This window comes from Micromesistius poutassou (genome assembly GCF_964030765.1).
Source record: "Micromesistius poutassou genome assembly, chromosome: 17".
NCBI classification, from domain to species: domain Eukaryota; kingdom Metazoa; phylum Chordata; class Actinopteri; order Gadiformes; family Gadidae; genus Micromesistius; species Micromesistius poutassou.
Window position 1 is genome coordinate 5,027,776 of NC_140287.1, and position 72,089 is coordinate 5,099,864.

At 42.5% G+C, this 72,089-nt stretch overlaps 5 protein-coding genes across 5 annotated transcripts; 2 read left to right on the forward strand and 3 right to left on the reverse strand.

Annotated features, from left to right (window-relative positions):
- Positions 1-20,140: 20,140 nt before the first annotated feature.
- pcare1 (photoreceptor cilium actin regulator 1) lies at positions 20,141-23,443 on the reverse strand (the record flags this gene model as incomplete). The annotated part of the gene is made up of 1 exon (XM_084481687.1): positions 20,141-23,443. The coding sequence occupies one exon, from the start codon at positions 23,441-23,443 to the stop codon at positions 20,141-20,143; it is 3,303 nt and encodes a 1,100-aa protein (XP_084337813.1).
- Positions 23,444-25,265: 1,822 nt separating this feature from the next.
- Positions 25,266-28,970, reverse strand: olfcb1 (olfactory receptor C family, b1; the record flags this gene model as incomplete). The annotated part of the gene is made up of 6 exons (XM_084481946.1): positions 25,266-26,377; positions 26,462-26,579; positions 26,692-26,901; positions 27,010-27,864; positions 27,960-28,248; positions 28,774-28,970. The coding sequence occupies 6 exons, from the start codon at positions 28,968-28,970 to the stop codon at positions 25,266-25,268; spliced, it is 2,781 nt and encodes a 926-aa protein (XP_084338072.1).
- A 391-nt stretch (positions 28,971-29,361) lies between these two features.
- Positions 29,362-31,819, forward strand: spdya (speedy/RINGO cell cycle regulator family member A; the record flags this gene model as incomplete). Its single annotated transcript, XM_084481834.1, has 7 exons — positions 29,362-29,490; positions 29,902-30,223; positions 30,475-30,533; positions 30,633-30,718; positions 30,843-31,014; positions 31,185-31,551; positions 31,758-31,819. Exons 2-7 carry the CDS (start codon positions 29,971-29,973, stop codon positions 31,817-31,819), a joined length of 999 nt encoding a protein of 332 aa, XP_084337960.1. The 5' UTR covers positions 29,362-29,490; positions 29,902-29,970.
- A 1,448-nt stretch (positions 31,820-33,267) lies between these two features.
- trmt61b (tRNA methyltransferase 61B) lies at positions 33,268-36,773 on the reverse strand. Its single transcript, XM_084482000.1, has 7 exons — positions 35,778-36,773; positions 35,547-35,649; positions 34,964-35,157; positions 34,731-34,822; positions 34,200-34,393; positions 33,485-33,571; positions 33,268-33,359 (listed from the first exon to the last, which is right to left on the reverse strand). The coding sequence occupies exons 1-7, from the start codon at positions 36,585-36,587 to the stop codon at positions 33,325-33,327; spliced, it is 1,515 nt and encodes a 504-aa protein (XP_084338126.1). The 5' UTR covers positions 36,588-36,773; the 3' UTR covers positions 33,268-33,324.
- A 1,166-nt stretch (positions 36,774-37,939) lies between these two features.
- wdr43 (WD repeat domain 43) lies at positions 37,940-53,258 on the forward strand. The gene is made up of 18 exons (XM_084482053.1): positions 37,940-38,148; positions 38,931-39,065; positions 39,273-39,394; positions 40,731-40,851; positions 41,734-41,852; positions 42,369-42,471; positions 42,589-42,653; positions 42,743-42,902; positions 43,070-43,156; positions 44,292-44,417; positions 44,622-44,771; positions 44,906-44,992; positions 45,088-45,119; positions 45,264-45,327; positions 47,351-47,464; positions 48,043-48,109; positions 52,196-52,254; positions 52,348-53,258. Exons 1-18 carry the CDS (start codon positions 37,942-37,944, stop codon positions 52,486-52,488), a joined length of 1,959 nt encoding a protein of 652 aa, XP_084338179.1. The 5' UTR covers positions 37,940-37,941; the 3' UTR covers positions 52,489-53,258.
- Positions 53,259-72,089: the final 18,831 nt, after the last annotated feature.

The following is a 72,089-nucleotide window of genomic DNA, read 5'->3' on the forward strand; positions in this document are numbered from 1 at the left end:
GAACGAACGAATGAACTGATTCTAATGATTCAGTACACTGAACTGCTTTGCCCATCACTATCTCAGGTCATGCTTCAAACATTTCTGGTCGCACGGTGCAAGAAGACCCCCTTAAACGACGAGTCCTGTCTCACGCTCTGTCGGCTGCCTTGTTTAGATCTCACTTGGATGGAAACCTTGATCATTCCAATTGGCACTTTTATTGATGCGGCTGCGTTAGCCATAGACCCTCTTAGCGGCATGGCCCGAAAATCACTGCACACACAAGGTCCGTCCTGCAGCATGGCCATCCATCTCAACCCTAATAGATTGCGGGAGAAGGGCAAACAAGCCACTCCATTGTCCTGAACGGCCCCCGCCATCTCCCTGCGAGCTGCCGGTTCTCCTCCCTCAGACCCCTCTCCCGTCTCAGGGGGCTGGGGCAGCTGAAGCAGATCCATCGCGGCTACACCATGATGGCGTTTATATATATTATTATATAAAGGAGTTTATATAAAGAGCCCCGTTCAGAAATCTGGGCATGCACATCATTCTGCGTCGTTGTGGTGTAATGTCCCCATTTTAGAAGCCTTGAAATATCTCTGTCAAACTTTTCATCGTTAGACGAGGGCTTCTTGTTTGCCAAGAGCAGCAGCAGTTTGTTAATGTCCTGGTGCTAAAGCTACATATGACTGCATTGCTAGTTTATCAATTCCATTTGAGTAAAACCAATAAAAACACAGATTGGTCTACTTGATTATAATTGAATTGCCACATTTACTCCAAACTCAATAAATACAATTGGTCACAATTGTACTCATACAAAGGAGGCTAAAATAAATATAAAATGAGACTAACAATGAAAAATAATATAAAATAATATAACAAAAGTCCAAATAAAAGTCTACTTTCACAGTAAAAAGTAAATGACTAAATCAAACTCATATAGGTAATGTAAAGAAGAGTATAAACTTTAAAGCAACAGACCCCATATTATGAATGCCTTCACTTTTCACCACACTAGGAATCCAAGTCACCAAGCTAAGAGGACCTCTATTTAACTTTTTGCCTGGAAAATTACTAGCTACACTGCTGCCTCCAACGGTTATGTGTTTTTTTGTAGCCTGGCAAACTCAGAAGTGTCTGTCATTCCCAATAGGGAACTCTAAGGATGTATACTTGCCAAAAACTCTAGTAAACTAGAAACAGCGACTGACAGCAATACCTCTGAACACGCTCCTACCACCAACCCACTAACCACCCACTAAACGTCTGCACTAATGTTGACTCCAGCTTTTATGTCTGCCAAATTCTTAACTCTGTTTCAGACTAATTCCCAGAACCTGTCTCAGCCTACCAGCTGTTCATCACACCCAACTATTTTCATTTGTTTTATCGTCTCTGCAACAACACACTCCTTTTTCTATAAGTCGAACAAATATGGTTTATTCAGCCCTATATACAGTTAGTGTTCTCAACAGACAGCCCTAATTGGTTAAATACATGCCCTTTAAGAAGCACATAAAGAAATATCACATAAAGTGTCCTGCAGTGCAGCGTTCCCGGATGGCACGGCAGGAATGGCTCTGGAGTGGGCAACAAAAATGGGCCGTGAAAAATAGAAAGAGTAACCGATAGAAAATCAGTATGAACAGAAAAAAACGAGTAAAACAATAGAGAAGTGCAGAAAGAGTCCCTCAAGGTCAGTGTATATAGCTAGCGGCATACTTTCACATTCCCCTTTAGGTCTGTTTTCCTTGACTTTACTGAGATTATTTGTACTTATATATGTCGCCTAGGGCAGCAAATACTTTGTTGGCAAGAGGAGAATTTCAAGGAAAAACAATTATTCAGAAGAATGTGGTGGGGCATGCTCTTCCACGACCCAGGTCATCGAGTCGGCCTCCTCTCTTTTTGAGCACAGGCCCAGATCTTCTCGGTTTTCCAAAGAGCTCAGCTTGATCTGCTAACAATGGCTGGCACGTCAGGCGACTCTGGGACTTCAGAGACTCCAGAGTGGTAAAATTTCCTCTTCTGCTCTTCGCCGGGGGACATGGTGTTTTTTTGTTCCATCAGAAGATTCCACCACAGCCCGCCCCTCCGCCATGTGAGATCCCTGTCCTTCCTCCTTGTTAACGCGGTCAGCAGCATCTACCACAGGAGGCTCTTGTGTGATCAATCTCTCTTTTGAGTTGAATCATCCCTGAGACCAGCACCGCGCCACAGATGTGGAAAAAAACACATGACTCCTGCTGATTCCTTTCATTCTGTCCATGGTACAGACATCTCTTGAAGAACCATTCCATGTAGCTTGTGTGCCTCCGCCTTTCTTACGCTGAATATCTTTTATCACATTGGTATTTTATGCACCGGCTAGATGGTGAATCTGGAAGAGCCCTTGATGCATATTGTTTTCCTAAATAACACTCTGAACCTGGGTGGCACAGCTTTTGTTTCCACAAAAGGCTGTGAAACAAATTAAGTAATTGCTCTGTAGTCCCTTTGACTTCAATGACACATTAAAGTGGCTGTAGGTATGATTCGAGAGTTGTAAAAACAGCAGAAGAGTAGAATTTTGAATGAAACAACCAAAAAAGGTCTCCACCCTCTCTAATCACTCCCTCCCTCTTTGTTTCTGCCATTTGGAAGTGTTGCATTTCACCCACCAGTGATGAAGCATATATATATTTTTAGATATATTTATTACACGGCTCTTCTTAATGCTGTGGAATGCTCCGTTCACTTGAATGGGCCTTCCTGACTTCCGGTGGTGAATTATTTTTCAATAATGATATATAACGTTGCTAAACATATAATGACCGCTGTCAAGGAAAGTGGAGTGATTCACGTCTCACTCAGCAAGTAGTCCAGTAACTTATCAACCCCAGCGTACTCGGTTGCTAAGCGACGTCAACGTCTTTGGCGGACTATTTCTCTGCTGAACAACACTACGAATGCTGGTAACAGATAAATTGTAAAAAGACACACCGTGTGAAGTTATTCTTTCGTTTTGGCAAGTAGCCGTGTAATAAGCGGGATAATGTATAGAACACCAGTCATTATCGAAAATAAGCCCCTTCAGAGCGAAGCAAGACACATCCGCTTTGCGTCGGGGTCCGGTTCGCCCTGTTGGGGCTTATTTTACCGATAATGACCGGCGTTCTATACATTATGCCTTACATAATTACTGGATCAAATATTTAATGGATGTCCCTATATGCCATATGCATTCTCTCAACCTTTTGCACGTCAAGCCAATAATTATGTTATAGATTACATACCGCCAGTCTGTGCACTTGTTATTAATCTAAAAGCCTGCAGTAGAAGCATGAAGCGAGAACAGAGGAACAGAACACAACGGGCTATGTGTACTAACAGCGAGCACCTTTTCTTTCCTCTGCGCTACCTGGAAATAGAACGATGACGATTATACAGCGCACGTTAGCATATTTCCAAAGGCTCCCCCCGCTGTTAAGCTAAGCAACTGAACACCCTTCCACAGGAGGCGACGCCGTGTCTCCAGAGCTGTGACTTCCTCATGAGGCTGTGAGTTACCGCTGAAGGAATGGCAGGGAGGGGAGCGGTGTGAAGGCATGGCTCCACACTAGGGTCATTTGGATGCGTAGTAGGCCACACATTTAGATCATGTGCCTAATAAGATGTGGGCTGCCCAAATCCAGGCGGCAATTAAAGTCAGATATGACTTTGAGTCTGGGGCTGAGGTGTAATTGCACCCGGCAGGAGAGCCGGGAGAGCAACGAGGGAGTCATCCTCTCTGTAGACCCCCCACCCACACACCCAGACACAAGGATCTAACACACACGCTCCCACGCAGACCATATGGGTGCACACACACACACACACACATACATCTCACACACAGGCACCGCCACACAAATGCAAGCACACATCCACAAACACACACACCCAGACTAACAGAAAAACAGACACACACACACACACACACACACACACACACACACACAGGCACCACCACACAAATGCACACACACATCCACAAACACACGCACCCAGATACACACACACACACACACACACACACAAAACAAAACTTTGACCTTGTTGGATGCACTTTCAAGTGAGACAAACAACGTTTCAACACTCAACACTCAACACAATATATAGTTAAAGAGAGAGAGTGCGAGTACAGAGTAAAGGGAGTGGAAGAAGCCTAAGTAACGCCACAGCTGAAGCTGCTCTAGATATGCACGCTTTATTCCTTTCACGTAAGGCAGTCAACGCCTGAGAACAAGAGAAAATATTTACAGTGGATTTTAAGTGGAGCTAGAGGGGAGGAACACCAAAGGCTGCTCCGGGTGATGTATACCAGTTTTGTCCGGCCATCGATACCGGTTTTGTGATTTATTGTATTTTAGGAACTCAGGAAAGCAGTTCTGACGCCTCTCAAAATCAATGCTCTTTTGTCCTTTTTCCTCCTCATTTGGTGTGTTTCTGTGTGCCTCTTGAAGGGCTGGGGAGGAGCAGCCACAACATGCTCCAAGAATAACAATCCGCTCCCTTATTGTAAAGTCGCTTTAGACAAAAGTGTTGCATGCTTCAAAACACACGTAGACAAATATGTATTTGAGGACAGAAAATACTTTATTGATGCTTCTACTATAATCATTAAGAAACACATGTTGACATCAGAACACAAACCGACATCCAATGGCGAAATGGTTAACAATGTATACACGTGAAAGGCCGTACTTTCTCAAGTTTATTTGCTATAGGTGAGGTTAAAGGCTGTCGTCTGTATGGCGTTCATTTTAGCAGCGCTAATGGCCATGAGGACAACATCACAGCACTGGTGGTTCGGTTGTCTTTGGTTATGACTGACGCTATCGCAACTACAGTAGGAGATCATCCTTACTGTAGGACGGACAGAGGCCAAACGGAAAAAAACAGGCAGACGCGGACTGATATACTCAAGATAGCCGGATAGATGTATGGATAGACGGATATATACAGATATATATATAGAGAGATAGATACTTGGATGGATAGATATAAACTCTAGAATAGATGGATGGACAGATAGATGATAAATTGACAGACAGATGTATAGATAGATAGATATGGCCCTTCTCCACTGACAGTACCAGCTCAACTCGCCTTGACTTGGCCCGCCTTTTCATGTGTTTCGATCACCAAAATGAGGTACCTGGTACCTGGTACTTTTTTAGTCTCACCTCCGTCGAGGTTCCAAGAGAGCTGATCTGATACTTTTGTGTGACATAAACAGGCTGCTGGCCACTGATTGGCAGAGTGACGCCACTGGACGAATAATGATGACCGAGCCTAACACCCGACATCTTTCAATACTAGCATCAGCGTTCAGTCAACAATAGTGATTGATTATTGAACATGGCAGGATCAGCGCGCAAGAACACGCCGTGGGCCGTGACAGAGGTGGAGACACTCCTGTGTGTAGCCCTGTCTATTTATGTGTCGCGTGGATAACGTAACTGCAGTTTCACGCATGCGTACTATGACGACCCGTCCACTTTGAAGAGGTACTTTATTCTAGATGGAAACACGACGTGCCTGGAACCAAACCAAGCCGTGCCATGGTAAGTCGTGGCGAGTTGAGCTGGTACTGTCTTTGGAAAAGAGGCATTAGATAGATAGATAGATAGATAGATACTCTAGCTAGCTGGATAGATATAAACTTGAATAGTTGGATACTCTATATACAGATATATGGATAGATATAGTATATATATATACGGATGGATGGATGGATGGATGGATGGATGGATGGATGGATGGATGGATGGATGGATGGATGGATGGATGGATGGATGGATGGATGGATGGATGGATGGATGGATGGATGGATGGATGGATGGATGGATGGATGGATGGATGGATGGATGGATGGATGGATGGATGGATGGATGGATGGATGGATGGATGGATGGATGGATGGATGGATGGATAGATAGATAGATAGATAGATAGATAGATAGATAGATATAAACTCTGGAATAGTATTCAGGATTTATATACAGATTGATGGATAGACAGACAGGGGAGCAGTCGGTAGTCTGGCATATTAAAACAATCAAAATAACTTGTAAATGGTTTGTGACAGACTCAATGTGGAGATGGACGGCTCAGTGCTGAGAAGCATAACCGAGTTTGCGCAGAGAGAAAGATTGAGCAAAGGCCCCTCCCCACGCTGTGCTGTCAGCCCCTTCATCTTCCGCTATAGGATTGTGAAGGTTATGATTGTTATGTTCCCCATTGTGAGACCCAGGCTTCTGCGCCGGTCTCCGGGAAGATTCTCCAGGTGCTTCTGCGTGTGATGATGTGAGCGGAGCAGAGACAATCCCAGGTCTGCAGTCAAGACGCAACAAGGAAAGACCAAGAAGAATGAGGAGATAACAAACACTATAGCAGAATACTTTTCTCTTTCTTTATTTTTTAATTTACCTCTTGGTTTTTAGTTGGGTTTAATCAAGGACGTTTTCATTTTGTTTACCACTAAATGCGAACCTGTGATTCAAATCGAGAAATATTTATTTGTGATTGTGTGATGTGAAGCCATGGTACTTCAAGAGTATCATTTATATTGTGATTGCTTCGATGTCTAACTGCATTAGGAAACTAAATGTGGGAATGGTGCCCAGCTGTCCCAGCTGGTGCCTATGGGTCCTGGATTGGATCTGTCAATGTCAATGTCCTAGCATCAGGGCAGGGTTGTGGGGTATTGTTTTTTATACAGCTGCCATCTTTTACCATCTCACCACTTTTGGCGGTGAGACGTATCAGCTGTAAGTCAGAAAATAGATTGAGAAAAAAAATCCATCTTATCGTGTCGGAAGTGGTTACAGAAATGGATGGATTGGATTGGTTGAGCTAGCCCGAATTCATGTCTCCTAACATATGACTATATATATATATATATATATATATATATATATATATATATATATATAGAGAGAGAGAGAGAGAGAGAGAGAGAGAGAGAGAGAGAGAGAGAGAGAGAGAGAGAGAGAGAGAGAGAGAGAGAGAGAGAGGTCATTGAGAATCAAGGAAAAACTGGTCATTTCATGAAGGAAAAACTGAAGAGATTGCAGACTCAAGGTGGTTCAACATGGCTATGTTACACAGTGTTATCAATACCTAGAGAGTGTTTTTTAAGCTCTCCACCTCCAAAAAAAAAGCAAAGCGTGACTGAATATGCTTTAAAACCCCAACCCCCAAAAATGGGTCCATTTTATATTCACAAATGTTGCTCTACACCTTTTGAGGACATTGCTTTCTAGATAACGCCTGTTTTTCATGGTTTTAATTATTTCAATATTTGAAAGAAAAACATTTGCAGCAAAGGAAACTTTAGAAAGTTGAACTCCAATCTTCAGTACACAGTTTACATGTACAGTATATAATACATGTCTTACATTCAGGTCTGTTCTGTAGGCTTATCCTTTTCAGTTTATAGTCATACACAATCTCACCAAAAGCTCCTGTCATACCTCGCACAGCACAGACTTCATTACAGCCATTTGGTCCCATTCATTTTAAGCGTTGTCGTTTGCCCTTCAACTCAACACATTTATAATCCACGCAGAAAAAAACAAAGTAGTAAGAAGCTCTGTAAAAAAACAACCAAAACACAGTCCTATATTCTGCTGGGTATGAAGGTGACTACAGATGGGTTGCTATAGTGTTTTTTTCACAGAGCACATTTGACTTCATGCTCAAAGTCAAACAGAGTTTCAAACACTTGATTCATGTATTCGGCAATCTAGAGCCTTTGGGAGGTCTTTAGTGTCTGTCTTTTAGATTTCAAAGATCTGTATCCGCCAGCCTGGCGCTGGTCTATTCAAACCACTTTCATATGATCCTTGTGTTTAGCCATAGAGTGGCCTCCACTGTACTCTGTCCCCTCTGGAGAATAGTCAAAAGTGAAAGTGAACTTGGTTTTAAATGAAGTCAAACGTGACTACTCCAAGCATGTGCATAAGAAACGAGCACGCAGGAAGACACTTTCAGCAGAAAAATAAATAAATAATAGATACGATATGATTGGATATATATACTGTTTATATACAGTATATATCTCCAAAATACTATCGACATACTGACATTTTCACATAAATGACACACACACACCAGCTTTAAGCTAATATATTTATTTCTGAAGTAGCCTTTTAAGGCCACTTCAAGCCAAAACTGAAAATACCTTTATTAACTCAACTATTATTACTACAATATTTGTATTGAGAGTTAAGTAGATTTATATACTTATATATACACATTCTGTGCTTTTATGACTCTATTGTGCTCCGCCTCACAGAGCTAAAGCACAATGCTAGACACAGAGAAAGAGTGCTGTTTTGCAGCAATATTTTCGAAACCACAATCATGGAAGCCAATTATCTTCTGACGTAAACAATGGTTTGCATTATATTATTCTTTCTGAAAAAGTATCAGAGGGTCAATAGTTTATTTATTTTATATTCAATTTGATATTGATTGAGTCATAATAATGCCTTAATCGAAAGCAATGAACAATTAATCAAGACGGCATCAGTGCGATAGTGGGTTCTAAAACACCAATGCCATTAATGTATGTAGCGCTACTGTACCTACAAACATTATATTACATAAATTATATACAGCGTGCTGCTCATTTAAAATATGACAGTCGTGATCAATTGAATGCATGCAATGTGAATGAATGCAAATATAAACAGTGACGTACTTTAAATTCTTAACAGCAAATAGGAAGGAAGAAGCCAACTCAACTGTGTGTGTGTTTGTGTGTGCAACCTGAATCCCAAATGTAGAAGAAGGTAGTCCATCTTCGATGCCTGAGAGAGGTGAAGCTACTCCCTTGGAGACCTATACGTCCACATTAATCTCCATTAGGATCATTATGGCCCTTAAGGTTGTTGGGACAGCTGGCAGAATTTGATTGACTGGCTGGAGGATAAAGTAATCAATATTGTAATGCTAATTATAGATTGCTTTAGCTCCACCGTTTATCGGCCCACTTAGGCTGTTCATTCAACAGTTTGCGCCATTGGAACCAGGTTTGATATTTTCTAACGGTAGTCTTTATTGCTTCCCTGCGACTGGAAAAATAAAAGGGATTGACAGTGATAAAAGTGATGATCAAATGTTATCTTCATCACTAGAGCAAGCAAAAGGGTTGGAATCAGACATGTCTTAAAAAATAACGTTCATTTCTATGTTTTACTGATATTACTCAATATTAAGGCTATAAGGCCAAACTGGTATTCATTTCCTCAATCGTTCATAGAACCATCTTTGTTTTGAGGAATGCCGTCATCGCTGGAGCAGTGAGCTCAGGAGAGGTTCACTAACCAATGAGCAGACAACACGATTAGGTTGCTATTCCAGACACCCTTGACAGAGACGAGGACATGTGTGTGGTAAGAGTGAGGATACCTACTGCACAGTGCAGTCAGTGAGTGCATGCGCTGTCTACAAAGAACGATCACTTGAACGGGTGGACGAGCATGGAGTTGGTAGTCATCAATTAGGTGCAACCACCGCCATTGACACCACCACTATCAATTCAATTTTATTTGTATAGCCCTTCATCACCTTTACAGTCTCAAAGGGCTTAACAGGCCAAATATTTATGACACCCCCCTGGCCCAAGCCCTCACACAGGCAAGAAAAAACTCCCCTAATGAGCAAGGAAGAAATCTTGAGAAGAAACGAGAGTGGGGGATCCCTCCTTCCAGGGATGGTCAGGAGTGCAGAGGGTGCCACAATTTACATACATAGATACAGGCAAGACATTAAAATTGATGATGGGGTGCTGGCCGGTTAACCATGAGGAGAATCCAGGCATCCAGTCGCAGTCACCACAACACGCTAGAACAGAGAGAAGAGTGTAGTAGAAGGGGAAAAGTACATAGTGGAAATGTATACTGCTACTCATTTAGTAACTGCATTAGCACTGGAGCTTTGAATAGCTCCAGAGTCAGCTTCCCTGATCACAGGTGGCAGACTATTCCATAGGAAGGGGGCCCGGTAGGCGAAGGCTCTCTGTCCAGCCGATTTATTTTTAACCTTTGGTAGCGAAAGAAGGCCAGCTCCCGAAGACTGGAGGGGCCGTGAAGGACTGTAAGGAATGATGAGGTCCTTCAGGTAGGATGGAGCTCGTCAATGCAATGCTTTATAGGTAAGCAGTAGCACCTTAAAATCTGATGTGAAAGTTATCACTTTCCTCCCCGGGGAGATACGATGGAACATAGCCATCAGAGTGGGTACAGACGACAGCAGTACCAGCAGGTAACCAGCAGAGTGAGTGTGAGCTTGCATTTTAATTGTGTGCTCTAGCTTTGAGGGTGTTGGCCAGAGGCCTGCACAGCTGCAGTTGTCTCGCCAGGACACGACTGTGAGCCTCACTCATATTGCATTTATTACGTCAGTAGGGTATAGTTTTTGGTGGTTATGAATGGGAGTCTTGATTATGGAACGAATGTCGAACCACCTTTTTCAGTAATTATAGGCTATAATTTGAGGCTCTTGCTACTAATTCTAAAAAAAACTCTGCTAGACTTCAAGCCTTGTACCGGTTCTCAAAAACCCAAAGTGTGATGATGATTACCGCACCAATAACTAAGTAGTAGGCCAACTAGGCGCACTGCCCCAGCGGCCCATATACCGTGGATAACTCTTGCCACATCCCCAACCCAGTGGTTAGAGTTATCCCAGCAGATAAAGTCCCCCGTCAGTTACACCGACCCTCGGGACCTGCTGACATTTTCTGACATTTGAGTGAGTGGTCCAATGTCGTCGCTGCTTACCTGACCTTTCACAAAGACCGAGGCGATGCAAGCATAGGAGGAGGTGACACACAGAGCTCAACCAGCGCCTGCGCCTCGATACCAGCCACGCTCCGCCGGAGCGATTGACTGAAAGGGTGGAGTATATGGTAGCAACCCGAGGGTTCAGCTCGCCGACCTAAGTATGGTATTGGGACCTGTGCAGACAAGACGCAAGGAAACCAAAGGTATGATCAACGATACCACGCCAGGGAATCACATCCATAACATGAGGGAAAGGAAAAGGGAACAATGAGAAGAAAGAAGATGCCTTTGCTTACAGTGCCACCCTGTGTACAAAGGGGGAAAGTGAACATCAGTCACATAATAGTTTTGGCAGGGTTGGCAAAAAATAAAAAAACTTTCAACAGACCAATGACATGAATCCTGGGTGGCCTTATTAGTGACGATGTTTTAGCATTTTCTACACCTTCTTCACAAAGCAGTTCCTACACAAATGAAGTTGAACCCATATGACATGGTGACCGGGGAGTGTGTCCTATTTGCGTTTGTAGCCATACCCTCTAACTCACTTCAACTCATTATCTATTATATGTTGTAGGCAAAGTGATCGAAATCTGACTACAGTCAGTTGTTCAAATTAATGTTCAATCTAACCTTACCACACACACACACACACACACACACACACACACACACACACACACACACACACACACACACACACACACACACACACACACACACACACACACACACACTTTATATTTATTTTAGTAATGAAACAAATCTCTCTTTAGAGGATCTCATCACTGCTATCTATATGCAAATGTATTTTTCTGGGCAGCTCTGCATAGAAAGGAGCAGAGCAAATCCACGTCACACATTCAATAAGTTGCTGCCATTGGTTTCATGCCATCTCCAACAGCCATCCATTATATCACTAATCATTTTCATTAAAACTTGCTTCCCTAATGTTGATAACACTTCTGTTTAGTATGCAGATCTCATGTCGTCTGGGGAAAGTGGGCAGAGGCCATTTATGTTGTGAATTGTAAAATGATTTCCGTTGAGTCGATTGTTTATATATATATTTCACCCCCCCCCCCCCCACCGGCCCCTGGTTTCTAACAATGGTTAACGCAGTGCTTTCTCATAGACAAGAGGTAAAAACATCCATTACAATCGAAGAAGACACAGTATTACGAACATAGCGCAAGAATAGTATAAACACACTTAGACACCAAAGCAATCCGAGTTTAAAAGACAAAGGTCCTTGGGTAATACATATCACAAGTGTAAATAAAGGTGTTTTTTTTCGCTGACTGTTAAGATAAAAGGACCACAAGCTTAGGAACAGCTAGGCAGTTCATTTAACAGGAATGTTGGCCTTCCGGGGCATCAGCTTTCAAGTGGTTCTTAGTCAGCAGAAACACGACACCCTCAGATTCAATAGAATAAATACAATATGAACTGTATTATTGCCATAGATAAAAGGCAAGTGTGCCTTTTAAAGGGTGTTGAGATAACAACAGCAGAAGCAGCCAATTTGACAGACCAAACACATTGATAAACAGCCTGTTTGAAGTTTGTCCCAGAAACCAAAGCAGATTAAACAGCACGTGGTGATTATGAATTCAGCTAATGGAGCACAATACTAAAACAACTTAATGACTTTTAGTAGCCTCTGTTAGTTATATCAGAAAATTAAATAAGACAAAGAAAGATTGGGAAAGAAAAAATAAATTAAATGAATGCATCTGAAGAGTCAAACATCCTCAACCAACCGGCTTGTGTTTTTCATCAGATTCTGTCATACATACAGCCAGACAGATGTACATCTTTACAATGTTAGTATTTTGCATTAAGCTTAATGCAGTACGGATCCTGAAAATTATATACATTTACAGAAAATACTGATAATTTTGGATTCCATTTTTGTCAAGTGCCATGACAAAAGATGGTCTGGACTTTGAATGAATGACAATTTGAATGACAATACAATAGTAGTAAATATGCTCTACTTCCAGTTTATTCTCTCACTATCCATTGTTTTCTCCGGGCAGAGGAAAGGCCACCGAGCCAAGCCAGAACATCTGGATGCGTTTCAGACCAACTTTCCAGCAGGGGGCCCCTGGTGATTTGGGCTCAGCTTCAGGTTCAGGGGCCATTGGAACCACAGACCGTTCTATCAGATAGTGTTATCTAAGGGGAACTGTCGTGTCCCAACCGGCCCTGTGTACACACGCGGATCCTGATAAGAGAGAACAAATCGCAGGTAGTCGGCCATGTTCCCCCCCAGGCTGGCCAATGAAGCCCTCCAGTAAATATGAGCGGTGAGTGGGGAACGTTTTGAAATTGTCTTTGGACCTGAACACAGGATAATAACTAGACTCCTAAGAGAGTCAACTCAAAAATTTAAATTGTGACAATTATTTGAGTCAGAGTCTCACTCATTGCCTCTTTATGTTAAATGTCAGCCTTTATGCAACAAAAAATATCACATAGCATATCATATGAAGATCATTTTTACCAATGCGTACATGAGCCAATTAGTGCACTGCTAACTGAAATTCAAACATGCTATTACACCAAAGTAATTGTGTTACAGGTTTTCACTCTTTTATGTTTAGGTCAAATCAATCAGTATGTCACACCACAATGTGGGAATATGTTACATCAAGAGTTCATCACAACTCACAACTCAACTCAAACTTTAAGATAGACTGTTGAAAAGCATCCTCAGTATGCTGTATTCTCTGTATCTTGAAGTGACAGGGCCCAGGTTCATTTGAACCAGAAAGAGAGGAGAGACATAAGGTCCTGACACATCATGGGGAAGTAACACACAGAAAGTCCTGACAGAGATGTAGAGACCACTGTAGCGACACAATAGTGTCACACCTTAGGGCATATTGGCAATCTCATGCCTCCCTGTTTGGTGATACTCCACCATTGTACTACCACTTCACGATGTGTAAGCCCTTTAGCGAAACCCTAGAAAACGACTGGAGCCGGTCAAGGCGTTAAAGGAAAGCAATATTGACTGATCAAATTTCCTGGTAAAAAAAAACCCTGTGGCCATATCTACGATTGGTGATATTGTGATAGTGGATCAGTGAGATTCAATAAGACGTGATTATCTGAGGAGACAATTGTGTTCAACAGACACCCCAAGGCCAGAGAGAAAAGGAACATACAAGCACACCATTTGGGCTGTTTTAGTGGTCGAGTATGTTATAAATATTTTTTTATATTATGAAGATACCTGATTGAAGCACCTCGGTTTCAAACATTAATAGGATATTTGCGCTTTAGCAGCTTAATCATATGCTATCAATGCTACCTGGTCTAGCCTTTGTAGGAGCACAATTGTTTTGGTGAAGAAATATCAAAGTATTTTCTTTCATTCTTTTTTTACTTTGGAGTGGCAGATCTTTGATCTGAACTGTGACCTCGACAAAGTTTGGTGAGATCAACATCTTTCTTTCTCCCCTTGATTTCCTCAGAACATGGTGACCTTTCATGACAAATACTATCAGCCTCCAGAAGAGAAAAGTTTTATAAAAGTATGTCTGGGCCACCTCCTTGAAATTGCTTGGGAAGATTGACTGGATAAGCAGCCAAACGCATCTGTATACATCAGCTAAGAATATTCCCTTGTCTCAGGTCACTACTTGATCTTGTCTGGGTCAGGACCTGACTCTCTTTTCAAATAGATGGTATTATTGTTTAAAATATATATTTAAAAACCTTCGGGACCTTGGTCTGGACACCACCCATAGAAAGACGACCGCCAATACGAGTTATGGTCTAGTTGGTATGATTATGAAATGTGACACACACATGTACTACGGGGATGTTATATATGTTTACTAGGTTATTAGCAATGTTGACCACACAAAAGACTGGCATTAACATCATTGCATCATTTGTCAAATATGTATTGAAATTTATGAAGAACTTGAGACAATCATGAAGCAACTCATAGATAGTACAGATTATATTAGTAACCTATGTCAGAAGAAGGTATTAATTCCCCAAAAATGTCAAATTCTATGAAAACAATACCGGTAGATATGACTTATATCGGCTTGCAAAAGAAGTGAACGATGTGAATAGGAAACAACAGCACCCTTTAGTGGCAGTCATTCTTATCTACAACATAAGAGATGAACTGTAGTCAAGCACTACAGTTACCCAAGCAGTTGCTAGGAATTCTGGGCCCCCTGAAAGAATATCGGTGTGGGCCCCTCTCCCCCATTCATTGTAATGTTCTTGTTTTTCAGTGTTCTTGACGGTGCCTGGTGAAATACACCCAATTTGTTTCCTTTTTTACATTTAACGACTTAACAAGTCAGAGTATTATTATGTAAATTATGTATTATTAATTGTCTTATTTTCATTTCCCTGATTTGCAACACGTTATTACACCTTTGATTGCAAATACATTTTCAATTAACCACTCAACAAATAGGTGTGGGTATTTTATTGTATTTAACAATCAAGCACTGATATGCAAACATCCTAAATGTAGCATTTAACTTAAATGTGCAAGTGAAACAAAGAGCACATGGAATACGTTGTTGTAAAACAAATATCAAAAACAACAACAGGCCTCATCTAATCTCAATTAAAGTTTAACTTGGCTTGTTTGTTCACTGTAAGTCTCATCGCTCACTCACTTCCAATGAGGAAGAACCATGGGAAGAACCAGGCACGTGCACACATAGGGCCCTAGGGGTGCTTGAGCCCCTGCCCTTTTTGCCTTGTATTAAAAAGTGCACTCTGAGTGTTCAACAATCGCGCCCGCAAAAGTGCTCGTCCGCGATCGAACGCCCCCCACCCTCAACAATCGCGCCCGCAATAGCGCTCGTCCGCGATCCAACCCCCCGTTAACAATAGCGCTCGTCCGCGATCCAACCCCCCGTTAACAATAGCGCTCGTCCGCGATCCAACCCCCCGTTAACAATAGCGCTCGTCCGCGGTCCAACCCCCCGTTAACAATAGCGCTCGTCCGCGATCCAACCCCCCCCCCCCCCCCCCCACCGCCGCCCCTCAAAACTCCTGAGTGTGCACGTTCCTGGGAAGAACGAACCGCGGTGTGGACCAAACCATTTTTTAAGAAGGGGCCAAGGGGATTATTGAAATTATTAAAATTTGAATATTGTATGATTTGTGGCTTTGTTTTAATTCTGATTCATTCATATAAATATATATTAGTTCAGTGTATGCATAATCATTTTGTCATAGAGGCTACTGGGGGCTGTGTGTGGGCCCTAGCGGGCTGTGGGCCCTTATAATTGTCATAACCTTTCCCCCCTATACGACGGCGCTGCAAGTATGCACACTTAAACATATTTACAAGTAAATACGTACATGTTTTGAGGGTTGATGACATTTTTCTGATGTTTAAAAAATGAATAATAATATATATTGTGGGAGTGTGTGTGGCTGAAAGATGGTTTAAGCAGCTTCACCTGGCCGGAGTCAGACTGATTGGACTCTGGGGCTGGGTGAGGCTGCACACCTGTTGCACATTGAGCAATTATTGAGCCCAGGTTATTCCAGCCTCTCCTGACACCACCACACTTTTCTGAAGGAGCCCAGTTAAAGTCACATAGCTGAAGGGTGACAGCCACTGACTCAGTACTTTGTGATGCCTGCAGTCTAAATATTATATGCAGTTGGCCACAGACACAATTAGTAAAAACTACTTGAATATATATATATAGCAAATCATATCTAGAAGTAATTCATGATTAAAAACAGCCTAACATTTACATAAATCAAAATGACAAGTTTTATGGTGACAAATCAAATGGGACAAGTTTCTCCTCGACTCTTCAGACAGCCGCATCGTTGAATAATCCCTTTGTGGAGAGTGGTTAAAGCTTCTGTCTACCAACTGAGAGGTTGTGCATCACCCAAACACATTGTCCAGTCGGAATGCATTGTTGAGTAAGACGCCTCTTCAACCCCTACCTACTCATTCATGGTGTGTATCTAATTAAGATCTAAAAATAAAGGCAAATCAATTCACTAAACATTTCCATTGGAATGTCCAATTTCCAATGTAATTCACTATTTATAGAAACAGCTGGTCAGTGACTCATAAGAAGATGAGCTCTGAAGCACCGGTCGGACCGGTCCACCGTAGAGATGGGAATGAGGAAGGAGTGTGTTGATTTTCCTTGTCTCATTCATGTGGGTCCTTTAATTAATTCCTTTGTCAAGCCAACTCTTCTGATAAATCCGAATGAAAACCAGATTGTTTGTATTTCTATGTTTTTCCCGTTTTACCTTGGTTTCACTTTCTTCCCACTTTCTTTGTTACTGGTAAGTGAACTGAACAGACCGATAACCCTAATCCCATGCGCAGGGGAAATCTTTTTTAAGCCTCACAGCTGGGAGGATGTGTGAATTCCACCCAGGCCCGTCACAAACTTTTCAAAGTGAAAGGTGTTTGCTAAGTACAATAGGACATCTGCATATCATCTGTTGTATCGTCAAAAAAATTCCCACAAGACCTGCATGATTTTGACAGACATGAACTGGAATTTTCCATTGCCGTGCTTTGTTATGTTCACGCTTTCTGATGGCAACACTGTGTACATTGTACATTGACTTCCCTGTATGAAATGTTAACCCACTTGTTACAGCCAACCTGTTTGGCATTCAAGATAGAATTGAATAGACTTATACAACAGTGAGTTCCGACCTTGTAATTTCATTGGACAAGAAGCATAACATGATGGTGCTATAGAGTATACGAGCACTGGGACCTTTAACAAGTATCTCTCTGCTTTACAGGTGTTTCTAATAACCGTTAATTACATTAGCAATCGTAAGCTGTATCGGAATCACACGTGCCACCAAAGGGACTGTCTACCCACTCTTATTTCACTGGTTTCATAATAAATGGGAACGTACAGATAAATGTACATGATACAAAGTAGCTACCCTGCAGTATTTTGTAGACCTACACAAAGTAGAAAGCTTGTGTGCAGGAAAATGTCTGTGTTGTTTGGCAAAAGTCCATTCCCAGGTCAGGTGTGTTACTTGTGTTGGTGGAGCCAACTCAATTATTAAATAAACAAGCAAATCATAATCTTTATAGTTAAGTTATTACTTATGCCTACATTTCAGAACTATTTCAGCTGGTGCAACCCTTAAATTGTTGGTAGCGCTTAAACTCTGCTCTGCTCTATGCTAGAAATGATGTTCAAACTAAGCTATGTTTAAACATCCGAATAGTGGTGCAGCAGTGTGTAGGTACATGAAAAAAAGTCGCCTCATACTTAGTTTTATAATTTACGTTTTTATCCTATGATGTCACCTCTATGAAATTACTCTATTCCAAGGTCTATATCTGGTATGTTTGGTATTTCCCAGGAGATAGGTTCATTTAACCTGAGCCTGTGTGGTTTATACACAGTATGGTTCATATCAATTAATATATTGACATGAAAGACTTACATAAGACAAACTCTTAATCTTAATTAGAACTTTGAACCTTTAAAATGTGTACGTATGGAAAAACTACCTGACACAAACTGATCTCTAAATTCAACAAATTATGACAAATAATGTCTCATTAAAGAATGTATTAGCACATTGTATTAGTAAACCAATAAAAACAGAAATATTTATTAAGAAATCCAAAATATTCACAGGCTCTACTTGATTAATCCAAACAGTTTTGTAAAAAAGGCAATCTTTTTGATTAACTGTTAGTTCAAATAAACATTAAATAAATGAGATAACATAACATGTACACTGAACATTAACTACATTATTAAATGTACCAATTTTCTGAATTCTCGTAACAATAGGACGTATGTAAATCGGATGACACTATGGGCCATTTACTACTTGACTTACTATTTAGTCGATGAAATCAACCTTGAACCTTGAAGAAATGTGGGACCCTCCAAATACGCAGCGAGTTTAACCTAGCCATATTTAGCAAAACAAAAGGCCAGACATTCAATGTATATGGAGTGATTTTGTAATGTGAAATATATACAGTTTGTAGTGCATTGTACCATATGTGTACTATGTGTATATATTCACACACACACACATTATACAAGATGATCATCAATAACATTAAGAAAAAACATTTAAAGTAAGGTTAAGAGATAAGTTTTTCCTTGACAAAAACCTTCAAGACAACAACAAATCCTTTGCGAGGCCCGCTAATTCCTAATCCAACATGGTCTTTACCAGCCCCTTCACACTCGATGTAAGGACTGACCCACGATGCATAGATCAGGGTGCGAAAGAGAGCGTGAGGTAGTTCGCAGATCTGATTGGCTCCTCCACAATTCATCCTCCCTGGGAGGTTCATCCCCCAGCCTATGAGAATAGAGGGAAGGGACATGGTTATGGTAGATTAGAGAACAGGGCCAGGTAGGGCCATGCCAGTTAGACTCAGGCTAAATGCGTCACAGAGATTAGCCAGTGAGAGAAACACAACCACGGTTGGTTACTTTCATCCTGAGATGGAAGACATAATCCATCCCAGGAAAGCAACAACTTCATGTACAGAACGATTACAGTACATTCAGATAATTCAAGACGTGGGGAACAACTATACAAACTTAAACTCAAAGGGTTGAGGGAAATAAATCATGAATCATAAAAAAGATACAGAAGGATGGTCTTGTTTTCTAACCTAATTGGGAAAGTTGACATGCAACAAAAGGAATATGGAAAATTAAAGTCAGCTGTTATAACCGAATAGGCAGGCAATTCTAAAATAAATATGTGATTACGTTGTTTACGTTTAAATGCTAATACATGTACTCAACGTAATAATCAGCCAAATCTAACAGGTGATAGGATTCTTAGTCAACACGTGACTGTTGACCTTTTTCTGTTTTCGGTCACATGCTGCTGATACCCAGGTAGAAATCAGGTAGAATAAGTAAGGGCTGAAGTTAACCTGAATACAGCATTCTGTCAGCGTATCTTTCAACCTTACCTAAGATCCACAAGAGAAATCCTAACTGTGTGGTCTGGTGGCTGTGGTCTGTTAGGGTATATTGTTGAGCAGAATCAATTTGTATAATTTGTTTAAGAAAATCTGATAAGAATATCTACACATGATGAATTTGCTTTGATGGCAACATACAATAGTGTTTTGTGAATTCCAGTTATTTATTTCATTTTTAAAATAACTTAATTTGTTTTATTTTTTTAACCATTTTGAGAAAATCCAAATCAGAAACCAATGAATATGATACATGTTCAGAGTGCTCCTTCATTTTACTCATTCATTCATCCCACCGAGATAAACACATATTGTGAATATGAGAACATTAATGCAATACGGGAGAAAGACGGCAATGGATCACTCACCCCTGTGTATTTAAGGACGGCTCGCTCCCACAGCTCTGGGCCATGGAGATGCTGCCAGCTGTGTGGGATGGCAGACTTGGCCTTCGCTCTGAATGGCAGCGGCGGATAAAAGGCCGGGGTCCTCGGAGAGCTACGGGAACTCGCACATTGCTTCCCCAAGGGCGCGGATGAAGGGAACCCCCAGCAGAGGTCCATGCCTGGGGAGGTTGAGGCACTGAGTAAGGCTGGGCCTCAAACAGAGACGAGGAAGCGAGGCCGAACACAGAGCGAGCGTTTCCCGTCAGCCGAGACGTCGAGGAGTCGTTACTGCTGCAGCTGCTGCTCGCCCTCGACCATCTCTGTACTCCCGGTGAGGCCGGTGGAGACGGTGCCTTGAAAGGAAATGAGGAGGCCGCGTTTGGAACATTTCGCCGTGTGACAGGTGGGCTTGGGAGTCTCCTGTGAACAGGCGGTGGAGTGGGAAGCTTCCGGCTGACCGGGGGGCTGGTTGAAGAGGGTGGGGTAGGTTGCTTTCTGGAACTGCAGGGACTAGTGAGTCGTTGCTGCACGGTGCTAGGAACCGAAGGTGTAGACGGTAGCATTCGCACCCTGGACATCAGTGTGGTGACAGATGGTTGGCTGTTGCTTACTATGGTTTGAGGCACCGTTTTGAACTCTGGATCTGGTTGGCTTTTACCTTTTTGTTCTGCTAGTGAGCCTGCTGCTTTGCTGAGAAATGGCACTGAATGATAATTAGTTATTGAAGAGACCTCAGAATGCGTTTCGGAAGATTCCTGCAGGTGAATGATCTTTCTGGCTTGCTTTTGAGTGGAGGCAGCCACGGCTTTCTCTGGCTCCATCTCGGTAACTGTGTCATGTGGGTCAGGTCTCATCATGAGTGGGACTCTGGAGAGTTGTGGCAGATTCCCTTTACATGGCAGCACTGTGACTGACTGAACTGAGGCCCTTAACCGTGATACAATAGCTCTCTTAGCAACAGGTGACTGCAATTTTTTTGCTGACCCATTATCTGATGAACTTGTAGCAAAACGGTGAGCCCCCTCAAAGGAATTGTCCATTAATACCTCTAGTGGAGGGGGTGGAAGACTGTCAAGATCTAAATCGTCCGTTTTACCATTCAATGTCAATTCATCTCGACAGCTGGTGATTCCAGTACTGAGAACGGCCTCAATATTACCCAAGCCTGGCATGACAGGAACACCACACTTTCTGACACCTTTGAGAGGCCCTAAAACACGGGTTTCCTCGTATTGCTCCCTGCCTTGACTGAATGTATCGATCAGTTTTTTGACAGAATTCCGCCCTCTGGACAATCCAGATGAAGGTCGTGGTGATGATGGAGGGCTTGGTGGTGGAGTAGCTTTTATCGGGCCCTTGGATGTTTTCATGGCTGGTTTTTCGTCATCCTTGTCCATACAGCCCGTCTCCTGTTGTTTGCTGGGCTGCGTTATCAAGTGGGCCTTTTCTTTAGTAGGCTGAACAATGTGGTTCTTGACTGATGGAGTGTGTTTACGACTTGCTGCTGGAGACTGTGCTGGAGAGTTTCCTTGATTTTTTTGGGATGGAACCGTCCTGGTGTTTGATCCTGCCTTGCCTTTGCCCATTCTCTCTAGCCTTTGATTGAGAACTTTTTGGGTTCTCTCTAACTCAAGTAGAGTTTGGTCTTCACCCCTGCTCCTCAGAGACTCTGCTGACTGAGAGCGTCGCTGTTTGGACACTTGGCTCTTTTGTACTGCTGCCCTCCGAACAGAAGCGGCAGTTTGTGGTCTCTTACGAGATCGCTCCTCATCCTCCTCTCTCCACTGTTCTCCACTATGTTTTGGGCTTCCTGTTACCTTTGTTTTGGAAATCGCATGATGTGACGGAACAAATTGAATACGGCCACTGATGGCGTCTTTCATTTTTAAAGTCATCTCCACATTACGTGGGTTTTCAATGCGTTTTGGTGCGAGACGGCGAGGTCGTTGTGATGGGTCTATAGGAGATGAATTAGCTCGCCTTCTAACCACCATATCCCTGTCATCCACATCTGCATCCCCGACAACGTCAATGTCATCTTCCTCGCCATAGTCCAACGAGAACGAACCCAGGATTGACTCTGTGTCATTTAGTTCCTTGGCCATTATTGTACACGTAGAATCAATGGACGTGAGGGACCCACTCAAACTGTTTTTACCTGAAAGCCTTCGACTCGAACGCCAGTGCCTAGTAGTTGCGTTGCAACTACTACTTGTTTCGGTAGATAGCCGCCTTTCAGATCCAGCCAGGGATTCACTCTCGGCCCCAATACCACTGTCCTCGCTAAAGAGAGCCGAATCCTCTGGTCCAGGCTTACGCAGCGAGGCTGCTTCAATCCGTGTGAGGAGTTGCATTAGCCTAGCATCCGTTGCACGCTTGAAATGCAGTTTCTCTTCTAAAAGCTCAGAGAGTGATGCAAAGTACTCCACAGCCTCCTCCAAAGCGGAATCCCCAATTCCCCCAACAGTCTGGCACACATTCTGCATCCGTTGTGTGGTGTACTGGAGCAGCTGCTGCAGCAAATCTGGTGGGGGGTCAACGTCGGCAGGGCCTGGCTTCACAGGAGAAGAAGATGAGGGTTTTTTCATTGGACAGGGCCAAGCCAGATGCTCACCATTTTCCTTCAGGAGTTTCTCTCCTTCGCAAGCCATTGCTTCCAAGCCACGATTTAATTCCTCATAACGCATGAGCATGAAGGCGGCCATAGGCTGCACAGAAACCTGGGTCTGGGTGGCCTGTTCCAAGAGTCCCAGTAGAATGTCATATTTAGTTATACTTGGGTTTAAAAAACCATAAGCAGCCTGGTGAGCCTTCACCAGAGGTTCTGGGAAGTCTACCTTCTGCTCTGAGAGAATGGCTTTTTTCTCTTTCTCCTTCTTTTTTACAGGTTTAACACCTGTGCTCATTTTCTTTGGTTTCTTGGCCAACCTTTTATCTGTCGTATCTTTATCCACCGACTTCTGTCTCCCCTTTGCCGCCGCCGTGTTGCTTGTTGCTTGACTTCCTGAAATATCCAAATGGACCACTTCTTGAGGCGGATCCGACAAACAAGTTCGCCTCTTCTGCGGCGAGAACGGAGGCTCCCTCTGTGATGACTGGGCTGGGCCGGTGGCCGGTTTTCTCTCTTTCGTATCTCCATCTGCTGATACGGACACATCTCTGGTCTCTGCACACTGGAACTCTCCAGGACTAGCATCCTCTGTCACAGGTGGCAATGCTTTACCCCTCCTGAAGGAGCCATAAGTCCCAAAAGCTTTACCTTTTGATGGAGAACAGCCCATTGTATGCACTGGTTCTCTCACGGTAGGGTCACAATACAGCAGGGTAAAACATGCTGTGAGCAGTCCAAGACAATAGACAAGGTCCTTAGCCACCTGCTGGATCTGTCATCTTCAGATGGCTTCGGTTGTTCAGCCTTCCATGCTCTCTGCGTTATATAAGCTCGTCCCCCAAAGGAAAAAAACTGATAACTCCGTCTTCAATGTCTCTGCTTAGAATCCATAGATGAGGAAAGCAAATCTGTATATTATTCATCATCATTTGTTTTTCATCCCTTCAATATTTCAATGTAGCATGTACCAAAACATATCCGTTAGTGCCTGGTTGAGCACACGCAGCTAAAAGGATTAGGGAGGCTTTTACTTAACCCCTCGCTGCGCACGTATGTCACGTTAAAGCGTGCAACTCACCTACTTGTAAGACTATAAGCCCATTTAGGTAATGAGGACTGGCTGCACGTCGCTATCTATAGGCACAGGGCACAAAAACATGCCCCTTTTTATGATAGTAGTCATTTTAATACTAATATGTTGATTTTGTAAGTGTAACATAAAACATAAAATACAAAAAACAATCTAAACCACTATGTTGAGTTGCCCGATGTGTACCACCTAATACATTGGTTCAAATGTATTGTTAACATTTTGTAGTGTTACACATATCATTATGTCGATTATTTATGACGTTACAATGAAAAGCTGTTTGTGATAGCACTTAAAAACGGATTGCCATGCCACACTTAGTTGTTTTTTCAAAAATGAAAAAATACAAAAATACAAAATTCACTACAATGAAATGAAGTTGTTTATTGACAAGTGCACCGTTTACAGTAGGGCAGGGTATACATTAGGTATTGTAGAGGTATGTGATAAAATCAAAGGCAAGTTCCAGTCCGTTGTCTCAAATAGATAATAGAGCCAAGATGTGTTTAGAGCCAATGTTGAACATTTTATTTGTGGGCTTATGCAGGATACCCAGACAACCACCTTCCGTTGTTACTTCAATTCTGCCCTTCTGCGTGTTAATCCTGCGTGCTCTCCCATCATTATTCCTCCTTAATTCATCACAAAACACAGTATATCAAAGCACATGACAAGGGCTGGGCTACCTCCAATTATTACCTTTAACACTCAAAAAGGTCTGTTCCTTGTGTTACCATTATTCAAATCAAGCCAATCACAAACCGCCTACCCACTCTCTCCTCTAGGTTTAACAGTTGGCAGGGTCTGATACCTCGGCAAGATGGGCCCCCACCCTGTTGGTCTGTGGAGGATCTGGCGTTGGGATGTGAGACAAGGGGGGGGGGGCAATTGGGGTTGGAGGAAGATGAGAACAGGATGAAGGTGAATACACTTAAATTGTTCGATCAACTCCTCAAGAATAGTGGAGGGATAGTTTTTTAGCAGGGAAGGGGGTTAATGAAGGATGAAGGTAAAACATATTTACTGTCGATTAATACAATCCTCAAACAGTATCTTAAAGGTATTTTACAGTTAAAGGTCCCATGACATGCCACCAGGTGTGGTGTGATTAGCCGTTACCACACCTGGTGGCATGTCATGGGCCCTTTAATGTATAGACAGAATTTATAACACTATTTGTTTAAGTTTTAAAGTTTGAGGATGACTGAGGAGGATGGTGGTTTTTCCTGTGTATGTTTTCTGTTCACCATGCAGTAAAAAGATTTTGGTTGTTTCTGATGCTGCTAATGCCAAGCAGTAAGTACATGTAATTTTAGTTGAATTCTCAGATGAATAATATGGAATACTCAGTTTAAATAGTTTGAAATAGTAAAACTATTCCCTTTGAAATAGTAAAACTATTTCAAAGGGACTTTGCTCGCAGCCGTTGCCTTATTTGATTTGATGAAATGCCAGTGTTATGGGACTCCACCTTGATTGTCATAGCAGCCCTGGAAGAGTTTGGGGTGCTTGCCCCAGCATCTGTTAAATCAATCTTCTCAAATGAATTTTCAACATCAGATCCGTGCCCAGAATCAGGGGTAAACGACAGTTCATTGCTTATTGTGCTGATTGAAAAGTTGAGTACAGTTTTTAAATATGACTTCCTGTCTGTGTCTTTCTTTTTCTTGCAAAGCATCATGTAGCACTTAGGGAAAAAATGACAGAAAATAATTCCAAAGTTGGAGACAACAATGGCAGAGGCCTGGACTGCAGGGCGCTGTTGAATTTTGGTCACATATATGGGGATAAAGCAGACCCACACAAATAGATAGGTGATCATACTGAAAATGATGTAACCGGTTTCATTGAAGCGCTGTGGAACCTTCCTACCTTTGAGGGCAAGGAGGAAACAGATGCTGGCAAGCAGCGCAATATAAGAGAGCATGATGCCAAATCCCCAGTTGGATCCTTCATTGCACTGCAACACAATGTCCAAGCTTTGCCTTGAGATTTCTTTCTCAACTTTAGGGGTATCAAAGATCAACCAGAAAGTACAAATAAGGGCTTGCATTCCAGTGCCAGACACAACAATGACAACTGGTTTATATAGTTTGTTCAGCATATGTTGCTGGTTCATGTCAAAGAGGAATGCAAGAAAGGTGCGAAAGGCCTTAACTAAAATGCAAGAGACGGACAGTGTAAAACCAAGGCCATACACAGTTTGGCGGGATTTACAAATGTTATCTGTAGGCTTGCTAACAAACAAGACCACTGCACTGAAGCTAACTGCTAGCCCAGCCATCATGACAAAGACAATTTCTCCACCTGCCACTTTGAAAATGACACTACTACGCTTATTCAGGAAGATGACGAATATGGAAAATAGCAAAAAAAGTCCTATCCCTGTGAAAACAAGCAAGGAAATAGCAAAGGGTTCGTCCCATTTTAAGAAACTTTCAGTTCTTTGATAACATTTTTTCGAACCCCTCAATGACCAATCTTCCCCAGGACATTTTAGACAGTTGGAAAGATCTGTAAAGAAAAACTTTATTTTAGTATTTTGTTTGGTTGTATTTTTTCATAAAAATTATAAGAAATACACTAAAATATTCTCACCAGAATCATTGGTGAAGGTTCCCTCTTCACATTCACTACAGTTGAAGCAACAGAATATCATAGAGATTTTTTTAAATGTTCCAGGTGGACAAGACTGGGAACATTTTGACTCAGGGATCTGAAAAAATACAAATCAAAAATATACAAATATTACAAACATTGCAAGAATTAAAGAAACAAACTAACTTTATCTCTGTAAAGTCACTCCAGTATGTTGTTGCCAGTCTTACAGTTTTGTTTGGAGTATGCCATTCGATGGTTTTCTCGTCAATACTCAGAGTGCGTTTGGTCACAGTGTACCCTCCAATAACTTCAAAATGCCTCTTTTTTGGTTTCTTCACCCAGTTGATTAATTCATAGCCAGTTGCAAGGCTAGAGTTATCAAAATAAAACTGCCTCTTGTCAAGGGTGAAATTTACTTTCTTCATTTCAAGGAGAAGCTGAAACCAAAAGAAAAGTGTCTGATTAAAACATACATTTCACATTACAAGATTAATCCTGCACTATGTCAGTCTTCCATTACCAAATTAGCATTGAAAAATACTTACGTTGTCAGGTTGAAAGTCCCTCTCTCCTGTGCATATAGTTGTGTTGCATTGGAGAAGAGATCGCAGAGCGTACGCTATTGACCATGTAGCCAATCTATGAGCATACGTGCGATTAGTAGCCTGAGCCAGAAAGTCATCATTTGCTTTTTGAGGGTCTGGTAGCACACAAGCAAGTTTCGATTTCATCTTCAGAGAGTCAGGTAAGGGACACTGGTCAGCAGGTCTATCTTTGAGGCAATCCTGGTGTTGTTGAGCCTCTGGAGTACATCCAAACCTCAGATCCTTATACTCCTCGATGAATCTATTCAAAGCCCCTGGGCCAGGCGAGAGGTTGGTGAGGAAATGCTCATACCCTGGGTCGGGTCCTGTGATGAACCGAATTCCAAAGACGTCTCCTATCGTATTGATCCCCGTCATTTCAGCCACCGGTTGATACTGGGACCAGGAATCACTGGCAATCCAGGTCTTGGAGATCCCCTTGCTGATCATCACCCTAAAAAGCTGCTCCACCAGCTGCCCCTTCAGGATGAGCAAAATCACCTGCGCGCTGGAGGACTGGATGCTAGTAGCCACCTCGCTAATCCGCCGCTTGTTCTCAGGGTGGTCCAGGTAATGCGGAATGACCTCGTTAAAGGCGGGACAAACATTTGCATTTTCGGCATATTTTAAGAAGTCATGTAGAGCGGCTCTCCCGTAGTCATCGTCACCGGATATGACACCCACCCAGTTCCACTTAAAATGGGCCATGAGCTGGGCTATGGCGTGGGTCTGATGCACATCACTAGGTATGGTGCGCAAAAAGGACGGATATCGTAACGTATCATCCAGAGTGTTTGCAGATGACGTAGCACTTATCTTCAAAAGAATCCAAAACACTTTGTTGTTATTTGTGTGACAATTTAAATCAAATTAAATTGAGAGAAGATGCCATTTTAGTTATTTATGCTCACCTGAGGAACCATATAGAGGCCTAGAAGTCTGGCCACAGCAGTAGACACCTCTGAATAACGTGCCCCAATGATTGCTTTAACTAATGGTCGCTCTGTCAAGTCACATCCAAAAGGCTTGGTTTGGTTGATGGCCAACATATGGATGGCTTCTTGGATTCCTTTGCTGGCATCTGAGCATGTATCACAGACCAAATAGCCCAGACGGATGCCAGGAAGGAAGCCAGAGTCATTGATTGTGTCGATCGTGTGAATGACAGCTAAGGTATCCACAAATGATTCCAAGTCAAACCTGAATGAGAAAATGCAGAATGCGTTCAAACTTGAAATGTTTACGTTTCACATTTTTCCCAGCTGTGGCAGTAGTATTGATGATAGCATAATGCTATGTAGTCTCATCTTGTTTTGAATATATCACCGTTTTTAATCACAAATGTTTTGCATTCAACCAATTCAATTTAAATCTGCCTCTAAAACAATCAAACTAAGCATATAAATGTAAGTATGGCTGTAATAAATAAGGTCAGTAGGAACATATACATAACATGTTACTGATTTATGCAAAACCTTAATGATATGAAATATCAATAAATATAACAGGTGATGTAAGATTGCACATTTAGTTTATCTATTGTTTAAAGGCTGTCTTCATTTCATATTTTAGAATATCATTTAAATGCATTGACTTGCTTTGATCCTAAAATGTGCAGCATTTGCCTTATAGCTGCCCTACCAATCATGACAAAGAACATCCAACTCTATCCGACTCTGTATTTGAAATAAAGACTATGAATTAAACAAAATGTTGAAGACGTACCCTGTACAGTTGAATCTCTCTGCTTGAATTCGCCCTTCCAGGTTCTGCACCTTAGAGTGGCAGGCGTGTAAAACTCCAATGATGATGTCCCCTGGACCTCTGGCACCACACATAGACTCTGAGTAATCACAGCATGACACATGACGGCCCAGTAAAAGAGTCCAAATGAGTGTGAGCAAGTTGTCCTGCAGTAACATTGTACAGTTAAGAGTGATGCTTTCACAATGTGGGACAACGAGGAAATGGTGAAACCTGACTGGTTCAGCATTTTAAACCATTCTTTCCACACCCACATTTCTCTGAAAGGGAAATAGTTTGAAAAAAAGATGACTCCCAGTTGGCTGAAAGACAAGAGACACAATAAAAGACTAATAGTTTAATGTTGAATTGAAATGCATTTTAAAACGTTTAACATAAAAATATATATTTCGTTTTTTCATCATACCAAAATAAACCATTAATATTATTTTGAGAGAGAGAGAGAGAGAGAGAGAGAGAGAGAGAGAGAGAGAGAGCGCGCGCGAGAGCGCGAGAGACGCACGCACACATACACAGACGCACGAGGACCAGACGTTAGTTGATGCATGTGCGGCAGTTACCAAACACTGCTAATACAGAGAACCGCACTTGTCAATGGTCTCTACTCGGGCCAAACCAAGCCGTATTTCCACTCCCTCCCTGGAGCCATAGCGTTCATTATAAACCTTCAGAGCAGAGGTAAGAACGTAACTGAGTATTATCCAGTAGCTCCGATGCTTTGCCCAGTGGTTAAGTTAGCCGTGTCGCCCAGAACGCAGACGTTAACATGTAGGCCTAGAAGACCAGTCAAGGCGCTTATAATGAAAAGACATTGAACTGTCTCTAACTTAAATCGTTTAGCAAATGCCTTTGTTTGTCATATGTACTTTAAAATGCATGGCATTTGACGTCAGCTAGCCGACTAGCTGACGTGACAGACAGCTGGGTGACAGGTGACGGGAAAACAATCAAACAACAAACAGTGACCCATTGTTTGCTCTGCAGAACTGTTTATCATTAGCGCATGTCACACTCACTTTGAATGACACCCATTCAGTTAAACTTCTTGGTGAACAGGTTCACTTTAATGTCTCCCTAATTTCCTTCCAGAACAAAACAATCCTCAGTGGTAAAAGGTTTTTCTTTTTTTAACCTACAAACGATCCAAACTGAGGCAGCATGAAGAAACACACACTGAGATGGTGCCAGACCCCGCCCTCAGTAACCGTACGCACCAAGCCCAACAATGCATATTCCCTGCAGATCAAGAGAAGTCTCCGTCTTAAACGACCCAATGGACAAGATGCCCAGGGTCCAGCAGGCAAGAGCCAGCCAAGTCAGTGTCAACATGAGTTGTGTCGGGCCAAGGTTATCTCGGGGCCGACACTTGTTGTACAGCGAGAGGAGATGGCCGCCTTCTTTAGAATTTTTGGTGAATGGCTTTTCTACTACAAAGAATCAGTGTTATTTTTCAATACCCTAAATTCCCTGTTTATTTTGGTCATCATACCTTTGTGTCCTGGATTCTTAACCCATCGTGGATAATGTACGAAATAATGTTTACTCAATCACAGCTGTTTTGGCAAATGTCCATAATGTAGGTTCATACATTTGACTCCATGATCCATTTAAAATGTTCATCTTGTGGTAGACCTAATCACAAATTACTGGGTTTGGTTGCAGATGATGGCCTCATTCAAGACTTTCTGTGGAGGGACTGTTGCTGTAAAGTCACAGACAAGGTACTTGCCAAACTCTTGACTCTTGACAAACTAAAACTGTATTGGGATCACAATCTACAGATTTTAACTGTATTTCTGTCCCTGCTTCTGACACACTAGTATCTCCTTGCCATGACCTTTATCTACTTCAAACGGGCTCACTTCAGCATCGGTGAACACAACAGAACAAACTTTTTCATTGCTCTGTAAGTTCAACCTGTTGATCAAGTTATTATATTCTATATTTTTCCAGCATCAGGATAGCATTTTTTTTTTCCCAAAGTTTTTGGACAATATAGCAGAGGCTGAATTAAGATGCTTACACAACAGTTACCTTGCCAACACCATGGAGGAGGATGAGGAAGAGAACAAGTATGAGATATTCCCCTGGGCACTGGGCAGTAGCTGGAGGAAGCACTTCCCACACTTCCTCAAGCAGCGCGACAAACTCTGGGCTCGCATGGAATACAGGGGTGTCGTGAGCAAGCGCTGCTGCGAGGAGGTAGGCATGCCACAGTAAATGTGATTCAAATGTATCGGCTAAAAGAATACCAACCCAGTTGAAATGAGTTCTGTATTTCCGAGTTTCATTTCCCATTGTTACCTGTGATTTTCATCTAATATATTTCAATAATATGAGAGCTTCCCTCTGTTATTCCCCCCTGCTCCAAGGTGATCGCCATCACGCCATCCCACTTGTTGTGGCAACGAGAGAGGGCGGAGCACCACAGTGGCGCCCGGCGGCATAACGGCCAGCGAGATCAGGTGTGCATGCCACGGGGCCCCTCTGTGGCCCCTGCTCCGTGCACCCTGTGCGGGCACGGGGCCAAACGCTGTCGAAGCCTGGTCATCTTCTCCTCCTCCTCGTCCTCCTCCTCCAAGTGCTCCTCCGCTACGACCCCCAGCCTCGACTCTCCGCTCTGGCTGGAGGTGGAGGCAACGCCACCCAAGGCTAAGCCACCCAAGGGGAAGGCCCGCAAGCCCAGAGGCCAGGCCCAGGCCCAGCTCTCCGCCTGCAGGCGCACTGAGGTTCCTCCTAGTAAGGATCCAACCATGAAAACACTTGAAAAGAAAAACTGAGTAAGAACTGTGCTTAGGAGATGGACATCTCAAACGCGTTGCCACGCAGTTTATCATGGTTTACATACACACAGCTTTTCATAAAGTAAATAGATTTGACCTTGTTTTAATTTTAAGTAAAACTTGACCAGACTAATGAACTTTTGGATATATTTTTTCTTTAAGGGCGTGTTTCTGGCTGTGGGTCTACTCATGATGCCTCCATGGACTGGATCAACGAAGAGTAGAGCACAACTCTGTTTGGTTTAGGGTTACATGTGTTATTCTTGTCTGGGATTCCCCATGGTTACTCATGAATAGGCCGTCAATAGGAACATCGAGTTTCGTCCACAGCTAAATATCTGCTCAGTCAAAGGAATTTGATTGCTACTATTATTTGTAAACACTTCCTTGATGTGTGTTTATGAAGGAATAATAATTTGAATAATATTGTATTCGCTAATATTTATATTGGCTCTGAACCACAGGTCTTGCACTGGTACTTTACGGGCAGTTTTGATTCCACTCTGGCTGTTAAAATGACACAGCCCGCCTTTGTAAGTGTTAAATAAAGGCTCTATATAAATTACAAGTCAGTCTTTGACCCTGCCCTACTTTCAGTATTGTGCTTTGTTTGAAATACACAAGCTGCATCCCCTGCTGCAAAAACACCATCCATAATGCTTTCCTTATTTTTTATTCACCACCTATCCCAGCAACCTATTTCAAGCGAGTCCAGGGTTGAGTCATTACTACAAAACTATGCCTCTGTCTTTGTTCTCAGTTTTTTTTACTCCCATAACCCAAGTGCGAATACAAACGCACACTGAGACATAAATAGAGACACACACGCCGTGGTTTAATAGTAGATGCCGTTTGTGTGAATTTGGGCCCCCTATGGGCGAATTGGTGCATTGCGCTTATAAGGCATTACTATGACGTCATGGAATGAGATATCAACACCAAACTTTACACATGTTAAGGGAGGTGCCCTCTATGTGCATGGCAAGTTTCAACATTCTGTTACCTTCTGGAGCTGACAGCTGATAGAATAATATTTGCTAATTAGCTCATAGAATTTGCCATTATTCAACCATTTTTTACCTTGAATTTAAACAGCTTTCAGGTCGAACCATGTGTTCAAAACATTTGGTCATTTTGACTTTGTCTATTATGAAAATTGTTGACATTTTTTCCAGAATTATCACAGACCAACATTATGGGTCCAAGGGGCAAAATTTTCAGCATGCAAAATAAGTCATGTACACCAAGTTTCTGAATTTGAAATCCATCAAGCGGACGTGCTGATCGTTTTAACTTTGACCGCAAATCATAGCACTCCCTATGAGAAAACTTTAATGTTCCACTGCTGAGATACAGGCTCTCCCAAATAAGAATACCTCAACCTCGCAATAACAATAGGTACATTGTGAATACCTTAATATTAATGTTGTGGTACATGTGTGTGGTTTCTGTTGTGATTATGTTTCAAGCGGAGGGCTAGGTAGAAAAGAAAACTCTTTAGTATGGTCTTGTTTTGTCTTGAGTCAATTGTGCCATATTGTTCATACAAAACCTCCCTATGGCATAGTGCTGCCAAACAAGAAAATAGACCATTTTCATGTGACAATGCCTGTGCCTTGATTTGTTGATTTGTTTGATGTACACACATCTGAACAAAAATTAAGGGTTATAGGTCACAAGTCATATTTATTAGTCAAAGTGTACAATAAACATGTCATTTGCAGTGAGGCTACTGTACATATTTCCGTAGTTTTACCAGGAATGCTGAAAGTGAAAAAAAGTGAAAACAAAAGCAATTTAAAATCATGAAATCAGTGTGCAATATCTCACATTTCACATGTGAGATTTTAGATTTGAGGATGAACTGCTGTATTCAAACGGTTTGTCACCTGTGTGGCTCAACTGCTCCGGGTGTGGTCTGCTAATGTAGGGGACGCTTCCAAATGGCCGTGCATCGTTAGCAGCAGTCGACTCTCCTGAAAAAACAACAACATTTAGATGAAACAGGATCTGCGTGATCCTAATCTTCCAGTAACACCATCTGCACCTCTATAGAAAACACATTCCTTAACATGTCTGATCAAAAATTCCCCTTTTACACCGACAGTACCAGCTCAACTCGACGCGACTTAGCGTGGCACGACTTGGTTTGTTGCATCATAGCACGCATACGCAAAACTGTGACACATACGCATACCACAACACATAAACAGACAATGCTACACACAGGAGCGTCTCCACCTCTGTCACGGCCCACGGCGTGTTCTTGCACGCTGATCCTGCCACGTTCAATAATCAATCACTATTGTTGACTGAACGCTGATGCTAGTATTGAAAGATGTCGGGTGTCAGGCTCGGACGTCACGCTCATCATTGTTCGTCCAGTGGCATCACTCTCTGGCCAATCAGTGGCCAGCAGCAGTTTACGTCACACAAAAGTTTCAGATCAGCTCTCATAGAACCTCGACGGAGGTGAGACTAAAAATGTACCAGGTACCAAATTTTGGCGATCGAAACGCAAAAAAAAAGGCCAGTCGAGGCGAGTTGAACTGGTACTCTCGGTGGAAAAGGGGCAAAAGATGTATTGAAAATCCTTCACTTCACCTTTTGCCTCTACTCCACATAGCTCCTTCTTGTCCTCGTTGGACAGGGGAGACTTCCTTGTGCAGAAGTCCCCGTCTTTTTGGCGAGCCGGTGCCACCAGCCAATCCCTGATGGGCACCTCGATGATGCGCTCACACAGCAGAGGAAGGGATGAGCAGCGGATGCCGTCAAGTAGATCGACGACTTGTGTTATACTATAGGATGGATATATGGGTGACGTTTGTCAGTATGGCCCAATTAAAAAAGAAAGCAGACAAAAGCATAGGCAAGTACAATACTTGATCAATACGGAATAATGTGTTATCATATATACTGTAGATGGTGTAAGGGCAATTCAAAAACATTCAAAATACATATTAAAAATAACATTGAAATAACTAAATATGAGATCACACCTTTATTCTCAATAAGGGCTTTGCACAACTAATCAGCGAATGTTGTGTGTGGACATCTCCCTGTTGTTTACGTCTCTTTTTGGATGTGACATATAATCCTCTAATCTACTCTAGTGGGGAAACTCATGTTACACACTTAGCCAAGTAGACGGCGCACACAGCCCCGGGGTGGAGATGAGGAATTACCGTGGGCAATACCAACTGGGGACTGATGAGATCTAGAGCAACCTGCAACAGACAGAATCCATGTCAAAACCTCATGAATGAAATTTCACCATAATGTGCTGGGTTATTATAAAAAGCAACAACAACAAAAAACGCTCAAAGAACTGTAGTTTGTAGCTTTGCACTTCTGCTGTTTAAACCGACCGAATGGAATCCCCGTCCGGCGAGCAGGGAGGAGGCGGAGCTCAAGTCAGCCTGGTGAAAGTGAACGTTGTCGGGCCACTCCTCCCCCCCATGCCGCCGGGCCCACGAGGACCGCCAGCGCTTGTAGTTCTTCACCGATCTGCCGAGGTGGTCTTCCCTGACCTCCACGCTCAACACTGTACCCTTGGAGCCCACTGCCGTGGTGCAACACACACACACACACACAAGAATAATAAAGTATTTTCACCCCCAGTGTAGAATTGACTTCATTGATTCCATTTTAGAAGGCTTAACACAGTTCCTCCACTATTTAGTAATTGCTTTTTCTGCGACTGATTTGTGAGTAAGTGGTTAAACAGCGAAGTAATTTAGGATTTAATTTAAATTGTAGTCAGGGTTTACCTTATTTGGCAACAAAAAAATCCATTTAGTTTATTTTTATTACTTGAGAAGTCGTTACCACAGCAGGTGTGCATATCAATTTCAGTTTCAAGTGTTAACGTCTTCTTAAAACAATTGATGCATGTTGTATGCATGTCTCATGTATGTATTAAGCCTAACGTATGTGGCTGGTACTACAGACCTGCTCGGGACAGGAAGAGTGACATCGCCCCGGACCCTGACCCCGACTCCAACACACAGTCTCCCTCAACCACGTCCATCATAGTCAACATCATGCTGGCATCCTGGAGGGAAATAGAAATGCATGGATACAAATGTTACAAGGTTGAGTCTGTAATGAACTGTTCAATAACACACCATGACAGCGAAAGATATTTGTAACAGTAGGGCCATGAACCTAAACAAACAGAACCTTTGGGTACGCTATTGCTGGTCCCCTCTTCATTAACAGCACATAATCCTCCAGGCTCGGACGGCGAATGAGGATGGGAGCCCAGTGTGTAGTCCTCATAATCCGGCCCGAGGGTCGCCCTGCCATGTCATCGTGGTTTATGGTACCCCAGGAGCTTTGCAGACGCACTCCCTCCTGGAGTTGGAACATCTTCCTAAACTCCACCCGACCTTTCTTGCGAAACTCAGCAACAAGCAACTCCCCAAACTCGATCATGGTCTCCCGAGGGAGAGATGTTGGCACTGGCATGTTAGATGGAGTTCCACCGCCTACTTGGTTTTGCACGTCACTGCAATCTGCAACAGTCCCACCATTAGATAGATGTGCAATCTCTTCTTGGGGAATTGTGAATTCGTTTATGGGTGTATCTGAATCACAGATTTTGTTTTTGGTGTCGTGGCAATGTAGGACAGATGGGTCTAGGGTGTTTGCATCCTCAGTTACATCCAGGCTTTCACCAGTTCTCCCCTCATTACAGTCTCTTAGCTGTTCCACTTCAGGTCCAAGGGACTCCTGAGGTAATAACTGACTAATTCTCTCCAGTGGAGAGAGGGGACGTCTTCTGACTAGTGACACATCTCGTCTTACTTTTTGGCTGTCGTCCTCGTCCATCTTATTAGTACCTACGGAAAAACGTCTTACTTCCTTGACCCTTGACTGTACATTGTATTTATGCAGCTTCCTATAACTTTTGTGTCCAATACTGGGTATTCGATTTCGGGCGAGCGTCTGCCAAAGAAAAGCCCTTGCCATGGGCATATGTATAGACATGGTTTAAATTAACAGTTAATGATAAATATAAAACTATACCTAAACAATAGAGTAAACTACTCCATGCAAGTTCTAGTCACAACGGCCAAGAAAACAAAGATACTATCTATTTTTTTTTAAAAGGTACAGACTTTTGGATTGCTACCACAATGCAGCGCATGAAAGTCAAGTAGGTCTCCAACGAAGGCATTGCATCCGGCAGCAGAACGTCATGTTGCCCATGCAGCAAGACGAACAACGTCATCAATCTGCGACAACGCAGGCTCCGCCTCCTGTGCGCAGTATCAAATCAGAATCAGATCTTGTTGCACACAGCACACAAAAGTGCAATTATTTGGCTTGGTTCATGAACAGCCACATAGCAGCAATACAATATCAAGTAAATAAAGATAAGTACAAATAAAAATATGTGAAAAAATTATTAGCAGCATAGATATCAATAATAAATAACAAAATTAAATAAAGTAAGTAATAATAAGAGACTAAAACAGTGGTAATAAGTAATGAGTAATAATAATAATAATAATAATAATAATAATAATAATGAGGTGTAGTAAAGTCTTTGTAAAGTGTAAGTGTAAAGTGTTCAAATGGTAGTGGTACCAGCCACAGTGGATTATATTGCAAAAATGCTGCAATTTACCAAAAATGTATTTAAATAACAGTTTTGGTAGTGTTTGTGGGGTTGGTTTGGGGGCAGTCAGTAACCATTGTATTCCAGCAGAGGGTGACATTGGTTCTCTGTGAAATATCAAAAAAACTAAGAAATACCAAAAAGTGTATACTTGTGTTATTATTATTAAGTTTTTTCAACTATTATTATTAATTAACTGTGCAATGTGTCTTATTGGTGCAAAAAAATGTATTCGTTTTTTTTTATTGCAAGGTAAAACAGCACACACAAGACTATTGTGACTTCTCAGAAGTTATAGAGGGATAACGTTATTGCGTATATTAGTGAGGGTCAATTGTGTTACTAAGTGTGCACTTATACGATTAATTCCTAAAAATCAAAGCACTGTCCCCGTATAGATAATACCCGAGTTGTAAACTGGGATGCTCACCTCGGCACTCAGCTGCTTCTTTGTTTTGCTGTGGATAAGCCAAATCGACAAACTGAGTAGTTACAATTAATTACAATTCACTACATACTCCCATGTAGTAGTGAAGCCTTGTATTTGATTTAAAACTCAAATCGAATATTGTTTCCCAAAACGGCTTAGATTTTTTTAAGACACACCCATTTGTAGATAGTAGCCAATGGGAAGGCCGTAAACTCCAGGGGAAATGCGCCTGCCTGTGAACGCTCACACGTGGTTTTTCCAACCACGCAGACTCACGCAGTACTGGGGAAATGGCGGCTGACGGTGGCAGCACCTCGCTTGGACTACCCTGCGTTTTCTCACCTAAATCACGCCAGTATCTAGCCCTGTGTGCCCAAGATGGTAGATTAAGAATCTGGAATACTGATAGTAAAACACTTCACCAAGAATATGTGCCTTCTGCCCATCTGAGTGCCACTTGTACCTGCATAGCATGGGGACCATGCCGGACAGTCAAGGTATGTGGGGTAGCGGTACTTTAAAATGCTTAGGCCTTGTGGAAATGCATTAGTTGTAACCGGGCGTCGGCAGTTAACCGAGTATATTGTGTTTTATTTTGAGCATAGGAGTGACTCCTCTGATAAGCATGTGTGTGTTAATGTGAAGATCATCTCGCGTGTGACACGGACAGGGCTGGGGTTAGCAGCGGTGGCCACGTTAGCAGCTATTAGCTGGCTATGTAGCGCCTGCGGGAAACGCACATGTTGGTCCCACATGGTTGGGTAATTAGTTTTCAATTCAGAAAATGCTGCTCCAAATCAGTGTTTGTCGAATGAACCAACCCCACTATGTGTTTGTCTGTTTTCAGATGAGCCGCTATATAATGTCTCGCCTCGTTGATGTCTCATCTGTCGCTTGTAAAAGTGTGCATTTGGAAGTTAGCGTTAGCTACACAAGGTTTAGCTTTCAAGCTAACATGTTCCACCATGACACTTGAAGCCATAGATCACTGACGTTTAAATATACTAAGAAGTTAACGCAATATGTCCTAATACGTTAAGGGTTTATATCCTACCGAGCAAGATTGCTGCCCCTGAATAACTTTTTGTCCCCAGTGATATTGGCCACTTCAGCATACACCGCTTTGACATTTACTTCAAAGCAAGCTGAATATGGTCTATCATTGAGTTTTATTCCTTCATTTCCTCATCATTTTAGGTCAAATACAAGCATCAAAATATGTTTCTATTGCATTTTGATCTTTTACATCAACTGTTAACTTTGTTTTTGTTTTTTTTAGGAGGGTCCTCAGAGGAAGAAGAGGAAATCGGAGGCAGTGCAGGTGGAGGAGAAGGCAGACCTTTTGGCAATGGGCACGGCGGCGGGCACTGTGCTTATCTACAGCACAGCAAAAGGAGCATTGCACTGCACTCTGGTGAGGTCACGGTACACTTATATTTGTAATGTTTGTAAATCACAAATTATTCCACTGGTAGCCTAATCAATTAAATATATCTAACTAGCCATAACCCCAGTGGTGGGCTGTGGAGAGTTAAGTGGATAATGGCTTGTTACGTTAATTTCTGTGCATTATTATTGTGAGTTGTTTTTTGTTAATGTGGTTTCTTTCTTCTGGTGCCAGGACGGTGGTCATAGTGGAGCGGTGAACTGTGTGGACTGGCATCCCCAGGACGCCTTGTTATACAGCGGTTCAGACGATACTCAAATCGTAGAGTGGGACCTACAAACGGGAAAGTCACGCTGGTCAGTAGCTGCATACTACGCACATAACTTGCATTTTCTAGAACAACTTGTGCCCTTTTTTTATTTGTCTACCCCAATTGATGGAAGGGATGGGAAAGATCTTTTTCTCAGGCAAATAGCTGGCATCTTCCAGCTGTCTTTTTTGAATGCCTTGCATCCACAAGGCCATTTCTAAACCATGCTGTACAATGTGTTGTTGCACATTCATTGCCAATTGTGCATACAAATTTGGGTCACAGTTATAAACGATGATGACTGCTCAACAATAAATCCAACAGCGCATTATGTAAGTTACGTAGTAAGTTAAGTGTCGGCCTATTCTGTTATATAGGCTAACTAATGACAAAGGCCCTCTATTTTTGGGCACACTTCAAGGATAGAAAATACAATTTAAATATGTCTAGGGCCTCTGTAGATGTGCGGATTAGAGCTGGCAAACGCCAGTCAGCGATCACAGGTTTGGAAACATTTATTTGAGGAAGAATGTTGTCTTAAGGGAACGATAATATATGATGTATATAGAACAGTAATAACACACATGCCTTTTCAAGATGCACACATATAAGTCATAACACTTGTATATGAATGTACTCATAATTAGGTGCTGTATACGTTATTAACATAGCTATCTATGTAGCCTGATTATGAGGGGGAGTTTAGCCGGGCAATACAATCTCAAAAGTCACAAACAGTTTAACCGTATGATATAGTTAAATTCACTGCTCTAATGGTACACAGAACAGGCTTATATAGCCAGCCGAGCTAGTTGCAAAGGTAATTGGCGAACATATCTAACAAATCTCACAAGCAGAGAAACACTGACTGGGACATATTTACATAAAAGGTCACCAGGGTAAATAGTGGTACCGGAAAAAGCACAAACCTACATTAATACTTTACCAACATCTATAATATACATACAACTTATCCAAAATGGAAGAGTATCACAGCTCCAAGGAAAACAACCCTGCCGTAGATTGATTGTTCTATCCGAGACCGTAACTCAATTCCACTTAAAGTGCCAGTGAAATAATACAGGCAAACTCAATTAGATGGGCAATGCCTTTTATTCTACATGGAGCATGGTTTGTTTAAGATATTAAGTGATTTATTGCCAATGATCCATGGCTGCCTTTGGAAATACAGTCTCATTGCTTATGGCTATTTGTTGCCATGCAACATGTATTGCCAAACCCCCAAATAACCTTTTGGTATTTGATTCAAAGTTTATTCCTGTGTTATTTTAGCTTGGATAAAGAGTCCTGTTTTACCCAATGTTTTATTTGGGTGATGACAATTGAGTTAATGTATGAATGTGTGTGTTCAATGTGTTCAGCAAGTGGAAGGCGGACCGTGCAGCAGTGACCAGTTTGTGTGCGAGCCCTGACGGCAAGCTGCTGCTTTCTGCAGGACAGACCATCAAGATGTGGGACTTGGAGACTAAGGAGGTGTATAGGGTGAGCGTGGCAGCTCTTTGATACTTGACACAAATGGATCTTTATTCCTGGGTGTGATTAACTTCAGCTTGTTTGTCAAAGTGATGACTGTAGACATTTCTGCTGGCACTAATGTCTACCCCAGTTGAATTCTCCCCATAACTACAGCTGTTTTTTTTTGTGATCACATTTTTATTAAGTACACATCAAAATACAACAATACAATACATTGAGTGGGCATGAAAAGTGTAAGGTCCGCCATTTGTCACAGAAATATGTATCCGAAATTCAATAAAATATAGCACAGCTTTGTGACGTAAAGAAAAACAACGATCACCCACCCACACCAATCTAGCCAATACAAAACTACCACAAAACAATTAACATGTAATATGGAAAGGAAATGAAAAGAAAAGGAATATTAAAATGAAAAAGCAACCCAATGCATTCCTGCCTGTATGCAAAGGGTTGCATCCACAACAGCGGAAATGATATAGACAACAGACCGGCACAGACACACACATGTCAAACAAACAGGGGAAAGATGAATTAAAATGCTTGTCATAAGGGGTGGTGATAATTAAGGTTGTAGGGTTACCCCAATAAGCCTTTCAAAGTTTCAGCTGTTGTCTGCCATATGGATAGAGTTTTTCTGGTTTTCCCATAACTACAGCCTGTACTTATTTATTTAAAGAGCTGGTTTGACTTGCTGGCTGAAATACGGCCAAGAGGGAACATCATACCATGGCTCTATCGTTTAACATGTTTTTTCTTTTACCGTGGATTGAAAAATAAGTAAATACACTAATTATTGTTTTGATCATATAGTGTAAGCATCACGGAGAGTCCAAGAAACATGAATGAATAAAACATAGGCGCATTTGCTTTCTTCCCTCTTTTCAGAAATTCACAGGCCACTCGACGGCTATAACGACCCTATGCTTTGCTACCACCCGGCCGCCAGACGGAAATGGACTCTACTTTCTGTCTGGGGCTGCATATGACAGGCTCCTCAGTGTTTGGTGAGTTTTTTGAATGAATAGTATTACTTGTACAATTTGGTGGCCATCTTCTTGGTTTTGGTTTTATTTGAAAGTATATAATTTTTAATAATAGAGATACATGGATTTCTGAAGAAGTGATCCTAACCGGTACAGTGTTTTCAGGCATTCCTATTTTATTTTTATTCGTATAGCCTATCGTACGTGTCTTGTCTGTGGCCTTTCATCATTGCATATTGTAACATTCTTTTCACATCAATACAGTATAAAGACTGCACAGGGGTAGCATGTAGTAGATGCTGGCAGCTAATTAAGATATAGATCAGTGAAGACTCATCCTTAAAGAAATGTTTCCATTTCTTTTTTCCATGTGTTTTTGCATACTTATTTGATCCCTTTCCCTCTTAATGCATTTTCATAATTCAATTGTTTTTACTATTGGATTTTGTTGTATACCTGTCAATTTAAAAGCCCACACTTCATATCAATAGTTTGTGTTACTGCTATGATACTCATGCATTTGTATTTATTTTATAGGCAAGTGCGGGACGATGGCAAAGACAAGAACTCTGTGGTGTCGTTCACATTGACCGACGAACCCCTGCACATTGACCTCTACTCTTCAAACAGCAAAGAGGAGGTCAGACGCGTTGTGCTCTCGTATGAACGCCATCAACAGTTATTGCTGCTACTGTTGTGCATGCGGATTTGGATTGGTTATTCTCCATGATAAGTCTGTCTAATATTCTTTGTGCAGGCAATGAGACTGGCTGTGGTGTGCAAGGATGGACAGCTCCATCTTTTTGAGCACTTTTTGAACGGGTAAGACCCTCAAAGTATTGCTCCTAGCCACATAGCATGTGTTCGCCGCAAGCATCTGTACATTGATTTGCTGTATGTGTTTCTCACAGGCCGTGCAAGAAGCCCCTGTCCCCCTCCTGTACCGTGCAGATGTCGGGCGTAGAAGACTCCCCAGTGCCCATTCCCTTGCTGGCCACAGCCCTGGGCTCAGACTCACGGAGTGTGATGCTGGCCTATGGCAACCACCTTCAGCCTGTCATGGAGAGAGTGGTGAGTACCACAGAGAGCAGTTGAATTACAGCAGCATGTTGTGGGCTTTGTTCAAAAAAATGTCATTTTTATTTATTTATACACTTTTTATTTACTTATTTATTACTTACACTTATTTATTTATTTATTTATACACTGTTAAATCCCAACCACTCACTTATCCGCAGGAGGTGAACTCATCAGAAAGACACATCTGCCTGACCCGGGACGTGAAGACTACTTTATCCCTCTCCGTTGAAGCCAATGTCTCCAAGGTACCACCATCACTGCCCTTTAGGGATGTCACGATACCAGAAATTTAGTAGTCGATACCAATACCAGTGAAATTCCAAGATTCTCGATACCCAATTCGATACCACGGTCAAAAACAAAACAATAAATCCCATTTACTTTATTTATTAAAAACATTTAAACATTACAAAAAACAGTGGCACTGGCATGTAGCCTTCAAGTAATGGATAAAAATAAACCACTATTAACATTACAAAAAAGAACAGTGGCATGTAGCGTTCAAGTAATAATAATAAAAATAAAAAAAAAGAATACGTGCTGAAAGCAGGCAGTCTATGCAGCTCGCGTTTACACTTGCATGCATGGCGGGGTTTAAAACATAACTTCCAACCTAATATTAAGTAATATAACGCAGGTGCGCAAGGCAGCCACAGGAGACGCCAACATTGTTTTCACCCGCTCGGTACCGCGCCGTATTAATTACCAAGTTTTGAAAAGAAAAAGTATTTGAAGCGAATAAGCGACGCTGTTTTTGATTTGTTTATTTGGTTTTGAACGAATAGTTTGGATGCATGCATCGGCTTTGAGTTGGTTTGTTTACTTTGAAATTGCATACGCTCGCAACACGCACGCACGCACACATTCACCGCCGCACCCACTACAACCTGCCGATCTTCAATCAAAACAACATCAAGTAAGTGATGCCGAACGCAGTCGTACCATGCGTGTTTAGAAGCGCAACATTGAAACGGGTCCCGTCTGAAACAGTCGCGCGGCGCAGCGTTCCAAATGCAAAGTACTTCCAGACACGACTCTTACTATTCTTTTTATCGACGAGTCGAGGCGGAGCCGTCGCACTCGCTGCAGCTGCAGTTGCCATCTTCCATGTTCCTGTGTAGGTGTATATGCTGCCCACGTGACGTCCGGAGGAATTGCATCCTCGGTACCTACGGTACTAAGAAAAACAAGTACCGTCACGTTTTTTGAATTTTGGTATCGACTTGGAGTATCGGTTCTCGAAGTATCGGTTCTCGTGACATCCCTACTGCCCTTACCGGCACTTGACTTGCTCCAGCGAATTGCATCTGCTTGGCATGTAGACATTTAGATTTTCTGTGTGGCATTCATGGAGTGAACATGTGGTCAATATTTTTCCAGGTGAAAACGCCATTAGTCAATACCAAGAGCAAAGTGTTGGTCCCAGGGCTTCCTGGTCACCGGGCTCCCATCACCATGACCTCACTAGGATCAGAGAAGAGGAAACTAGGCGGAAAAACGACTGAGGTATGCTTCATTTATCCTTGGTCAATTGTGTATTCTTATAAATTTGCTTTTGAGGCAATTGGGGAAATTGGAACCATACCTGCCATTTGTTTTGGAGTTGTGATTGGTGTTTCGCTATCAAGTTGGAAAGCCAGTTGTATACGAGCCAGTTGTCAAATCGCCCAATACCCTTTTTATACCCACCTGTTCCTTCCCTTTGTGCAGATGTCAATAGAGGAGCGTCTCGAAGAGATCGATCTTTCCACCGTGTCTGCACAGAAGGGCCGGGTGAAAGGGCTTCCCTCCCTCCAGATGGACAACTTTGCAGTGCTTCTGGTGCAAGGCTTAGAGAGCCAAGATGCAGAGATCCTGAATGTAAGTGGGCTTCTGTGTGTGTGTGTGTGTGACGGTCTGTGTAAATCTTAACTTGATGCTTATCTCGAAATAATGTCTTACTGATTCCTAACCCATGTAATGATTACGTTCAACCTGTCCCCTCCTCCTTGCAGAAAGTGTTCCAGAACAAGAAGGAAATGCAGATCAAGAAGACGGTGGCCCGGTTGCCACTCCCAGCAGTCCTGCCGTTGGTAAACCAGGTGAGTCCAAATCACTGTTTCTCAAATTGTATTGTTTTGTAAAAAAAAATGAGGCCTTGGAACAAATATCTAAACTTTAGTTTTGTTTCTCTCAGATCACCAAGAGACTGCAAGGACATCCTTTAGCGTAAGTGAGGCAGACCCTGTGCACTTCATTATCTTGTCACAACACTGCTGGTTCCCACTAGGTCTAGATGCCCACATCATACCGCTGTACAACGCTATGTGAGCCGCTAATGGAGCATGGCTTTGTTTCCCCCTCCCCCTGCAGGGCCATACTAATGGTACGGTGGCTCAAGGCGGTGCTCGTGCAACACACCTCGTACCTGTCATCGGTGAGTCCACCCTGCAAACAGCCTGATGGACTTGACACTGGCCGACGGTTAAGAAATGGGTCATTACTTTGTCGTTTGGCAACCTTGCAGTACTTGGTATTGCAAGTCTTGTGCTACCTAGTAGTACGACTTGTTCAATTTTAAAATTATTTAATTAAAGTTAACTTTAGAAATGATGCAGGCCAGTAATGTATTCTGTACTCCACTAAGTACAGAATAGCTGCAGCAAGTGCTTAAACCATTTTGTCAAGGTTGACTCACGGTATTTTTAGGTCTTAGATATTGGGAGTGCTTTGCATAACACTTTTCATATTTAAATTTCAAAAGACATCCTGACTGCCGGTGGAATTACTGGTATTGTGTGTGCACAATATAAGGCTTTTTATTTTGCCATATTGGCAGCATACATGACAAAATAACACCATTAAATTAGAAACTGGGTTGGCTTGTCTTGGTGTTGGTCAGTTTTCATCTCATTTACCTCAGGATTCAGCTTAACTATCCTACAACCCAGGGCATACACGCCTATAAAAAACTAGACTTTATCAGACTTTATATGTATTAAATGGATATAGGGATTGAGCCATTGACCATTATCAGGTTTGAGCTGCACTAACACATAATTTATCTGCTTACTTTATCTTTGCTATAATTTTTCTCAGTATTCTGTACCTATCGGTACCTCTTTAAGTTCAGTTGCCTCTTAGGTATGGCACACTAAGGGCGTATTCTAGTGATCGGCCGATATATATATATATATTTTTTTTACGTGCCTCAGTTGATGTGTGGCTGTTGCGTTCGCCAATATTTTTTTCCCGGCCTGATTTACAGACAGTTCAATTCGTATAATTGAGTGTTTTTGTTGGACAATGATAAATAAAAGGATTCTGATGTTCCTTTTTTTTTAAATTGAGACTTGTAACATTTGTTATCATCATTGTCATTTTTATGATGTAAATTGAGGGAGCAGAAGCAGCATCAGCTCCAAATATCAGCCAAAGAAAATCGGCAGCCTGTATCGGTCATCGGCTAAGGCTGATGAAAAAAAACAGTATTGGCATCGGCCCTAAAAAAATAAATAAAAAAATAAAAATCTGTATCGATCCCTAGCGTATTCACACAGGAAAGTTCTGAAGTTCGCTCTTTGGTCCGGACCACAACACAATGTTTATTCTTTGGTTTGGTGCGGTTCCTTTACACATTGCTATTTTTCCGTACAGTCCCAGAATTTGTCAACAAACCCACATGTGTGCAAAGATCGTTCAATCATTGGACAAAAAGGTCTGGGGCGGGGTAAAGCGCTAAAGGAAAAAAATAAAAGGGTATGCACCGGTGAAAGTAAACAATCATGGATATCCACCGTGATATACATTGATCTGCGGACCAGTCAAACACCTCCCTTATCCTGGTGCTGAATGTCTTAAATGCATCTGTGTTTTTAATGATTGTTTTCCAGCATACTTTGTGGGCGTCTGCCCAAATATCCAATAGACATTCCGTCTCCTCTTTGCTCCATGTTGAGCCACGACTCATTTTCACCTGACGGTCCGACAATGTGCTGCTAATCAAACAATAATTCCCATAATGCGAGCGGCTGAGCGGGTGCCTGTTACGTCCAAAGAGGCGTATGGTTTTTAGAACTGGATCGGACCGAGGTGTGGTCTCTTTCACATCTCAAGCGAACCGCACCAGCGGACCGAGACCACCTCTCCGGCTGGGTCTCGGGCCGGCTGTTTGGTCCGCTCCCGAGTTCGATGGTTTGAATTCACACCAGCCCAAAAGGTCCGCACCAGGGATTTATTTTGGTTTAGTTCGAACCAAACAAGGCAGGTGTGAATACGCCCTAAGACTAACCCCAAAAAGCCTGCATGTTGACGGAAACTCAAGATGTGTTTTGGCCCTAGTGCAATGCTACTTGACATATTTTTTCATGCCTGGTTTGAACCTCTTAATATTGTTCTTAAATGCTCCCCATTATCAGGGTTCTTCTTCATTATGGTCCCCATGTGTTCCTATTCCACAGCTGCCTGACTTGGTAAACCAACTCGGAGTGCTGTACCACATGATCGAAAGCAGGGTGAAAATGTTCCACAGGTTAAACAAGCTGAATGGCAAACTGCTTCTTCTCATCACTCAGGTAGGCACTTTTGCAAAGAGCTTGTACATTGTGTACCAAAACCGGAAACCTAAACTATACAGTCCCATTGAATTCAACAAAAGTGGAAGGACTAATCAAGGGGGAGACGTTTAGTTCATGACTAAGCAGAAAATGTAGCAATCACAAAAGTTTATTCTGAAATAGGCGGAGTAAGGTTGTAAAAAATCTAAGCACGCCTTCGGATCGAATTTCTGTCAAAATGTATTTGCTTGACTTCAGACCAGATTCAGCGACGGCAGAGAACTGGAGTTTCACTTGGTTATCTCATCTTTAACATGATTGGCTGGTTGCCTTTCTCATAATGCCGTACCCTTTAGTGGAAATCATTTCTGTCATGGACTTAAACTCTCTCCCTATAGCACTGACTGGCCCGGAAGCTTTTGGGGTTTTGAAAGTTTGTGTCAAAGGGATTGAGAAACGATGGGACCCAGACATGATGCTGAGATCCATACCTTTGATGGATTTTAGTACCTTGATTATAATGTGGGAGAGGAGAAGGCTAGGATTTGAATGTTGTTTTTTGCACGTTCAATCTACCTCCTTGTTTTCACCACTAGGTGGCGACAAGCAACAGCTGCATAAACACAGAAGTGGACCGCACTGCTAAGCTGGTCTACGAAGAGGGTAAGGAATACACCACTCCACCACACTGGATGGTAGGAGATGAAAACGTCAGTCCATTTCTTCAAAACCATTGTTTGGTACCCCGGGGATCAGGTCGTGCAGGGATTCGGTCAGCGCCTTCAATGCGGACATTCTGGCTTTTCAGTTTGAAACGTTTTTTTATTTTTTATTAAAGGGTTAATTAAAGACATTTCGTGTCAAAGTGGCTTGCAGAGCAGGGGTTCAATTGGTTCCTGTAATTATCTGTATTCTACTTTTTATAGAGTGCCGTTCTCTCCCAGCGAGCCCTTGAGCAGATGCACTGGCGAACACACGCACATGGAACTCAGCAAGGCACTTTTGAATTCTGTGCAGTCACTCATCCAAAATGCAATCAAGGCTTCTGTTGCCAGGCAACCTGGCCAGCAGCTTTCAGACCCCTATCTGAGCGGAACGCGGCTGTGTTAAGTCTCATTACTGTACTGCAGTCCTATACAAATCACGATCCGCCATCCGTCCTGAGTTCTTTTTATCTGAACATAAAACAACCAGAGTAACATTTCCACCGCAAAAGCAGTTTTCTGAGCCAGTTCAATTTCCTCCAATAGGAAATGGTTTCATCTGCTTCGTCCTGTCACATTGACCATGAGCCTGCACACTGTGCCCACGGCACAGCCGTCTCTGCCGTGGCAAAAGGTTAAAAAAAGTTATGGTAAAATGATCATAGGCCACGTTAAACGCCAAAGGTAGAAAATGAACAATGAGGAGTGGACTGTTGAATATCCATTGCAGTATTCATACTTTGCACGTGACGTCACAACGACTGGCTGGCGGGCAAGAACTCCAGCAACGAAACGTAACATAATCAGGACGTCGCCAGTTTTACCACACGAACGGTCATTAGGTTCCTCTTAGTCCAAATACCTTCATGATGGAAAGATAAGTTCAACAGGAGCATTTGTGCCAGGCATACACATGGAAAACTGACAAATTAGACATATATTTTTGTAGGGAAGCTCCCTGCCTCTGAAATGCGCGAACATCTCCGCCCAGCACTCATTCCACTGTGCAGACTAACGCCTCATACCCACTGTACACGTCCGTCGACGGAAGAGAGTGGGCGTGTCCGACGCATGGGGTAAAACACGATCTGCGTATAACATGCGTATAAAGCGAACTGATTGGCCAACGGATCCGTCGCTGCCTGAAAAGTTAAACTTTTCTCAACTTTTGGACGCAAGAGACGAAGCCGATTTGACGGACGGACCCACAATGCATTTCGGGAGTGTCCCATGTAAAGTCAATGAGATCCGTCGACGGACGTGTACAGTGGGTACGAGGCGTAAATCGCGCAGCATTCTGTAACAGCAACTGTGCGATCATCCCTGCCCTCACACATTGTTGAAATCATATGCTGGATGCTTTAATCTTTCTGTGTTTTTTAGTGAATGATCGGGCTATAATAAGACCACATTGGCTATGTAATCGCGGACAAAAGGGACATTTCATAGTCGATGGTGGAATAGTAATATTCACCTTTGCTTTGATTATGAAGATATTCCTGTTTTTCACCACCCATACGACAGCGTTGTTAACCCATCCGTAGGCTTTCAATTTTTGTGCGGTATCAGGTGACGGATTCTCTGAGATAAATGTAAATAACTCCAAACTCCAAGTCTGGTAGAGTCTTTGCCAGCTTCAAAGCAATGAATACATCACCGGGTGCTGTGTATGGATCACAAGTTCCGAGTATGTTTATCTTCTCTTCGTATCTAATTTCAACATTTTGTGACATATGGTCTAAATAGTTGATTGATTGAAGTATCGGACATCTGCAAGGCTGCAATTCCTCTGGTTGGCCGTTGTTCGTCGCCATTTTGCAAGCGTTTGTTGCCCTCCAGGTAGTCATGGTAGTCACGTGACTGCAAAGTATGAATATGGGACCAAAGCCTACATGTTTGATCTGCAACAAGGTAAAAAGAATACAAAATCTGAGAAGGTATCTTCAATGTTACATACACGATGGGTTCAGACGCTCGTCAAATCAAAGTACAGAGCTACTGTGAATAACCAACTGAGGGTGCCTACTAGGGCCCGGCCGTGTTCAGAACAAGAGGGGAGTACAACAGACCCCCTGTTGTGTTGAATGGATTCTTGGTAAAACAATTCCCAACTTCTGAAAGGGGCAAAGTCTGCAAGCTTTCCTTTTGGATAAATTAAAATAAACTGCGGTGCTAAGCAAGGCATTTAGTTCATGACTAAGGAAGGTGAGTGCTACAGCCTGCAGAATTTCCAAAACGGCGGCGACAGAATGTAGCAATCGCAACAGTTTATTCTGAAATAGGCGGAGTAAGGCTGTAAAAAAAAATCTAAGCACGCCTTCGGATCAAATTTCTGTCAATGTATTTGCTTGACTTCAGACCAGATTCGGCGACGGCAGAGAACTGGAGCATCACTTGGTCTCATCTTTAACATGATTGGCTGGTTGCCTTTCTCATAATGCCGTACCCTTTAGTGGAAATCATTTCTGTCATGGACTTAAACTCTCTACCATAGCACTGACTGGTTCAGAAGCTTTTGGGTTTTTTGGAGTTTGTCAACGGGATTGAGAAACGACCCTACAACTGACTTGACCCTACTACTGACCGGAGAATTGTGTCCTCATATCGTTAACTTGGTGTAATTGGGGTCCAAGCAATCATTAAAATTGAATGGGGGATGTGAAATGTCAAGGGTTAACAACTGTTTTCTTGTTAGAAGGATCCTTTTCACGCCATACATCTGCCACACATACCATCAGCAGAGAAATAGTTTGTCAAAGATGTTGACTTTGCTTAGCAACCGAATACGCTGGGGTTGATAAGTTACCAGACTACTGGAGTGGAGTGATACGAGTGATACGAAAGACGTGAATCGGAGGCAAAAATCCACTTTCCTTGACAGTCATTATATGCTTAGCAATGGTCAATTATCAAAAACGAATTGACCTCCGCAAGTTAAGGTTATCATCCCCCTGTATAATTGGCTGATTCATTAATTCCCTCACTCTCCACCTCAAGCTGGTGTGTGGTGAGCATTCTGGTGCCGTGCATCACCCAAATAGGTGCTACACATTGGTGGTTAGTAAGGTCCTCCCCCCCCCCCCCCCCCCCCGTCACTGTAAGCGCTTTGAGTTTCCAGAAAAAAAAAGCGCTATATAAATTCAATTATTTATTATTTAAATCCAATCATTAACATGATTAACTGAGTCGTGTCTAAACCTTTTAATGCATACGTGATCCATCACCATGCACATTTGCTTCCCGCTGAACTCTTCCCCCCCCCCACGCAGAATGAAATGGATGTCAACAAATTAATTACCTTTTTTCTTTGTTTAGACAAATTATTTGAGTTATATTCTTTATATAAATGGCTGTAATGCATCTTAGATTTAAAATAATTGCATATTTGCACAGGATATCGGTATCTCCTGCCAAATTAAATAAAATATCGTTTTTTTTGCCCCAAAAATCCCATGTTGGGACGTCACCATGTTTGGTGCATGAACAAATGGGGACATGGTCTTTATGCAATATGCACGTTTAAAGGGTATTTAACGTTGATGTTCACACCGTAAGTGCTTAAATGAGATATCTGTATCAAATGCCACATTGAGCTTTTTGGCATTGTGGCTCCTTAAATTATTGCTGACTCTCACAAATAGTTAATGGTGAAAGCGCTCTGTTAAATGTTTAAAACGTTTTATTTGTAGTGTCTGTCTGAAATAGCAATAACTAGAATGAAATTTGACGAACAACATAAGTTAAGTAGTGGAACGTTTTACATTGGGTGAAAATATAGAGCTGATGCTTAATGCGTGTGGGTTGGGTTTGTGCACGGTGTGTGTAAATGGCCTTTGCTGTGGTATTTCAAACGCAGATTATTCCGGTTGCCTCACGTGTGAGGGCTCTTCTAATACGAGATGTAAACTGATTCACCGGTTGCATTATTGCCCATCTGAGCATGCATCTCCTGACGTAGTCATGCGGTGTAGTGCAGACAGGGTCGTGCTTGAGATGTCCAAGACTGCACCAGGTTGGATTAATGGATATTTCCTTGGTCCTCCAGAGTCCTCTGAAGACGACGCCTCCGGGGATGAAGGCCTTCCTGATGATGATAATTCTGATGTGAGTACCTTACCGTCCTTCCAGTGTTGTACACAGATTGTCTTTTTTTTTTTGAGTTATCTAATCCTGTGACCTACCTTTTTGTGTTTTTAGAATTGGGAGGAAGAGGATGATGATGGTGAGGAGGATGGAGTGCTGGAGGGGCAGAACAGCGGTGACGAGGACGGGAGATTGGAGTCCAAAACAAACGGCGAGGAGGACATGGATCATGAAAACGAGAGCGAGGAAGAATAGACGCCAATCGAACACGAATCGAGGGTCGGGACGGGGGAGGGAGGGTTAAAGATTTATATATATACTTTTTATTTTCATGCTTTTGATTTTATCGGAACAAATGATGGTTTTACAGAATTGCGAACAGACCAAGCGCCTCCTCTGAGCCCCGCCATTTCACTGCTGTCTACCAGCACAGACATTGTTCTCTCCCCGGCCCCACCAGCTGGCGGGCTGCGCGGCCGTACCGCCACACTCATAGCTTTCTTTTGTTCCCACCCCCCCATACCGATGTATAAGTAATCTATGGCAAAACTCTACAGCGGTCATATAGTAACTTAACCACCCCTTCGAATTACACAAGACTGAAATGTGTTGATCACTTGATTTTTTTGCCTTGGTCTTGAGTTTCCATACGGTATTCTGTCATGCCTCATCAGTCTCATAATTGTACCGTTGCACCCAAATGCTCATTCACTAATTTGTAGAGCGTGAGTCACCAAGTAAGCCTCTTGTGGTGAAACCAAATTTGCCCACTGGTGTGTAGACAACGTGATGATGAATGCGAGGCCTGGGCTTTGGGTACTGTAGAGCGATGCAGGGGCGTCTGCTCTCCCTTTGTACAGTAAATGCTTGATCAGATGGTGTGGCTGACGTGTCCATAGATCATGACCACGCAAAGCAAATCTGTATGTACAGTGCCGCTGTTTTGTCAAAGCCCTCCACACTTGTCCGCAGGAACAAAAACAATCGTACGTATTAAATGAATTCCTGTTCTGTTGTCCCCTCAATACTGTTCATTATTTGTGTTTTTGTTTTTGGGTTGTTGCCTGTTTTTGAACCCATAGCCGCAACATAAAACAAAATGTGAATTTGCTCCAATTGATAAATAAATGGGTTTTTCCAACAGGCTCCAAGTTCATAACATGAACATATTCATTATTAAGTTACATTTAGTTTTTAAGGGCTAGTCAAACAAGCGGTCCACAATGAATGCCTTAAACCAACTGTGGTGACCTGATAATTGATTCATAGTTCCTTTTGGTCTTCACTGTCGTAATGACTTACCCTATCATGCTATTTTAGCATGAACAAATGCTGATATACAAAAGCGTATGTTTGTATGGATGGGAAGTGAAACCTAAGAGTGCCGTCTTTTTACTTGACTTTGTACTTTTAACTATTTAGAGCTACCTGTGCTTTGTGGTTTGCTTTCGAGGGGTGTAAAATCCTTGGTTTATCGGTGTGGCTAGATGTTTTATTCTAGGCCTACTCATTCTTTAATGGGTTTAAACCAAAGATATCTGCAGTTAAAATGGTGAATTACTTTTTTTCTTTAATTTTAGCTTTTATTTTCAGTCTAGAAAGTACGTTTCATGTTTATTGCATATGCAGGCAAATTGAGAAAAGCTTTTAATTGGACAGCATGGGTTCTGTCACGCAACAAAAAGGGGCAACCATAAGCACACCTTCCACCGCTCAGTTAAATCCTTTTAGATAATTGCCGCTTGATTAGTTTTCAATTCCAATAAAGGGAAATGTTTATACCCGACTGCAATAGGATTAGCAAGCTATTTCGCCTCTGGATGTATGTGGACAGTGGCAGCGTTATGCATTCCCCCCGGGGCCCTGTGTAAGCCGCAACTTAACGTTTCTCTCCCCTGTGTAAATGGCGTTACATGGACATCCACCCGTCCCCAGAGCAGGCAATCACTTTCACCCGATAGCATAGCGCATCTGTTAAAACCTGCGGACTTGGCTTTATTGGAATACCCCGATGAATCCCTGAGAGCAGGGCGCCCTCTCGGGACTATCCTGGTTTCATCTCGGCTGAGCAAACCGCAATGGATGGAAGGAGCAAAGGGCGTCCCTGGATGTGCAGCTACTGCCAATGGGGAACAAAGTCAGCCCGTCCTGCAGATGAATAACAAATAGCCCCACGCCAATGTCTTGACAAGTGATGTAAATTATTCTAGTCTATGCTATATTGTGACTACATGTTTCAAGCTAACACCAGTTATGAATGGTTTCTTCTCCACATGGACCACAGCATATAAGGCTTTATGAGTTTGTAGATAAGCTCCAAACACTAAACACTACCAACATGGCCTCTTTGCCATTTCCACACAAGCCAAGACAAACCAAAGGTTTACCTGGGTAAATTAGAACCTGTAGGCGTGGCCTAGTTACCCCTCCGCCCACTTCCAATATAAACGGTTCGAGAGATGCTTTATACACCACCTCCAGAGAGCAAGCTCGTTGACCTTGTGTCGCTCTTTGAATAAACCACCCGTTGAACCTCAACGATACCACAAAGGATCTAATTAGTTTTTCACCACAAGCAATCGAGTAAGGCAGCAAAGAAGGCTACACTTTCCCTTTTTCTTTGCATAAGAGAATTATGTTCGACCTGATAACGTTGCTCAGCTGAAACGCACCTGGACCAAATGACCCGGCGAGCATCCCTAAGAGTAGCCCAATATGGTGTTTTTGAGGGTGTTTTCACGTTCTCTTTAACCTGCGTTGTGCAGGTAACGCTGTGTAAACGGGGAGAATGGATGAGGCTCTCTTTGGAGTCCTCTGAACATCACCCCATATACTGGTGTATGTGCTCAAACCCTCATACATCTCAAGAGCCGCTGAGATCATCCTTTATATGATTTGAGCCTTTGTACCGATTCAATTCAAAGTTATTCAGAACTTATTGCAACCCACTTGTCTCACGTATTTTCTTCATAAACAATGCCAAAGGAATCATTTGCACAATCTTAAAATTGAAACATTGTTTTTTAATCTAAGGCGGATGTTGCAATACCACAAAACCAATTTGGTCTAGATGGAATAAAGCAATAAAATATATTTCTCTGAGAACATGTACGACTTTACACAAATAGCCTACATTGCATCTGTTTTATTTGAAAGTTAAAGTTCAGTTATATTCAGTTCAGTAATAATGTCATGTAACTATATTTTGTTACAGGAATAGTAGGCTATTAGTTATTAACACAATTGAAGTAGACAAAACGAGCCTTCTCAGAGACCATCAGTGAAAATATAATTTCATTCAGTGGCAATAAATAATATGGGGTTAAAAAGTCACTTCTTAGCCTTCCTGTGCTGATTCAACAGTGAATCAGCACTGGACAAGGGAACAAATTAATGTTTGTAACTTTCTGCACTCTGGAAGTCGCCAGTCTGACGGTGTGCCTGTTGTTCTCCACTGAGTGGCCCACCAATTTTGAGCAGATTCCCAGGAGCCGAAAAATCCTGGCGCAAAATCCTTATTGGTGGCTCGGAAGAAAATCCACCTTTGAATCAAGATTTGGGAGACAATGTTTTGCAGATTGACAAGCTAAAGGCCAATAGAGGGAAATCAGACCCTTATAGTAAATCGACTCTGCAGACTCATTCAAATCGTACATTATTATAAATATAAAGTAGGATAGAAGATGTTAGAGTTCTGTCAGAATAAGAAACTTTCCAGTACCATTAGTTGTGGGCAGTTTGGGTCCACAAGGCTGCATCCATATCCCTCCAACCAAACCCCAGTAGCCTATATCCCGACTGGGAAACCTTTGGCCCATCCATCTCAAATGTTAGGATTTCTTAGCTGATTGACCACTAGATGTCATCATTGTCATGGTTTTGAATGACTCATCTTGGCACGTTTACCCAACTCAGAACTTATGTAACATTCACCACGATGGATGTGTGAACGAATATGCATGTGAATACACCCACAATAATAAAAAAAATAGTAAGAATAAGGCAATTTCAGTTTTCCTCTTTCTCTCTTTGCTTCCGTGTGTGTGCGTGTGCGTGTGTGTTTAGTAAAAGTGCTATACGTTCTGAATTACTTATATTTTCCCGTGTGCAGACATCATATAATTGTGGTGCTATCCATCTGTAGCTCGAATTCATGGTTATATAATTATAAATAACCAGATTGTTGGATGTATTTACAGGAACCGGACAATGCCGTTTTATAGTAGGCTAGTATGCCTATGTATTTTCTAGAGAAAGAAAAAGTATACTTTTTTTGTGTTGTACAATTTCGTGATATTTCTTGAATCGCTCTCTTGGCACCGTCCCGTGGGATTAGGAGGTTATGTTTTGGCTGAAAATGTAGGTAAATCAAATCTCCATTTCCCTTTTAGTAGCCATAGTAAACTACTTCACTCTATCTGACGTCAAAGCTAATGACGGCGAGACCCATCGGGACTGGATCCATTCATCAAAGGTATTTTATATCAAACGCTGGAACTGCTCTTGTCTCTCCGTTTATTAGCGCAAATCAAATTACTTGGAGCGCCGCTTGTAAGCGAGTAAAACACGCGCTGGGCTGTGGAAAATGATTGGACCCCCTGAATGACAATATGGTGCCACCCCCTGAATTTACTGTGATTATCATTGGCTTCATCACATAACGTTTTAATTTAATCTCAAATGTAATTTAATTAGAAAACTCAATTTTAGGTTTACCTAATCCTTTCACTCAGAATGAATGTTAATTAAACCTCATAGTTTATTAAAGAGTGTTTGAGAAATCATAGAATTAACAATATGTTAAATATTTATGGAAATTCGGCATGTGGTTCATTAGCTGTTCGACCACAGTTTCCAGCCCGCTGAAACACAGCACCCCTGCCTCAGGAAAGACTAAATAAACTCATGGCAACACAAAGCCAAACAGGAAATGGATAACATCCCATAAAGTCGAATCTGCGTACAAAAGAGGGGTTGATGACCTCACCAGCCTGCTGTTCCGAAGGCACAGTCAAATAATAGGGGGCGGGTGATGGTCACCAAAGGACCCATGCTCTCACACATAGCCTCGCCCCACAACATTGTGGCCAATTAACACCGTAGGCCTACTAGCCTTTGAGACCCCCTTAGGCACATCTCCTTTGTGTCAGGGTCCGAGCATGGAACCCCATTTAAAACATAAGCCCCATTGGCAAAATCACCATAACACCTGCACTTTTGAAATTCAAACTTGTCAGAAGTTAAATGCCGCTTGATGCAAGCTTTTAAAGTTTCAAGTTCCCCCTCATATCTTCAATGATCGCTCGGTTTCCCCGCCGCGCCACCACTGCTTGAGAAGGGGATTATCCGGGCTGCTGAGAAGGACGATCAGCTGCAATACCTTCCATCTCTTTGACTCTCTCTCTCTCTCTTTCTCTCTCTCTCTCTGAGAGGCCTACGTTTGAAGACAGCGGTCGGCCCTTCAAAACCCTGCCCGCACCCCCATCCTCACATCTTCCCAAGACTTCCCTGCGGTGAGGGGGCTCTGGTCTAAACTACAACGCCCCCACCAGGGCTGTGGTTCAATAAGACACGCACGCCCTCCAGTGTACCTTGACTCTTTCCATCCGTCCATCCCTTATCCAACTTGACAGCCCGTACATCTCCTCAGCTGACACAAACACACGGAGAGAATACAATGATAGGAAGACCTGAAATACCCAATTTGAATGCACATAACGCGAGCGGCTTTTACATATTTAATCTTTGCGCTTTGGTTCACTGCACAGTACCGTTCTTCAGGTGTTTGTTTTCACTGGTGTGATAACGGCGGTGTCAGGGAAGCAGAGCTCAACATTATATACTATTTATGTTATTCAGTTTATACCATTGTGGATGTGGACTGTAGCAATTGTTGCTTATCTAGCCATCATACATCCAGGTGGACACGCCCACTTGTCATGTCACTGAAACAGAGGAAAAGGCAGATTTTCAAACATCTTGTAATGGCCAATCACACTCCCACCTGGTGGCATAATATCACCCCTTTAACCTGTTGCCAATCAGTGTGACTGGGGCCAGGTGAGGCTGCTTCAACCAGCCATCATCTGTTAGGTAACATTCACACTACACGCTTCCGTCGACGTATGACCGAGGGCGTGTCTGACGTATGGGGGAGTAGTCTCTGTAGATGCAGCCTGCAGCCAATCAAATCGCTCCCCGCTTAAATCCGGCTTTTTCCTGCTTCTTCCTGCTTGCCGGCCGGCTTTTTTGACATAGCCACACGTTTTCCCGGGTTGTATCACAAAGATTTCATTAGACAGAGTCCAAGTAGCATCACAGTAGTGTATTGTGATCTGATTGGCAGACGGATCCGTCGTTGCTCGAAAAGTTGAACATTTTCACCCAGGCCACGGAGCCGACAGAACGGATGAACCCACAATGCATTTCGAGAGCGCCAATGAGAGTCAATGAGATCCGTCGCATGTAGTGTGAATGTTAGGTTAGGTGTATGCAGGAACCCTGTGTGCTTACATTTACATTTAGGGCATTTAGCAGATGCCTTTATCCAAAGCGACTTACAATAAGTACATTTGTCATAAGAAAGTGAAACAATATATTGCTGTCGGTACAGTAAAGATATTCATAGAAACAAGTGACAAGCACCCGAATACAAGAATGATAGGATAAGATGCTACACAACTAAGTACTATAACGAAATACAAAGTGCCAGGACGTACAACATACAATAAGTAGGAGGGGTGGGAGGGGTGGCTATGCAGAGTCTAGGTGAACTCTGAACAGCTTGAGGTTGTGTGTAACACAGATCCTTAGTTGTGCAAACTAGACTGTCACTGAGCGTGGAGTGGCTGTGAGACATTGAGCATTGAGACATGAACAGAGGATAGTTTCAGAAATAGTCTAGAGATCACTTGTTTTGACTTAGTGCAAAGATAAAAGACAGCACTGGGCTTTTTCTTGTTGCACTTTGGCAACTAGAAAAACAAACTGTTTTTCAAATGTCTTAATTTTGGGTTGGAAGAGATAAGCACTCTTAGATCTTCACAGTAGGTGGTCAAAGTTTACGTCAAAGATAGTCGCTTTCACTCAAGATGTAATGACTTGATTTGCCATCCATGGTAATTATGGTTGTAAACGAGCTTGTTTTTTAGAGTGAGAGGATAAATATAAACACTCAGAAGCTTTATATAAATATACAGCTTCTGAATGTGAAAAACACAGGGCGGTAAGTACGAATCAAAGTGAAAGATGAGAAACTAATGATTGACTTTAATTTGAATTGAAATGAGAAACTGACAAAATGTCATGCAAATATAATACGACACACTCAATCCTAAAGGCAGCAAGCATATCAGTATGCAGTATTCAACAATTGGAAAATCCAAACATGGTTGCATACGCAAACATTTAGCATTTCTTGTATTTGTTTATCTGCCATTGCAACTAAAGAAGCAAACCTATTTTGTATCAATCCTGTAAAACACAATGGGGCCTTTTCTTTACACATTCTCAAATTGATACACAGATTGAAAGGCAAATCTTCCGAGACACAGCTTATGTGGAAACCTCCCGACTGGAGCGCAGTGGGACGTGGTGGCCTATAGCAGACTATATTAATCACTAGGAAGTGAATGTGATGCACGCACGAACGCACAAAGGCTGGAACGCACAAAGGCTGGAACGACACACGCAGGCAGGCAGGTACGCACGCAGAGATGCACGCAAGGACGCACGCACACAGGCACGCACGGACGCACGCAGGCAGGCAGGAAGGCATTAAGCGTGGGCAAAACTATTATTTTCCGGGAATCAGTCCTTTCAGTTCCCTTCACTATCACAAATCGTTTGATTCGTTCGTTCAGTTTGTTCAGTTCATTAAGTCATATGGTCTGTTACGTCATTTGGTAGGGAATCTCAGGCGTCTGGCCTCACCACTTTGCTTTTAAATATGAGGTACGCCCGCAAATGGAGCCTTTTAAAACACCAGAAGTGATGGTGCTCGGAAAACAGCTAATTTCTGTAGCATTAGCCTACGACGCCGCTCGAGCATTACACGTGTGTGGAAGAAGAACAGCCCAAGCTACCTCAACCACCATGAGAACGTTTTAGACTCAATCAATATAAAGTCGAGGGGATACAAAGCTCTGTTTGTTTGTATCTTTTATTTACGTGACCATATTTTTGTTTTATGCAAAAAAAAATAATAATCTGTTCTCTTGTTTTGGGAATCAGATCTCGCTGTTCACCTTCGGGATTTGTTCGTTCTGACCGAATCGTTCGCGAATCGCCCATTCTTTTTGACAAAAAAATCTAATGTTGTTAAATCTGTCTGCTACATCCGGCTAAAAACTGTTTTCCTGAGTGGTAGTTTTCTATTGGCTGCACACCCAATCTCGAGTGTGACCTGTGTTTTGACCATGCTCTTGCTCCTATGGAACCCAATGTGTCAATTTCTTTTCGAAAAGCATGGCAACCAGGCACTGTTCAAATCAAATTCCCTTTCCCTCTTATAGTTCAAGTTATCCGGCTAAAACGGGGGGTTTTACACCTTTTTTAAAGTCGCAATGTTTTACAGCTAGTATGCAGTCACCTTTTATTATTAAAAAAAACAAATGAACAGTGTGCTGTCCACTCTGAATGGCTGTGCAACTCTGACCCCGAAATTAACGAAGCTCATCTGGCCGGTTGGCGTGAGTGACTATATCAGTTATAGATGACATTGATAACATCATTTAAATGACTATCAGGCAGCATTGACTACAGACATGTTCGTTATTTAGAAAGAAGAATGTAGAGTCTGTTTTATATGTCCAATCCGGTCAGCCTAGGGAGAAAGACAAAAAAAGTATAATGTGATAAAAATCTTCAAACAAGAAACCTCCTTCCAAGCAAATTTGGAGGAAGGTTGAACATTGAGCTACGGCGCCAAAGAAAAAGGTTTAGGGTGAATCTTACCTCGAGGGTAGAGCTCACCCCTCTCCAGCTGCTCTTGGGGCGCACGTTGGTGCGCTGGATCTTGCTGTGGTTCCTCTGCCTCATCTTGGGGTCGAGCCAGTTGAAGGCTCTACACCACAGGCTCATTGTCTTCAGTCTGACCAGCAGCTGGTGCCGTCCTCCCCATGGCAGGTTTCTCCTCCTCTCTCTCAGTGTCTCCAATGCCGACGCCGTACTCTGATTGGTCGGGAGGCGGTGAATGTGTTCTGCTGCCGTGCTGACCCTGTCCTGATGAAGCCCAGCTTCAGGACCGTTCTGTAGAAGTTCATCGTTCCTGCGGCGCTCCCAGTTGACCTCTTTTTTTGCGGCATAAACAAGCTACTTTTTTTCCCGCTCTGATCCCTCCTGGGTAAGTCCCGCGTTCAAGGACAACACTATCAACGGGGCTGTCCTGGCACTTAAAAATAGTACTGAGCATCATGTAGCATCTTATCCTCGCTTTCTTTGTTGCATACAGGGAATGGGTTAAAGGACAATTCCAGTATTTGAACATTGAGCCCCCTTTCTGGTTTGTCTAGGATGAAATAGAGTGGTTGACACCAAAATTTTGACTCTTGGTCCTGTCTCGGGTATTTGGCTCATTTAGAATCGCTTCAGAATGGCTGGCGACGTGCATGCACAAACCTGTCCAAAAACGTTTGTTTTCAGAAATGTGCAAATGTGCTCACCGAGTGGTTAGTGGTGTTCGTTGACGTTCGTGTTTTATTGCACATTTATCTTATTTTGTAAGTCCCATTGATTTCTGTTGGAAGACTCATTGCTCATTGGCCGGAAATGGAAAGGGGGGCTGTTTACGTTTGGTTGTAGTCTTTTCGCTCGGTTCTCCGTCTCAACAGTAGGGCTAGAATGTATGGTCTTGGGACTTGATTCTATGAACATCGTTACTGTACCGACAGGAATATATTGTTGTTTCCCTTTCTTCTGACAAATGTGCTTTTTGTAAGTTCTTGCACAGTTTACCAGGAATCACTTACTGATCACCACCCATCAATCATTGCATAGGAATATGTATGGAAGTACAATAGAAGAATGTATGAGTCATCCTCTTGCAAATGGCACTGCTAAGCCTCAATAAGGCTAACCTGTTTACATAAAGGTCAAATAAAAAGGAAACTGTGATTAATAGTGTGGACACCCAACGGCTATTGTTGTTTGCCGACACTGACCCACTCTTCTAATAGCCTTCTCCGTGTGTAGGCCTACAACCAGCTTTTTGCTAGGTTATAACAAGTTGTACTGTCACACACTATGTTGATGCATTCAGGAACCCAATTCATGTGCACAGCGTTTCGTTTGGTGTTTTCAGTTATTTCTTCTATGCTTTCATTGTTTCCACGTTGTAAATCACATTTGACAAGTCACTGGAAATCTAAGAGGTGTATTTACAATAGACAATGGTAGTCCTGCGCCTCTACCTGATGAATAATACAATAATAGTGAGTCAGAGTTGACAAACACAAAATGACAAAGAAAAGGTAAGGACCCACAAATGGGTATAAAATAACTAATGCACCCTAATAGAAAATAATTTGCATTTTACATCACAATCATTACACTGTAATTATGTTGCATGTCAGCATGTGGGCTCCCTTGAATTAAAGCCTTTTATGTATTCGACTTGCCACAGTAAATAATTAAGTTGACACACTTAAGTCATTAGTGAACACAAAAGTAAAACAATAAATCAAAGATCTCTACCAGTATACACATATACACACATTCACGTCATAGCAATCTATATCTAAATATGAATATGGACTCCTTATTTAGAAACATGTTCTCCTGCCTCCTCCTCCCTCTCTCCAAATGGCCATACAGGTGTGTGTGTGTGTGTGTGTGTGTGTGTGTGTGTGTGTGTGCGTGTGCGCCCTCCTCCAATTATGGCCTCCCTTCCAGTACTCTATGTCCTATTTTCTTTTATGCGTTCCTTCGCTGCGAGCAGAGCATCAATCGCCTCCACCGGAATTAACCTCAATCAGATTGAATCAGCGGCACGCCGAAGTAGAAGATGGAAGACATGACGACGCAAACGCAGCCATGCTTTTCACACATTAAAAAATATAACGTGCTTATAGTACAACGCCTGTGATGGGATTAATACTCTCCCCCCACTGCCCTCCCCATGCGCACAGACACCCCCCGCCCCCCGCCCCCCCATCCCCCTCGGAGAAGCGAGGGGGATGCTCTTCTGCGTATTGTGATTGCCTCTGGTTGTGTAGACGGAAACTAAAGCAGAGAGCAGAGCAGTGAGCGTGGGGCCGTCTGGCGCGCGCGGTGCAGCTGGGTCGCTGGCTGGCTGCAGGGGGCTGGGGGCCAGTGGAGAAGCCTCGGTCAGCATTATGCGCCGGCTGGGAGACAGGATACATAATAACAAGCGGCGCCGGTGCTTCTGTTTTTTTTTTCAGGCCAGCTCCAAACTTTCGGAGCCCAGGGCGCATACATCCAGGGGTGTGGTTCCAATAGATAGAATAAATAAATAAATAGATTTAATTTCATTCCAGTCGATTTTTATATATATATATATATCCACACATATATATATATACACACACACACACACACACACACACACACACACATATATATATATATATGTGTGTGTGTGTGTGTGTGTGTATGTGTGTGTGTGTGTGTGTGTGTGTGTGTGCCACTGCCACATCAAATATATATATATATATAATAATTATTATTATTATTTTTTGCTTTCTGTTTGTTAACCTATTATATAAGAGCTGATGTTTAAAAGTTACAAGATTTTCACACACGCACACGCACACGCGCACACACACACACACACACACACACACACACACACACACAGACACACACACACACAATCACACACACAATCACGCTTGGATCAAAACCATCGCAATGAACAACCCACCCCCACCCCTCCCGCTCGTTCACGCCCCCGCCCCACCTTCAACTGGTACCAGTGCAAGTCTCCTCCAAGGGCTGGAGGATTTCATACCAAAGTGACACATGAAACAGAGTTATTTCTCTTTGTGACTGGTCACAGCAGGCGCCGCTGCGACGCAGCAGACGAGGAAGGGCTTGTCACGTAGAGATTTCACATCAAAGGGAGGAGGGAGCGAGGCAAGGGGCTTACATCTCCGTGCGCGACAGTATCCCCCCTCCTGTTTGAGTCTTTTTTATTCCGAGCAAACATCTCGGTTTCGGTTCTACGTCATGATCAGAGGGATCTCGGGGACAACGGCATAACCCCCCCCCCCCCCGCCCAACCTAAAAAGAAAGCTGACTCACTCAAAGCGCTCCGGCAGATGGCAGCTTTTGATTGCGGGCCAGGGAGAGTTTCTCTATTGGCATGCGAGACACTTGATTTCGTCTGTTCGTGGCCTGCCTCGTGTGAGCGCTGGAGACGGGCTACGGCGGTTAACAGAAATATCAAAGCCACCTGTGCCTAGAAGCCTGAGGAGCTGTATTTTTCTCGCTCACGTTTAATTCATTTCCCGGTCACCATGCAACCTACTGTTGATCAACCAAATCGACCAATTAACGTTAAATAACAACATTCATAGTGGTGTTGTTCTCAGAAGGGATGGATGGAGAAAAGGCGGGCATCATTTATCTTGGATCTAATGATGTAAATAGTGTCATTTCTACGCCTACTTTAGAACTCTGCTCAAACAGCTGCTACAATGACTGCTGGGGATAAACAAGGTTTATACTATTAAGTTACTATGTTGGTCATTTAGAAGACGCTTTTATTGAATGTGATTCGTTTTTGTCCTCAGGCAATCCACAAGTCCACAAATGCATGTGCGCACGCACACACACACACACACACACACACACACACACACACACACACACACACACACACACACAGTGTGAAGGCCTGTCCCCAATAATCGTACACAATACTTGATTTGCATCGACTATCGCTTGGATCAAAACCATCGCAATGAACAACCAATCTCTCTCTGAACTGAATGTCAATCTTCCATCGGCAAACCAGCAATCTAAAGTCGCAGAGCCGTCATTGCGCCATCAGGGCTATAGGCTATGATTTGTATTTCTTACTCTGTGATCTACCAAATCATCTGTGTAATGTTATTGTTTATTTTTTCCTGTGAATAATTTACCTCCACGAATACCAAATCCTATCACCCCCGGTTTAGGTTACACCCAATAGAGCTGAGGGAGAAGCAAAACAGTTTGCTACCAGGGAATGGAGCTAAGAAAATAAAATAATACGACTTTGTTGTCCAGCCTGGGCCAGCAACGCGCTTTTGGCCTCACCTCAGACATTCAAGAAGTACATTGGCTACTTAGAGGCACTTTCATCACATTCAGAAAATGTGCACTTTCTTTCCTTGACAACTAGACTGATTTAATACATCTATAGAAATTTTATATCTGCAAATAATAATGGACAGTATTTTGTGTGGTACACATTTCACAAATTCAACGGTAATGAGCATATCACTCATGATCACATTCCTGCATAGCTACGGAACTCAAAAATAATCCAAAATGAGATGTGGCCAGGGGGATAACAGGCCACCCTCCATCCTACAACTCTTAGCCCAAAGATGTGTCCATTCGGGGCAAAAGTAATAACATGGTAGTGCAAGAGGATCTGCTCCCTCTGTAGATATGAATGGAGTAAGTATAGTAGTAGTAGTACTAGTAGTAGTAGTAGTAGTAGTAGTCAGGGCGTGATTTGTTGGGGGGGATGGGAGGGATCATCCCCCCCCTGTTTTTCTTTTAGGCCTGTTGATTGTCTATTTTTTCATGACACACAAAAAAAATAAACCCCCTTCTCTGTTTCTTTTTACAAATCGCACCCTGGTAGTAGTAGTAGTAGTAGTAGTAGTAGTAGTAGTAGTAGTAAGGGAGATAATGCCGTGGAAGTTGCAGTGTTTGGACACAGCAAATGTCGCAGGTGAGGCTTCCAACTTGAATGCTGAGTCTTTCTGTGACAATATCAATATTGCATTAATTTAGACATAACCGCAATATCAACAGAAGAGTGGAAAGTAGAATGCAAAAATACGAAGCCGCTACACTCCGTGCTCCGGGTTTTGCTCGCTCCCGGTTTCCCGTTGCATGATAGAAACGTCATCAACTCGTCAACAACATGCCCACTCGTTCTGCGTGAATTATCCGGCTCCCTGATTGTCCGGACTTTACGCTAGGGGCCAACCTGGGTGAAGCTGATTCGGAAATTTGCGTGGCTTACAGTGCATGTTTGAAAGGGCTATTAGGTAACGAATACACAATGATTCTTATTTTCATGTGATTATACTTAATTATATAAGATACTTATGAATTATATTCCATTACTGCCAGGTATGTTCAGCCAGATGCCACTCAATTCTACACACTGTACCTTTAGGAATACCAGACCACCATGTTGAAAGAAAAAAGACTAATACATTGAAGTAATAAATAAAATAAAAATTTAAAAATAAAGTTACTTTTTTTTTTCAACATCTAAGCTGTGTAGGGTTTTCGCTGGTCTAAGCTGTGTAGGGTTAAAAAAAAGCGGTGCATTTTTTTAACCTTTTGATACGCCTGACCTTTTGCGATGGACTACCTCTGGAAACTTTTTTTCAGTGTACTTTGTACACTGTGGTCCTTTTCCCTCGCCGATGAAAATGTTCCTTATGCATTTGATTAATGACCCACCAGAGAGAACGTTGCAGCATAAAAGCCTCGCAGCTAGCGGACCCCAGCATCCTACACCCTTCGCGGTTTCTGCTTAGCCCGGCCAAACGCGTTATCCTGCCATGACCCGACCGACCGACCGTGTTCCGAGCCCATGTAGCTCCTACCCTCTCTGGGATTGGCCAGGTTGTGACGATGGTAAAAGAGAAAGGTTGAAACTCTGTGTAAAGACGCCCGCAAAGGACAGCAGGAGTCATGTGTCAGGTGTGCATCACTTTCATCATGCTTTATGGTTAAACGATACAAACATCTGCATTTTAGACACACACCCCATTATTTATATCGCTGATATTTTTATTGTTATTTTGTTATTACTGCAAGTTTGAGGCGGCAAAACCCAAAGAATTGTACTCTTATACATGTACAATTTAATGTAACAATAAAGGAACCCTGAAACCTCACAAGGTTTAATTGGCAGTAGCATCGCTGTGATGGATACGGTGGACGTCAGATAATGGTCCTCCCACGCCCTTGCTGGCGCCCCCCCCCGGCTCCCGCCCCCCCCAGCGTCCCACCCCACCACAGTAGGGAGCCATTTAGGCCGCATGTGTTTCTCATGGTTACGTTTTAAAAACCCAGATGGGTACATTTACACACGGGGGACTGTGCTGAAAATGAACTGTGTCATTTGTATTCAGAACAAATTATTTCTCATCCGTGTGTGTGTGTGTGTGTGTGTGTCTGTGTTAGTGAATGTTCAGAGGGGGTGAGGGGGTTTATGAGTATAACCTTTGCTAAACAACTCTTATTTAGCCTCATTGCGTACAAGCAGTCTTAAAATGGTGACTCAGCGCGGAACACGTTAATATGTCACAATGTTCCCCCCGTATCCTCGGAACAATAACAACAGGCACTAATCAGGGAAATCACCAGCTGACTAATCGCCTCAGCATGACGGCAAATATTTGATTAGATATTGAATTGTATTTCCCATGAACACGAGAGTATCGTTAAGACAGACGGAGAGAACTGTTATAATTAGCCGAACAGAGGAGATAAGGAAGGGAACACGAGTGATGGATAACTGAAGGGCTGTTTGTGGTGGCGTGATTGTACTCCTAAGTAATTTGGCAGGTAGAGTGTTGTTATAAGTCCAATGCACAAGGGACAGCTTTGTACTTTCAAATGCCACTGGGAACGTTGAATTAGCACTTTAACTCAAACTTGCTGTTCTATCGATGCATTAAAGTTTTGAGAATCTGCTTGGATGACTTGGTAACGTCATTTGATGTGAGAAAGTCGTCATTGTTGCATTCTGTTGATAATTAAATCAGCCAGAAAGGCTCATACTTATTTTTAAGACAAATTTGATAGACACACATTCTGTGTCGCCGATAAAAGATTAGACAAGGGTGTGCACCTTTTGATTCAGATAGAACGATAATGTCTCTTGTCTCTGTAGCAAGATGGAAAACCATAATGGATTTCATTCACTTGGGCTTAATGTCTGCATTTATGTCCCCATCCTTAATCATATCCAGCCAAGATCTGCCTCCCTCTGTGAACCCATTCCGATAGCTCATATGGAATGGTTACTTTTGGGGATCATAAACACAAAAAAAATAATACCATGAAAGGGGCCATGAATTTATAATTCAATGTTCTCCATATATAAAGCCATGCAAATAACCGAAGGCACTTTGGATAGAACAAATGTCAGTTTTATTCACCCATTCAACAATGTTTGCCAATCCATTCTGTTTAATAGTTCCTTTACATCCAAAACTAATGACCATCATTTCCTCCTTTTTGTGAGGTCGTTGTGTGAGTGCTGGCACATTTGGATGCTCCAATCAAATCCCGCAGAGCCCCAATTCCACATGCCTGTATCTTTCTTCCACACTAATAACCAGTTTTACTGGGAAATACGTCATGTGCTGGACGTGGAAGACGCACAAACACACACCACTATGAATATAAATGTTGAAGCGTCAGGTCAAAGGCCTGATGTTTTTTTTAGCATATAAGCCTATGCTTCTAATGTAAAGATAATCTTATTTTGAACAAACAGGATATGTTCGCTCAACTATATTATATATAATGCAGATATTTGCTTGTATGCCAAAATCTAACAGAGCAACAAGCCAAAATCCATTTTTGTAAAATAACCAAAAAAAGGAAAATCAAGGAAACCAACAAAAAAAACAAAAAACGCTGCTCTCATGCACAGAGTGAGATGTCTCTACACTCATTTGAATCCATTTTTCATCCCGACCTATGAGCATCAGGCACCATCAGGGATGTTAGGTTATGCCTGAACAGTGCCAAATCCCCACATCTATCACCAAAATGTGTGTTTGTCAAAATATGTCAGAAGGTTCAGATATATTGTTCTCGGATTTTGTACATGCTTCACTCCCGGCAGATATACAGTATCTACATTGTTATCTTAACATGGGAAATGCTAAACTACGACAAAAGAGACCAGTCACCATATTCGTGTCACCAGTCAAACATGACAGAAATAGCGATTTCAAAGACGTCATCACTTCAAAGACATCATTGTACGCTTTCTGAAATCTGTAATCTGATCCATTAAGGATGATTGTTGATCCATATTCCGGGAGAAGCGGAAATGTTCCTGAGATGCGCTGTGCTCGTGGCCCTCGGATAAACCATGTTTTATTCAGCTACGGCTAATTTGCATCTCTCCATATTTATTGACATGGATTTCTGTCATTGCTGTGATTTCCCGAGCGTTTCATGTATGTCAGAATTGATTAACGTTTTCCAGGGTCGTTTCTCACTCATTTTCTTTTCTTCTCCTCTTTTTGGCCCTCGTTTGTTACAATTTCCTCTCTCTTTCTCGCTCTCTTTGCATTTGGTGATTTGCTTACTTGTGAGCTGCAGTAATATGTGCAGTAATTGAGATATTGGGGTTCATACTGTGAATAAAATTGACTCCAATCATTCCTATTTCTTCCTCTTCCGAAATTGTGGGGGCGATTCAAATGAAACAAAAAAACGGCCAATGTGCAAGCAGAGAATGTCAGTAAATTTTCAATAGATCAAATCAAAGATGATTCGAGATAAGAGAGTTTAAGAAAACCTTTTTAAACTAAACGCCATTGTCAAGTAAATGAACGTCTGAATACAAGACTGAATTCACTTGGCACCAACCCAAACACCAGCCATCAAGGCCTAATACAGCCGTTATGCAACGTGTCACGTATAGGGAGTAGTGCACAAAAAAGCATCTAAATCGACATGTCATTCACAGCAAGCCTCAACACACAAATATGAGTGACCATTTTCATCTGAATGCTTCTCCAGAATGGTCTTGTCGAATGAATGGTGACAAGGAGAAATAGCTGGGACATATTGAGAGGATTTATTATTTGGAGATCATGGTTTCTTTCCAACAGCACTCTTGCAATTTAAATATGATGAAGATTAATCTACTGAATAATATACGGTCGTTGACACCTCTATTTATTTTTTTGAGACATATGGTTGTATAGTCATGTTTATCAATTATTACATTCTTTCACACTGCCCATATGTTTGTGTGAACTGAAGTTATCTTTGGTTGTACAAACATTTTCAGCATTTAATTTTCCATCTCCAGGACACAATTTCAATTTCTCTTTGCTATATATGTATAGGTCACATGTTGTTTTTGTGGTCCACATATTTGTAAAGGATACAATTGAGACCTGGGAAGAATGTGGAAGCAATGTGGGAAAGGTTGTTGTTTTTGAGAGCCATATGTTAAGCCTCATAAAGTGCTCCATATTATACAGGAGTTTGCATAGCTCCCTGTTGCCTGTAGGTTTTTCAGATGTGAATCGCTGAGCTCTCTGCCTCCACTAGTATGGAGATGAATCACATGTGGTTTGTGGCATTCAAAGTAAAAAAAACTTTACTTCAGGAAAAAGTCAACGTTAGACACATTTAATGAAGAAAAAACTGGACTATTCAAACCCATAGTCGTCGTTGTTTAGAATGTAACACTGACCTCACCAACTAGCTGGATGAGACGTGGTCCCGGAGCAGAGCCCCTTCTGTCCTCTGCACTCGAACCAACAGGATCCTCCCAGTCCCAGCCCTGGCGCTGGAACCCCGCACCAATACACAAGGTACCGACTGTCCTCGCTGAAAAGGTTATTCGTCTGAACTGCTCCCAATGTTCAAATCAATTCGCAGACGGAAGCTTTTAAGGCCATCTTAGCATTAAAATAGATTTGTAACCCCTTGGCACAAAATTCCCTGAGTCTCTTACCTGAGGGCAATACAAACAATCATTTTGAAAATTAAAAGTAAAACAAGATTTGTGTGCAGGGATGTAGGCAGCAGAAAAAGCCTCTGTTCATCTCTTGGCTCTGTGTATTGTTTGGAAGAGCCTTGATCTGCCCTATAAACCACAGACGCCACAGCTCCTTATAGGTCATGCGCCTCCATTGCTCAATATAATTGTTATTTTCTGTGCAGAGCTAATCAGAGGGGGCTGAGGTAGTACATAATAGATAACCCCAGTATGCAGGGAACACATGCAAACCATCATTATTCATCAAAAGATTCACTTTTTAGAAGAAGAATTGCTCTAAGATGAAGGCTACGGCCTGAGTATTATAGTAACATTGCCAAGTCTCTGTCGATGTTTGTGATGAGCTGGAGGGAAAACCATTCATCTAACACAGACCATCTATTTTTAATATTCATAATACTCTCTTACTTATCATAGCAATATTCAAAGTGCCATGTCCTTATACCCCCAGATCCTCTAGCCCATCAAGATGATTGACGAAGCATAAGATGAAAGCAGGCACTCTTTCGCTGCTGTTGTCAACCATTGTTTCCCACGGCAACCCTTCACCCCTTACTGCTAGCGGCAGCGTTGCCATTGTCCTTGTCACTGTACTTCTGCCGTGACGACACCCCCGCCCCGCCCCACCTCCCTAACCCACTGCCACTCCCTCCCCAAGACCCACCGTCTCTCTGGCCAGAGACTTCTGGCAAGACGTGTAAAAGCTATACGGTCCAGTTTTGGATCTAGTCAGGTCTGAATCACACTCTCTCAGCTTGTTCATTTATCACACTCTTTCTTTTTTTTGGGGGGGTGGGGTGGGGGAGGAGGAATAAAGCTACGTGAGTAACCTGTCAAGTCGATTCTCCGGGTGTTTCTTATTCCCTCGTCGGCATCCTCACATCGTAACGGAGGTGAG

Coding starts and splice junctions, on each gene's coding strand:
- trmt61b (XM_084482000.1), bottom strand. CDS start 36,587: ATGTCTATACATATGCCCATGGCAAGGGCTTTTCTTTGGCAGACGCTC. Junction 34,823..34,963: donor CCGGACGGGGATTCCATTCG/GTCGGTTTAAAC, acceptor TGTCTGTTGCAG/GTTGCTCTAGATCTCATCAG. Junction 34,394..34,730: donor TGCGCCGTCTACTTGGCTAA/GTGTGTAACATG, acceptor TCCATCCTATAG/TATAACACAAGTCGTCGATC.
- wdr43 (XM_084482053.1), top strand. CDS start 37,942: ATGGCGGCTGACGGTGGCAGCACCTCGCTTGGACTACCCTGCGTTTTC. Junction 42,472..42,588: donor CTTCAAACAGCAAAGAGGAG/GTCAGACGCGTT, acceptor TTCTTTGTGCAG/GCAATGAGACTGGCTGTGGT. Junction 44,418..44,621: donor TAGGCGGAAAAACGACTGAG/GTATGCTTCATT, acceptor CCCTTTGTGCAG/ATGTCAATAGAGGAGCGTCT.